The 59224-nt window shown below is 52.0% G+C and overlaps 2 protein-coding genes across 2 annotated transcripts; both read left to right on the top strand.

The window, feature by feature from the left end:
• The first annotated feature begins 10880 nt into the window (after positions 1–10880).
• Positions 10881–30498, top strand: Sdhb (succinate dehydrogenase complex iron sulfur subunit B). The gene is made up of 8 exons (XM_032895252.1): positions 10881–11071; positions 16828–16961; positions 22555–22640; positions 24395–24531; positions 25147–25263; positions 27530–27631; positions 28802–28924; positions 30319–30498. Exons 1-8 carry the CDS (start codon positions 11000–11002, stop codon positions 30394–30396), a joined length of 849 nt encoding a protein of 282 aa, XP_032751143.1. The 5' UTR covers positions 10881–10999; the 3' UTR covers positions 30397–30498.
• A 7031-nt stretch (positions 30499–37529) lies between these two features.
• On the top strand, positions 37530–57039 carry Atp13a2 (ATPase cation transporting 13A2). Its single transcript, XM_032895248.1, has 29 exons — positions 37530–37701; positions 42346–42440; positions 42539–42721; positions 43990–44048; positions 44136–44250; positions 44477–44556; positions 45480–45557; positions 45707–45776; positions 46428–46562; positions 46648–46714; positions 46791–46922; positions 48856–49011; positions 50278–50388; positions 50472–50518; positions 50598–50786; positions 51658–51864; positions 52245–52334; positions 52415–52574; positions 52693–52813; positions 52935–53059; positions 53718–53878; positions 53996–54112; positions 54195–54274; positions 54811–54963; positions 55067–55163; positions 55774–55997; positions 56082–56233; positions 56400–56569; positions 56658–57039. Exons 1-29 carry the CDS (start codon positions 37692–37694, stop codon positions 56793–56795), a joined length of 3522 nt encoding a protein of 1173 aa, XP_032751139.1. The 5' UTR covers positions 37530–37691; the 3' UTR covers positions 56796–57039.
• The last annotated feature ends 2185 nt before the right edge of the window (positions 57040–59224 follow it).

The raw sequence follows: 59224 nt of genomic DNA, 5'->3' as shown, positions 1-59224 counted from the left end.
GCAGCCTTTTGTGTCTGAGACTACCATTAAGGTAAGAGGAAAGAGTGGGCTATAAAGTTATCCTCTGACCCTGCTGTGGCACATGGGTCTACATGTGTGGTGGGGCGGGGTGGGGGAGGAGGAAGCTTCTAGCCAGGCATGATGGCATACGCCTTTAATCCCAGCACTCAGGAGGCAGAGACAGATGAATCTTGTGAGTCCAAGGTCTAGGTAGAGAGTTAGTTCCAGACCAACCAAGGCTGAACAGGGGGCCTCTGTCTCAAAAATAAATGAATGACTCAATTAATTAATTAATTAAATGAACAAAGTCACAAGACTTAAGTCCTCAGTAGCTACAAGTGTTCACATATTGGTTGGCATAGTTCTAGAATCTTTTCTGCCAGGTTTATCACCAATTATGGAAAGGGACATTTTCATTAAATCCCTAGAGATGCCAGGAGTTGTTGGCACACGCCTTTAATCCCAGTACTCAGGAGGCAGAGGCAGGAGAGTCTCTGTGAGTTCAAGGCCAGCCTGGTCTACAGAGTGAGTTCCAGGATATCCAAGGTGATACAGAGAAATCGTGTCTCAAAAGACAAAAATAACAACAAAAACCTAGAATCCAGTCGTCTGAATGCCACAGCTCACCAAAGTTGATTTCTGTAACACAGAAAGTAGAAGTGAACATCAGCCCTTTTCCTTCCAGAAAGTCCTCTCACCTAAGCTATAGCCATCACCATTCGTGGGGTGGGCTTGTGGGGGTGGGGCTTTGCTATGTGACCATTGCCCACTGTCAGGATGACACCCCCTCAATCTTGTGGAAAGAAAAACACATGACCCCCTTATCTCTGCCCCCTTTCCCCTAGTAGGTCCAGGATATAACTTGATTCTGTCTTTTACTGTTAAAGGTTGTCTTGTAGGGAAAAGGAAATCCTTGTCCTCAGCCCCACCCCCTTCCCTCTCTTCCTCCTTCATCACTAACCCTAACCCATAGGTCTATGATGAATGTCTGTGCATCACATGCTTGCAAAGCCTGCAGAAACAAAACTAGGGCATTGGGCCCCCTAAAACTGGAGTTACAGATGGTTGTGAGTTGCCTGTGGGTGCTGGGATTTGAACTCAGGACCTCTGGAAGAGCAGTCAGTGCTCTTAACTGCTGAGCCATCTCTCTGCCGTTTTTATTACAGCCATGCTCATGACCCAAGTGATCCTCGGTAGCCTCAGGTTCACATGCTAAGACCTCTTCCCCAGGCTACTGCTCCGGAAGGAAGTTTTTGCCCTTCTGTCTCCTATGTATGATTGATGTCTTTATGCAGGCGAGGGCTGGCACAAGATGGGTCAGGGCCCATGATTGAACAGTAAAAGGAAGGCAGGGACAAAGTTTTTGTAAAGCGAGAGAAGAGAAAAGGGGGAAGAACCAAGATGGAGGCAGAGAAGGACAACCCAGATCTGTGTGGTCTTCATTGGCCATAGGTAGTTACGAATATTTCTTAAGGGATAGATTTCTATAGATCGGTTTGTCTTATCTAGGTGGGCAGTTTATATCTTTATCAATTGGCTGTGAGTTTATTGTGTGGACGTATTGTGGATTGAGATTTTAACACATAAATCTGATTGGTAAATTACAGCTTGTTGAGTCATGGTTTTAATGGGTTGCTGGGAGTTTATACTATAACTACCCAGGGGACGGTTGATGGGAGTGTGGGCAGAGTCCACGGCAGGGAGTCGCAATAGGTCAGCCACTGCTGGACCTCTAGTGTCCTGATTTTACTGGATAGCTGAGACCAGAGTGTTCCAGGCCGGCAGAGAGACAGCCAGGAGAGGGCGGCTAGCAAAGGGGGCTGAGAGACTGCAGGGGGCTAACGGATAGCTAGAGGTAACTTAGTGTGGTGCCATACTGGAACTGGCCACCGCTGAGATGAAGGTACCCCGCAGATGCCACGTGGCCGTACAGCAGTGTGGGCACTAGCTCGGTATAAAAGATGACATTTTTTAAATAATCATCGCAACATATGACCATTTCTGAGTGAAGCACCTGTTCAGATGCCATCATCAGAGGGAAGATCAGTCTGTCTCTTTCTTTCCTAAGGTTAACCCCGACGATTCAAGGTAAAAGGCAGACCACCGACCCACATCATCATGGCCAGAGTAACTGAAACAAGTAATTGATTAAAGCAAGTTTTTTTCATTCCTGTACACAGGATGCCTCCCAATAAGTGGGGTTCAGCATTGGGTGTGAGGAAGACAAGGCTTTTATAGCTCAGGCGTAGGGATTTTCAAATGAGGTGGGGGGAATGGGCGGGGTTACAGGAACAGGACGTTAAGCAGAGTAAGTTGATCATAACAACCTTTTTGAAGCAAAGACATGATCGCAAGGTAGTCACGAGAACCGTTTGAGCAAAGGTGAGGTTGCAAGATGTTGTTACAACTCTCTGAAACAAAGGCATAGTTGTCATTTCCTGGGACAGATCGTCCAGCACTATCTGTAGTGAAGGTTATAGGCGGGGCATAGGCCAATCCTTGAGAAACAAAGATTTAGTTGTATGCGGGAATGAGCCCAGTGTGTCTTCTAAGCCTAAGACGGAGGTAGGCTGGCTTCTCGCTTATTTTCTGTCTTTTTACTTGTTTATACATGATTTACAGACCAAACACAGATTTATTAAGGAAAAGTAAGAAAGAACTCCTCAGAGGGGGAGAGGTTCTGAATGAGAAATCTTTTCTGTTTGGATATTGAAGACTGAGCCAAAGGTCTCACACATTCTAGATACCCGTTCTACCACTAAGTGATATCCCTTTTCTCTGACTTTCCTTTCTTTTTTGTTTTGTTTTTGTTGTTGTTGTTTTGTTTTGTTTTGTTTTGTTTTGTTTTCAAGACAGGATTTTTTTTCTGTGTAGCCTTGGCTATGCTGGGCTTACTCTGTAGACCAGGCTAGCCCCTGAGTGCTGAGATCAAAGGTGTACACCACCACGGCTCAGCTTGCTCTCTCTCGCTCCCCCCCTTTTTGCTTCTGAGATAGGATCTCTAGCCCAGGACAGCCTTAACAACCAAAACTGATCTTGAGCTTCTGACCCTCTGCCTCCACCTTCCCAGAACTGAAATCACAGGCAGGGACCACCATGTCCTTTTTCTGCAATGCTGAGAACTGAACCCGAGACTTCGTGCCCGCTTGCCACTTTCCCAACCCCAGGTTCATGGTGTCGGGGAATATTACTGTTTGTTGCCCTGAGTCCCTCCTATCCTGTGAGCCCTCTGGAAACTCTAAGGGGTTGTCCGACCCCCTCATTGGGCAGTGTCCTTGACACAATAACAACCCCTGATCTTTTTTAAACATTGCTGCTGGAGCAGAATGATTCGACCACCACCCTTGGAAAGAACTTAGAGATTGTTAGCAAGGACCACCACCCTCAGGAAGAATGTGGAGGCGTAGCTTATTAGTAAAGTTAGGGTAAGATTTTTTTTTTTCAGTTTTGATGTAGAAACTCTTAGGGAACAATTTAAAATTCAGAAAAAAAAATTTCGATAATTGCATAAGGGATTTTTTGGTGAACAAGAACAGTGTCAGCCCGACCAGAATTCACTGACCTGCCTCTCTCGCTAAAGCCGGGCTGGCGAGCAAGGCGATGATTAATTTCTTGTACCCATTTGTGCTCTCTACTTCCTGATATGATTTAATAAAAAATCGTTAATGAGTAGATATGCACCCTGGTGATTTAAAGTAGAAATGGCTGACCTTTTTTTTTTTTACATAAAAGTTTAGATTTGTGATTTATTTTTTAAAAAATTTTCATGCGATTACTGTTTAAGATAAAAAATAAAAATCAATTGAACTTTCTTTGTAACTGCACATTGCAGCCTGCCAGTAAGAGAAACTGGCTGAGAAAATTACCTTGCTTGCTTACACTTTGTTACTCTGTAACAAGTTGCTCAGTTACAAATGCAACTTACGGGGTTGGGGATTTAGCTCAGTGGTAGCAAGCGCAAGGCCCTGGGTTCAGTCCCCAGCTCCGGAAAAAAAAAAAAAAAAGAAGAAGAAGAAGAAGAAGAAGAAGAAAAAAAAAAAAAAAAGCGCTGGCTGCTTTTCCAGGGCACTCATATGGCCGGCTCACAACGTTCTGTAAACTCTAGTTCCAGGAGACAGGTCACTTACGTTGCAGACATACATGCAAAGCACAATACTAATGCAGAAAAGCAAAACGAACAAAACAAAAACCTTAAAAAATAGAAAACAAATGCAATTTACAAACAGGTTTTTAGGAATAACGTTTTGGGTTTGTTTTTTTTTTTTTTAATTTTTTTTTTCCGGAGCTGAGGACCGAACCCAGGGCCTTGTGCTTGCTAGGCAAGCGCTCTACCACTGAGCTAAATCCCCAACCCGGAAATAACATTTTTTTAAACCCATAATAAGTAAACTATTTGGGGAACTTTTTTTTTTTTTACATACACTCAGTGTAGCCGTTCAAAGAGAAACAGAATGTAACCACAGTGTACTGCTTGAAAGATTTTGCTGGGACATATAAGTTGGGGAAGCAAAAATGAAATAAAGAGTTGGAGCTTTGCTCCATCTGCCAAATGCATGTGCACGTCTGTGTGTGTGCGCACACACACACATATGTGTATATATGTGAAATGTTTGGATCTCTTTGGCACTTGCTTCATCCACCAGGTGTGTATGAATGTGTGTCTACTTACATCATTGCTGACCCCACATCCCCTCCTTTGATGGCTAAACACAGTCAGGCTGGTCAGTGACAGCTGCAGCTGCTAGACTGGCCGCACAGCGAATCCTCCAGGTCTCAGTGCCCACCTCAGTCCCGAGCTGGGGTTATAGGTGAGTGACCTCAGCGGGGCCTGGCTGCTGGGGATCTGAAATGCACAGCAGACACATTACCATGCCCCCCTGCCTGTCATGTGTACCCCCCTTTTCTTGAGGGGGGGGTGAGAGACAGTGTTTCTCTGTGTAGCCATGGCTGTCCTGGAACTAACTCTGTGGACCAGGCTAGTCCGGAACACAGAGACCCGCCTGCCTCTCCCTCCCAGGTGCTGGGATTAAAGGTGTGAGCCACCTCAGCCTGTCATCTCTCCTAAGGACTTGTGGTTCCCCTTCCCTCCCCTCAGCTGGGTTTCTTTCCCACAGGCCCTTCAAATGGAGAACTCTGAGGGGGATAATCCTCCTTGGCAGGGGACTGATTACTCCCATTCATTTTACTAATACACAGAGTCCTTTAGTCACTTACTCAAGGTCACAGAGTCCAAGGTTGACAGAACAGCTTGCACTCCCAAACAAACCTACATACTCTCAAGGGCCCCGCACAAGGGCAGCCCCTGCCTTTGACTTTCTGGTGTGTTTTGCTTCTGACTTCCAGCCACCAGGAACCGAATGAATATTTACCATGGTTCCGGTTTACATTTCATTTGCAGGGCTCTGTCTCTGATTTTTTTTTTTTTTTTTTTTTTCGGGGCTGAGGACCGAACCCAGGGCCTTGCGCTTGCTAGGCAAGCGCTCTACCACTGAGCTAAATCCCCAACCCCTCTGTCTCTGATTTTTAAAACATTCGAAAATTCAGGTTCAAATGGAAGAAGGCATGTGCAACGCAGCGCAGTGTCCGCGGTGTGAATCGACGTCCGTGCTTATCTGGAAGCCCACACAGAACTGCTAATCTGAGAGTATGCTGGAGACGCTGGGTGGGTCACAGTCCCCCTAGAAGGCCCTGGGTCACTTGCTAAGTCCTAGCAGCTGAGCTGACCTAAGCGTGTGAGACATTGGTCCAGCTGGAGCAGAGATGGCTCGTGACTCTACTCCAGGAGTTAATTCCAAAGAGACTGTTCATGAAATGGGAGAAGCCTTGTGGCCCCGTTGCCTCACTCCCACTCAGAGAGCATATTTTGAGAAGTCTAATTATATGGTGGGGTTTGTACAGGATGAAAGAAAGGGGTTTAGATAAGCCTTTTCTAAGGGCGAACTGGCGACAGCTGTTAGAGAGGGCTGGGCAGCGCTGCGAGCCGGGAGCGCCGCCTGGAGGTAGAGGCGAGTAACTGCAGCCAGCACTTTCAGTCACAGAGCCCAGAGTCCATCCAGTTGTGGGACCAGGGTTTTAAGTAGTTGACCCTCTGTAGCTTCAACAGCAAATGAAAACCCATAATTCCCACCTAGTCGGTTTGCTGTAGTGACTATGGAATAAATGCAGCCAAAGGGTTCCTTTCACCCCAACTTCCAAGAAAGTCTCCAAGCGTGGATGCTGTCAGCAGTCACAGCATCAACAGCACGAACTTGACGGGGGATGTCAGGAGGATGTCATTCAATGACCTAGGAGACCGGAAAGGGCTTCTCCGAGAACCAGGCAAAGTAGGGAAGGGAAGGGGACAGGAAGTGGAGAGGCTGACATCTGCTCTGCCAACTGTGTCAACTCTGATTCTGGAATTGCCAGCTTTTACCCCGGTGTCTCTCTAGCGCCTCGTGATACGGAACAGTGTACCCTAGAAGTAAATACCCCAGCCAGAGAGCGGAGATGTTCCTGGAGAAGTCTGCCTCTTGTCAAACTCGGAAGCCACAGCCATGCTTGGATGATTGAGCTATACAAAGGGGCAACCTCTGCAGTAGCCAGAGGGGAGGCTCCCGGGCTGGGGTGCGGTGAGGGGGACTCCGGCCCAGCCTATGCAACAGTACCTTGCTTTATGGAGGATACACTGAGCCCGTGGACGTTTGGATGCTGGTTGGCTGATCACACTGAATGCCTTGCTTTTTCTCTATCCCTGTCTTTCTATTCTGTTTCCTGAAGAATCACCCGATGCCCTGATATACCATGAAAGTCTTTCATGCTGACTCCAGGGAAGCCAACAAGGGCTGATGGGGCTAAAACGCAAAGGGACAGGCTTGGGGATGTGGCTCACTGGCAGATCACCAGCGAGGCACACATGCCTGTGTTCAGTTCCTAGCGCTAGTAGAGAATGGTTACTCAAAACATTCCTATTTTATCATGATCTTTTTTAAGAAAATATTTTAGATTTACTTGACTTTCCTGGGTGTGAATGTTGTGCCTACACACACACGCACGCACACACACACACACACACACACACACACACACACACACATATATATATATATATATATATATATATATATATATATATATATATAGTCCTGCATGTGTGCCTGCTTCCCCTAGACTTGGAATTATAGATTGTTGTGAGCCACCAGGTAAGTGCTGGGAACTGCTGAGTGGTCTCTCCAGCCCCTTCGATATGAGCTTTAAAAACACTCTTTGTCCTGGTCCTCGCATAGTCACCACGGTGCCCGCCTGAGTCTCTACAAGGCTCTAAAACCCCCCTCAATCTCTCTTCTCACTGCGACAAGGAACCAACTCACCTTCCTTACTCCTCATCCCCTCCATCCGGCCGACCCACCTGACTGTGTACCTACTGTGTGCGGCATCCTAAGCCGGGCACTTTGTTCGCCTGCTGAGTGTTTCTAGCCACCTGCTGTGCTGCAGGCCGCTGAGCAGGCTCTGGATGTGACCCTGAACAAGAGACAAATCTTCACCTTGGCCCGGAAGTTCCCTGCAATCAACACAGCTGTAAAGAATTCAGAACCCCCACCCCACAAAACCAAACAGATAGAAAGAACGAATTCAAAACAGATTTGCAGACAACAATAAATTCAGTGAGGATGCCCTGCTCTATTGAAATGTCCCCAGTTGGGCCTAAAGACAGGAAAGCGGGATATCCTCAAACCAAGTCTAAGTTGTACTGATGGCCCGAGCAGAGGATATTTTGTTGAGAGTGGTTGTTTTCTAGAAAGGGAGAAAGTTGGATCTGAATTTTTGCAAAGGGCTGTAGATGAGGAAAAAGCAGGTAGGTGGCCCACACCTGCAACCCCAGCACGTGGGAGGCTTAAGAATTCTGGGCCAGCCTGGGCTACATGAAGAGCCCTTGTCAATAGATAAATAGGTATAGGAGGCTAGGACATTGCAGGTCCAAATTATGGAACTGCACAGAGAAGAGGGGTGGACAGAGAAGAGGGTGGACAGAGAAGAGGATGGACAGATTTAAATGGAGGCTAGAGTGGCCATGGACTTTGATGGATGGTAGTGGTGGTGGTAGAAGTAGAAATATGAACATCTCAGGCCGCTGGTGGGACAAGCCTGCTCTATTTCCAAGGGGAATTAGAACCTTAGAGAGAGGTGGGGAGAGAGAGAGAGAGAGAGAGAGAGAGAGAGAGAGAGAGAGAGAGAGAGAGAGAATATATGTATCTGGGATCACACACACACACACACACACACACACACACTTTTTTTTGGCTTTTCAAGACTGAGTTTCTCTGTGTAGCCCTAGCTGCCCTGGAACTCACTCTTTAGACCAGGCTAGCCTCAAATCTGAGATCCACCTGCCTCTGCCTCCCAAGTGCTGGGATTGAAAGTGTGCTGCCACCACCGCCTCTTGCCCCCCCCCCCGTTTTCTCTTTGGAGAACTGGGAGAGGGGTTCTCACTATACCGCAGAGGTTGTGCTGTAACTAACAACTCTGTTGGGTATTTCCAAGGCAATCTGAGCTGTCAGGCCCAGCTTGGTATTGGTCTTTGCTCCCGGACTCTGTGCCTAGGCCTGGGGGGGGGGGGGCTAGAAAGTCCCTCGAGCAGGATTCCCACCCTGGTTGCCCATATTTCCCAGTTCTCAAAGACTGTCTGCAAGTGGGGACAGTTATTCCGACCCATCAGGGTTGTTGGGAGGACCAGGAGAGACTGTTGATGCCAACACATTTGTGGACGATGAGGTGAGGCTCTGCATAAACACAGGGCGCCCAGCGGCATGTCTAATGAAAGCAATAGATCACTGTCTACACGGATGGCAACAAACCAACCCCAACCCTGCGGTCTCATGGCACGGACACCTTGGCAACCTAAGTCCAGAAGAGGCCATGCAGACCTTTAAGTCCTATGGCCTCTGTGCCTTTCTGGCACCCCAAAGCTTAGGGCGGAGGTAGAGCTGCCCAGGAATTTATTATCCTTCCATAACGTTGAGCTTCCCAAATCCCCATGAAGCCCAGGAATGATGTGACGGCAGGGTGTGTGGGCCTACTGGCACCAGGAGGCCCTCCGTAAATCAAAGTCTCGCTTTTGCTGGCTGCTGGCTGCTTTTTCCAAGGTGACCTGGGAAAAAAAGGGTGGGCATTCACGTAGGGGTGGTGTCTGCCTTTGACATGGTGGCTGAAAAAATGGCTAAAGAGACCAGTTCTCTAGAAATACTGCCTGGAGGAGTTACAAAGAAATGACAGTCTTCCTACAACCTTGGCCCACTTGGGTGGCCCCGATGGTCCCTTGGGTAGCCTAGAAGAAATCCCAGCCCTGAGCCAGGCCCCCTAAGAAGCCAAGGTAACCTTGCCATCTGTTGCACAAGACAACCGTGCCAATCATAATCAGCTGGCACAACTCCTACTGATTCAGGCAAGGACACCATAAGTCAGAAGTGACGAAGGAGTTGTCAAAGGCCACATGGCCTTGAGGGGAGCAATCTAGGTAACCCCAGGGGTTCAGGACTCCCCACACCCTTTTTAATGAGGCCACCTGGCAGGGAAATCAGAATCAGGGTGAGTTCTCAGAAACTTGGCCCCATCTAACCATTCCTCCTGTCATGGTAATTTCTCCAGTGGCTTCTAAATGATGGGAGTGAGGAAACCCAAGACTATAAACAGTGCTCTCCCTCTGCCAAAGGTGAGCGGAAAGTAATAAACTCATTCCTCTGGTAATTGGGACCAGCAAAGTCACTGGGTACCTCAAGAGATCAAGTGGCTCGGGATAGCAAGATCACACCTGCCCAAGGTGGTCAAATCCCCAGTCAGAAGGGCTCTGAGAGAACCCATTAAAAGTGCCAGAAAAAAGCAGCTCAGGTGGGCTGGAGAGATGGCTCAGTGGTTAAGAGAACTGACTGTTCTTCCAGACGTGTGAGTTCAGTTCCCAGCAACCACATGGTGTCTCACAACCATCTATAACAGGCCCTGTTCTGATGTGTCTGAAGGCAGCTACAGTATATTCATATAAATATAATGAACAAGTCTTTTTTTCTTCTTTAAGCAGCTCAGGTGACTAAGAAAACTGACAAAGCAAAATCTGAGGACACAGCTGGGTTGGTAGAGTGCTTGTTGTCCAGCACGTACTACCAGGCGTGGTGACACATAGCTATAATCCCAGCTCTCGTCGGTTCTTTACCTACAGGAAGATCTGAAGTTCAAGATAGCGGACAGCCTCTGTCTCCTTGGTGTCCAGCCTAAGCTGCATTACCCCTCTGTCCTATTGTCATCTTCCTCAAAGTTAGAAAGGAATTATGTGAGCCACTAGTTCACTTACCACAGCACCCCAGAGCCTGGCACCAGCCACACAGCAGGTGCCCTTTTTGATTGCTTTGGTTTTGTTTTTGTGTGTTTTAAGACAGAGCCTCAAGTATCCCAGATGGCCTCCACCTCACTAAGTAGCCAAGGATGAGCTTGATTCTCCTACTGCCTCCACATGCCAATTGCTGGGATTCCAGGCATGCAACTTACGTACATATTTATGAATAAATGGATGAGCGACACCTTTGACATTCATTTTTGTGACCGCCTCAAACGCTCGCCATGTCTCGCTCAGAGAGGGACTGACGGGTCCTCTAGCACAAAACTGATCAGACAAGAGTCACAGGTGACAGACACGACTGCAAGTAGAGAGGGATTAAAATCACAGCCTTCAGCAAACTAGGAAAGACCCGCCCCTCCTGGCCTTTGCCCCACCCCTCCAGGCTACCTTCCCCCTTTCCCGCTGCTCCGACTCCAGAGGTCACCTTAGGAACATAGGAAGCCCAGTGGGCATGCGCCCTACTGGCCGCTACCGCACACTCGCACTTCCTGTCCGTTTACTCGGGATACCGGAAGCTGCCTTCCACTCGTTGGCTCTTAGGCTGCTAGCGGACCTCAAGGGGAGAGGCCGGCTTCCCACCGCGGTGTTCGACGGGATGCCGGAGGGTAAGGGGTGGGGCTGACGTCAGGAGCCAAAATGGCGGCCGTGGTCGGGGTCTCCTTGAAGCGCGGCTTTTCGGCTACGGCTCTCGGCAGAGTCGGCCTGCAGGTGAGCCCCGGGGCCGTAGTTCAGTGGGGAGCCGTGCGGGTCACCGAGGCTGCCTGGGTGGAGAGTCCGCGGAGAAGCGGAAAGAGCCCGGGTCCAGGCCTCAGGAGAGGACTTACCAGCTCCCTGCTCCTGAGCATCCTTTCAGATAGCCAACCCGTGCTTCTCCCAAGCTGGAGAGTCGCGGCCGGGAGGAGGTTGGAAAAGATAACGGAAAGGCAGAGGTCAGGGAGGACAAGCGAATTGGTCAAGGTCATATGATGGGCGACCTGTTGTTGGAACCCAGAATCAAATCCTGATATTTGCGCTCGACCAACCTTGTGGTAAAAGGGAGGCCTGCGGGTTGTCTGGGGGCGGGACCCGGGAGACCAGGTCGCAACTCCAGGTTAGGCTGTTCTGCATCGGTAATGTCGGAGACCGCTGAACTCTGGAGGGCAATGCACTTGACCCGCAGAGAAAGGAAGACAGAAGAAAACGACCCAACCCCCGAAAGATGCGGACTGTAGAAGTTTGCAAGCAAGACCCAGTTCCCTGAAGTGTGTTTATTCAAGGGTGTGTAGCGGCACTGATCTCATACGGTTGGCATGGGATGACAGACAGAGCCTGGAGCTGCTTTTGTTAATACTACTGTAGTGGCTCTGTCATAGGTCTCCCCACACGCCCTATCCTCGGGAGCTGTACACAGTGAAAGCACTTAGAAAGGTGAGAGAAACTGCCTCTCCTTAAAGATTTACAAATACCATTCAGTCCTCTTCTGGGCTCCTGGACAGTCCTTCACAGGTGGACAACAGGAACTCCGAGAGACTTTCTTAGTGACTTAAAACCTGAGCCTCCTCACTAGTGGCCTCCCCCCCCCCCTTTTCTTGTAAACTGTAGATCCTGGGCAGGTTCTTTTGTGGGTTGTTTTTGTTTTGTTTTGTTTTGTTTAGATTTTTCCATTTGTACGTAGGAGTGTATAGGCACCATGCGTGTGCCTGTGGAGAAGAGGGAGCCGTATTTCCTGGAACTGGAGTTACAGGTGGTTATCAGCCGCCATGCGAGTGCAGAGAACTGAACTCTGCTCCTTCCAAACTGCTAGGACAAATCTCCAGCCTGTGACAGTGTTATTGTTTTGCTTAGATTTTGGCTTTTTGGACAGTGTCTTTATGCAACCCTGGCTGTCCTGGAACTCAGAGATCCTCCTGCTTCAGCACGTGGGAGCAAATGCTGAGATGAAAGGTGTGGATCTGTGCATCTCTGCGTACACACCTATCATAGCAGCACTTGGGAGGCTGAGGCAGCGAGATGAGGAGTGTGAGGACATCCTCAACTCCATATGGAGTACAAGGCCAACCTGGGCTACTTGGGACCCTGTCTCAACAACAAAAACAGACAGTGCCTTCCAGAGCCTCAGGCTGATGTCCCAAGTATTCAGTTAATGATCCTGTTTTGGTTGTTGAGAATTTCATGCATGACTACTGTATTTAAATTTTTTCCAATCCCCTCTCTCCTCCCATGCTCCCTCCCTTTCAAACTCATGACTTCTTTAATTAGCATGGCTAAATATATACGTACTCAATCTCTTTAAGTGCATTTAGTGTTCCTTATGCATAAAGTGTTTAGGGCTGAGAACATGGGATCCTAATGACACCAGTTCATGCAAGCGTGAATGGGAGAAATTTCACCAGGCCCCACCCCTAATTTAAAAGCTACAGCAATCAGTGACCACACAAAGGGGGTGTATCAGTTTTCTCGAGGGAGGAGCCTCCTGATAGGTTATCCAGTTAATAATTCCGGGTGACCTTGTTTACCGTCCTCTTTCTACATTGCTGAGGCAGCAGTGAGGTTGTGAGAGCCTCACTGTAAGGAGTGAGTTCTCAGGCGGGGCTTTCTAGAACGAAGTGAAGAAGAGACTGGTTTCAAAGGTCAGCATTAGGATTTCAGGAGAGGCCCTTGCCCACCTTTCTAGGGTAGTGAGAGTAAGAGAGGCCTCCTCCCTGTGGGAAGGTATATTTGTGCTCAAAAAGCCCCGTCCTGAGCTTGCTGTGGACTTTCCGTTCTGGTTCCAAATCTCCTGTGATTGCTGTGAACTCATAGGAACAGATCATTTCCTGAGCTGTGCCAGCAGTTTGGCCTGCTCCTTGTGAAGTGGGTATCCATACCGCCCTCCCCTTCGCAAAGGGGGAAGTGAGATCAGACTGGAGGAAGTGGGATCAGACTGGTTAAGAGATTCTCTAAAGAACGCGCAGCTTGAAGGTAACAGGGCTGGATCCCACTAACACACTTCAGATACAAGCCTGCCCCTTCCTTGAGTCTGTAGAGTTGGCTTTGCCTTCTTACCTTTGCCCACCTTCCTTCCTGGTGTCATATGTCTAGCTTCAGGCCTGCCCCTGAGGAAGATAGAGGAAATTCATCTTCTCCAGGATTATCCAGAGACATTCTTCCTTCGTGGCACACTCACTGGAGTCATAGATCGAGGGCCAGATGTGTTCACGGTCTCCACTCCCATGGGGAACCTGGCATATAAGTTGCTGGACAGGGAGGGAGAGAGAGCGAAGGAAGTCTCACACTTCGGCCCATCTCCCTGTCTGAGCAGTCTTTTTTAAAAGCAAAGGTTTATTAGGAAAAGCTCTGAGAGCCGAGGAGACGGCTCGGTGGCTGAAAAGGCGGGTTGGTCAGTTCTAATGACCAGAGCCCCGTCCCTAGAACCCACATGAAGGCGGAAGGAGGGAACCCACTTCAGAGTGTTCCTCTGCCCTCCACATGAGCACATCCTCGCCACCGACACCATGCACACAATCCAAATACATTTTTGTTTAAAAAAAAGTTTTAATGTAGATTTAGGCACAGACATTAGGGGAGAGGGAAAAACCATGAATGTACGCAGGTTTCTCAAGAGGAGGTTGCTTATTCTCCTTCCTAATACCAGGGGTCAGGGCAGGCTAACAGGACTCCTTGGGCCAGCATACCACGTGTCCTGATGTCCATCCTGTCTTTCCTCATTTGTTCACCAAGGCCCTCTGCTAATTGTCCCCTCACCGATTCATAGTTGTTCTCTGCCCTCATGGTTATGCACAGTACACAAGCATGCTGTGATTCCTGCCATCTTTCTGAAAATCACAAATCCAGGCTTGGAGAGATGGCTCAGCTCTCAAGAACACTTGCTGAGTTCAGTTCCCAGCTCCCATGTCCCGTCACTCACAGCCAGCTGTAATTGCAACTTTGGCAGATCCAGTGCCATCTTCTGGCCACCTCAGGTACCTGCACACATGGCATATACTCAGACACACACACACACACACACACACACACACACACACACACACACACGGCATACACGTGAATAAAAATAGGCTGGTGTGGTGGTATACACCTTTAATTCCAGCACTCACAAGGCCACGTAATCAGACCTCTGTAAGTTTGATGCCAGTCTGCTCTACTAGCAAGTTCCAGGATAGCCAGGACTGGATATAAGACCTTGTCTCAAAACAACAGGACTAACTGATTCCTAGCCATGGAAGGTGGATGCAGAATTGGCTGTTTAAGGTAATTCTTGGCTACATAGTAAATTTGAGGCCAGCCTGGGCTATGTGAGCCTCATCTCAAAGTAAATAAATATCCTTGATCGATTTCAATCTGACCCTAGTCCCTTTTGAATAGTGTGCCTGATCAAATGTCTCTATAGAAACAAATATTTAAATAGGAGAAAGACAATGAAGCTCCTTTGCAGGTAACCTGTCATTTCAGCAGGCCTAGGAGTCAACTGAGGGTGGTGAGCTCTTACTGCCCTCAGAGGGTACTGCTGAATTGGTCTTCCATACTATGGGGCCATAATTGGGTGTGTAGTATGGTCTCGGTACTCATGAGCAGAAACCAGAGATTTGCCGCATGTTCAAGGCCAGCCTGAACTGCATAGTAAGATGTTTTCATCCAGGAAGAATCTCAATACTATTACAGATGTATGTGATCTAAAATTACCTGAAGAGTCCAGAAGAGGGCGTAGGATGCATATTTGTATCGTCCCAGTACCCGTATAAACCAGGCATTGTGGGGCGTCCCTGCTGACCCAGCATGGGGGAACAGAGGCAGGAAGGTCCAGGTTCAGGGTCATCATCTCAGGGTTATTGTTCCTGGCTGTCTGACTCACATGACAGAGATTTTGTGTTGCTGAGATGCAGCAGAACAGAGCAGAACTTGTTTGTTCCCTAATTGGTGCTCAGATAGTCTTCATCATGAGTTTTCACTGGGTTTGGGAGGAGTGCTTTCTTTTTCAACAAATTTCTTTTTTTTTTTTTTCTGGGGCTGGGGCCCAAACCCAGGGCCTTGCACTTGCTAGGCAAGCACTCTACCACTGAGCTAAATCCTCAATCCCTGCTTTCTTTTTAAAAGCATAGTCTCTGCCTTTTCTGGCCTCAACTGCATGATCCTGCCTTCACCTCCCAAGTGTTGAATCAGCCCTGTGCCATCATCCCCAGATCTGTGCCAGTTTTAAAAATGTTACCATATTGGGTTTTTGGTTTGGTTTGGTTTTTTTGGAGACAGATTTCTCTGTGTAGCCCTGGCTGTCCTGGAACTCACTCTGTAGACCAGGGTGGCCTTAAAGTCAGAGATTCACCTGCCCTCCAAGTGCTGGGATTAAAGGGATACACCATCACCCCAGCTGTCATGTTGGGGTTAAAAAAATATTTTTTTAAAGATATATTTATTTATTTTATGTATATGAGCACACTGTAGCTGTCTTCAGACACACCAGAAGAGGGCATCAGATCCCATCACAGATGGTTGTGAGTCACCATGTGGTTGCTGGGAATTGAACTCAGGACCTCTGGAAGAGCAGTCAGTGCTCTTAACTGCTGAGCCATCTCTCCAGCCCAAAAAATATATATTTTTTTTTTATATTATTATTCTGTTGTATGATGAGGGAGCGGCATGTGCCACTGTGTGGATAGTCAGTTTTTTCCATCTTTACATGACTTCTGGGGATGAACTCAAGTTTTTAGGCTGCCATCGCAAGTACTTGGACCCTCTTGCTGGCCACAGTGTCTTGTTTTAAAAACGGAAGTAGCTTTCTGACTGGTTTGTTCGGATCTCATGTAATAAGTCTCCCTTCTAAGTGTCATTATCTCACATACATGCACAGCACAGTCTTGTCACCACCCAGGTTAGAAGTTGTACAGGCCGGTCCTGTGGCACTCACCTGTAGTCTTAGCATTTAGAAGGCCAAGGCAGGAAGATTGAAGTTTGGAATCCAGCCTGGACTGCATGGGACCCTGTCTCAACTGAAGTGTCACTGTGTTCTGTGGTTCTCAGGACAAAGACGAACCCACCTCAGTGTGATCATGCCCCCACGTCACCCCACACATCCTCACACCCGCTGTTTCCCCTGCCTCCTAACACTGCTCGTCTGGCTCCAGTTAAACCCCAGTCAGTGCAGCCCGTGACCTCCTCCCTCTCTTGGGAGGCTGGCTTCACCTCCTCAGGATCCCTCCGTGTACATCGTCATGTAGCTTCCACTTCACTGTAGGTCACCACAGATAAGTTCAATGGAAGGGAAGGTTCTGTCTGTGTCAGAAGTGAAGCTAAGTGCTGTGTCCCTGGCCCTGGGCCCATAGCTGGCTTCTCATGGGGAATAAGGTCTGTTGGATGTTGGTGAGTGTGCCTTCCAAGGAAGTGGGGTACCCAACCTGTCTGTGCCAGGAATATAGTTATCACACCAGTAAGTGGAGAAGTGTCTTGCAGTCTTTAATGTTTTTCTCTTTCCTCTTTTTGGCTTTTTCAAGTTTCAGGCCTGCCGAGAGGCACAGACAGCTGCTGCTGCAGCTCCCAGAATCAAAACCTTTGCCATTTACCGATGGGACCCGGACAAGGCTGGAGATAAACCTCGAATGCAGACATACAAGGTGGATCTGAATAAGTGAGTGTCTGGGAGGGTGGGAGGGCTCACTGGACTCAGTTACGTCTGGTTTCTGCTGTTACTTGTGATGCTAGGGACAGAGCTTGTAGGGTCATGCCCTTTGGGTCTTGAGAGACACAAAAATCTGATTCCCTTAATGTTACAGAGAATCAGATGTCCGTCTTTAAAGGTCAGATAAATGGCTCTCTGAATGTGCCCTCTCGATCCCTCCTCCCCCTCCTCCTCCCTCCCTCCCTCCTCCCTCCCTCCCCCTTTTTGTAGTTCAGGTTCATCTTGAACTCATTACTTAGCTGAGGAAGGAAGGCCTTGAGTTTCTAATCTTCCTCCCTATACCTCCCCACTTCTGGGGTTACGGGCATGGGTCGTGTGGGCTACCATACCTGGGGTACGAGGTGCTGGGGTTGAGCCTGTAGCTTCATGCACTCTGTGTAAGTACTAGCCAACTGTTTTATTAAGGAAAAAGTAAAAATATTGCCAGATACTTAGAAGACAAAAAATTTTGCAATTCAAAACTCAGTAAGACGGGTGATGGTGGCACATACCTTTAAACCCAGAGCTTTGGGAGGCTGGCAGGCAGGCAGATCTCTGTGAGTTTGAGGCCAGCCTGGTCTGCATGAGCTCCAGAACAGCCATGGTCACACAGTGAAACCTCTTAAAAAACAAAACAAGAACACAAACCTACCTCAGTAATATGAGGCTAAAATTATAAAATTTTAAAAATATATAATACCATTAAAGAATTAGCTTTAATATAAATGTAAATAGTGAATTAATCTGACAGTTATATTTCTTTACCTTATGCTAGTCGCAATAACCACACAGAGAAACAAAGATTTCAAGCTACACTCAATAGCTGAACAGTTAAATGCTCAACCTTAACCCCTAAGCTAATCTGGCTGCCTCCCAGCCCTGTCCCCTGAGCCCTGTCCTCCCAGCCCTGTTCCCCCCAGCCTGTCCTCCCAGCCCCCCCCAGCCCTGTCCCTCCCAGCCCTGTCCCCCAGCCCTGTCCCCCAGCCCTGTCCTCCCAGCCCCCTGTCCCCCAGCCCTGTCCCTCCCCAGCCCTGTCCCCCCAGCCCTGTCCCCCCATCCCAGACCCCCCAGCCCTGTCCCCCCAGCCCTGTCCCCCCAGCCCTGTCCTCCCAGCCCTGTCCCACGGTACTTGCATATTATTATTGACCTGGCTCTTCGGGCTCCAGGGGTGTTTGTGTTTTCAGGATCTCTCCGAACCCCTTCCTTATGGCTCCAAATCCTCCATTCTCCTAGGTGATCTGAATCAACCCCTCTCCCTCTACCAGACCCTTCCTCTGACTGGCAGAAGTCTCGCCCTAATTCTCTATTTTGCCTAGCCATTGGGTGATCAGGTGGAGAATAAATGGTAAAACTGTTTACACAGACCTCAGACAGGAGATTCTTGTAGTTTAAGCACTACAGTGCCATGTCAGGATTGAACAAGGTAGGAGGGCTTAGGAATCCTCATTTAAATAATACAAGGGTAAACTTTGTACAGCACCGCAGTAGCCTTCCCCAGCTCCCTTTCAGCAACGGTTGAGTAGGCTTTCCTCAGACAAACCCAGGGAGCATAGGAATGACTGGAGGCGGGGCTGGAGAGATGGCTCAGCGGTTAAGAGCACTGACTGCTCTTCCAGAGGTCCTGAGTTCAAGTCCCAGCAACCACACAGTGGCTCACAACCATCTGTAATGAGATCTGATGCCCTCTTCTGGTGTCTGAAGACAGCTACAGTGTACTCATATAAATAAAATAAATAAGTCCTAAAAAAAAGGAATGACTAAAGGCACTAGAGAGAGACTGGCCTTGAGCACAGGGACTGAACGAGCCCTAACCTCACAGACTAAAACTCTGGGAAGCAGAGAATATGGAGAATGTGGGGACCCTGGAAAGACTCAAGGAGGAATACAAGCTCTGTTTGAACCTCTTCCTAGTGCTTGAATCTGCCATGTTGATTACCATCTAAAAACTGAAGTGTGGACACTCCTCAGGAAAGCTTGGTGGGATCCAGGACTGCTGGTTACACAGAGACACGGGGAAGGAGGCAGACTGGCTAGGCATGGCGACCCAAGGATCCCATCACTTGGGCCTTAGAAATATAAGGACAAGAATTCCAAGTTCATCCTCAGCTAGGCTGGCCAGGACTGTATGAGACCTTACCTCAAACAAATGAACAGAGCTGGCTCAGCTGGTAAAGTACTTGTGGGCCTTAGAAAACCTAAGTTTGGTCCCCAGAACACATGCAAACTGTGGGGCATGGCTAGCATGTACGTCCTATCCCAGCACTGTGGAAGCAGAGACAGGCAGGTCCTCAGCCTGGCCTCTGATAGCCTCAGTTCCCCATCCTTGGTTCCACAGAACGTGCACACACACATTTCATGGTCCTGCAGTGTTAGTCTTGCAGGATTGTAACTGAGCCCCCTCTACCCATGCCAGGCAGCTCACAATAGTCTGCAACTTCCCCTCCAGGGGATCTGATACCCTCCTCTGGCCTCTGAGAGCACTTCATACACACACACACACACACACGCACACACACACACATGCACACACACACACACACACACGGACACACACATAAACAGGAAAGAAAAGTCATGACTGATTTGCAGTTGTGGGGAATATTCCACACCAAATCAGTGGCAAAATTTTTTCAAGCCATATGGTATGCTTATGGAGAAGTGGTCCCAGTACATTTTTAGAGGTCAGTTAATAGAAAATTTGGTGGCACACTGACAGGGCAGGTGGACCTCAGAGATTTGAGGCCTGCCTGGTCTACAAATCAAGTTCCAGGACAGTCAGGCACACAGAGAAACCTTGTCCTGGACAGAACAAACAACAACAACAGAAAAGAATGAATGAATTTGAAGAGTCACAGAGAAGTAAATAACAGGTCAGTGCAGGAAACCACAGCCTTGCAGAGTTAAGTAAGAGCCAGCCGTGCTCTGAGCTCCTGCCAAGGAGGTTCACAGATCGGTGCTTAGGGTTTAAGGGCTTTTTTTTTCTAATGTCTTCTCATGAGCCTGAGGCAGGAGGCTCTCCAGTTTGAGATTACCCTGGAACATGAAAAGGCTTAAAACCAGTCATCTAAGACTTTACCTTAGAAGGTAGGAAAGGAGGTTGGAGGTACAGCCCAGGGGTACTTAGCATGCAGGAGGCCCCCAGTGCCACAGAAACAGTATGAAGGCAGGGCCAGGCACGGCTTTGTGCTTCTGCCATCCCAGCTACTGATTCCAAGGTAGAGCATACAAGTGCGAGGCCAGCATAGCAGTGCATGAGACCGTTTAAATTACATTAATGAGTCTGAGGATATAGCACAATAGCACAACAGTAACAGTTAGCCAGCCTTGAGGTTCCCCCAGTCCAAAAAAAAAAAAAGGAAAAAATAGGCCAAATCAAAAAAAAAATAAAATTAACAGAAAAGGCCAGTAAGAAGACTGCTCTCCCACTGCTCTTCCAGGTCCTGAGTTCAATTCCCAGCAACCACATGGTGGCTCCGACCATCCGTAATGAGATCTGATGCCTCTTCTGGTGTGTCTGAAGGCAGCTCAGTGTAATATTCAATAAATAAATAAAATCTTAAAAAAAAAATACTTAGCCCAGTGGGGATGATGCTTCCCTAGGATTTAAAAAATCAGGCATAACAGCAAGTTCAAAGCCACCTAAGCTGTCATCAGACCCCTGTCTCGGAAAAAAGAAATTGAGGGGAGCTGGGCTGAGGCTCCCGTGTTGAACTTACTTGCTTTTGAGCCCTTAAGCTCTTTCTAAAATAAAAAACAGCCAGATAAAAATCCCACTACCAACTCCAGACCTTGTAAAGGCTCATTGGTAATGATGTGCCTTGAGACATTCAGCTTCAGCAATTGTGATGAAGTGAACTAAATCCCAACAGGACACTTGTGGCTGCTCTTCCAGGAGGTCCTGAGTTCAATTCCCAGCAACACGCATGGTGGCTCACAACCATCTGTAATGGGATCGATGTCCCCCTCTTCTGATCTGTCTGGGGACAGCTTTGTGCTCACATAAATAAAAAGTAGATCTTTTAAAAAACAAAACTACAACTCACTGTGGCTCATGTAAGATTCCTGCCAGCCCCAGGACACTTGTCACATCTGGACTGCGGCTCTCTGCATGCATGCCAGCTTGTGTATAAGTGCTGCAGAGCCGGGGACTGCAGCTTCTCTAGAGCTGGTTACAGGCGGTTACAAGCTGCCCAGCGTCAGGGCTGGGAACTGAACTCAGGTCCTCTGCGAGTACAGCATGGGCTCTTGTGCTCTTCACTGCTGAGCCATCCTCAAGTCCAGTTTATTCTCTTTTATCATCCTTACCGTGTTTCCTGTTACAATCATGTAACGCTCATATCAGGAGCAACCAAGTTCAAGGCAGCCTGGACTACATAGTAAGACACCATCTCAACAAACAAACAAGAACAGACAGACAGACAGGCTGAGGAAGTGGCTGAGTGGGTAAAGTGTGAGCTTCACAAGCATGAGGGCCTAAGTTTGGAGCCCAGCATTCATGAAAGAAGCCAGGCAGTGCTCCTTGCTCCTGTAATTGGCTCTAGAGTAGAGGAGCAGACACAGGAGGATCCAGATCGGGGGCTGCCTATCAACCTAGCTGAAAAACAGCAGCTCCGGGTTCAGTGAAAGACCCTGCTCAAGGGAATAAGACTGAGCAATACAGGAAGACTCTAGACATCCTCCTCCGGCTTCCACGCACACGCCTGTATGTGTGTAGCGTGTAGTTTTTGCTACCCCACTGTAAGGTCACTTTAAGTTCCTGGCAGACCACACTTCCAGCCCCACCCAGGTTCCCCCCGATCCGAGGATAAAACACTTGCACATTAACTTATTTTCTTTAACTGCTTATTTTATATAACTGCTTTGGCTCAGTTGCTGGACGCTTCTAATCTCCCATGGCTAGGGTGCCCTTCCCAATACTCTTAGCTCAGCACACTAAATCTGACTCAGCTTTAGTTGCTACCTCAGCTCTAGTGGGCCCCAGTTGGGCCCAATCCACCATAAGTGGCTGGTTACTCAGAAGCATGGTGAAAATCCCTTTCCCTCTCTGTGGCTCCTCGCCTACTCCTGTGAGGACCCGGAAGTCCCGCCTCTTTCCTTACGCCCAGCAATTGGCCCCTGGCATCTTTATTGATAATTCAAAGAACCAATTGGGAACCACTCCCTACATATGTGCACCTGCATATACATAGGCATGCACTACACACACACACACACACACACACACACACACACACACACACACACACACACACACACACACACACAGGGGGGGTTGCACACCTTTAATCTCCAGCACTCAAGAGGCAGAGGCAGGAGAATCTCCTGAATTCGAGACCAGCCTGGTGTACAGAGTGAGTTTCAGGACAACCAGGGCTTTTACATAGAAAAAGCATATCCGGAAAAAGAAAAAGAAGAAAAGAGCACAGCACAAAAGGAATAAACACATACAAGTGTGCAGTAGTTAAACTCTGCTGCTGATGGATTCAGTGTGTCCTGTGTCCGGTGTCTGCAGTAGTGAAGTCAGATGCTGGCCATAGCAGAACTGAGCTCTTTTCTTCATCAGGTGTGGACCGATGGTGCTGGATGCTCTAATCAAGATTAAGAATGAAATCGATTCTACTTTGACCTTCCGAAGATCATGCAGAGAAGGTGAGTGGTTTCATTATCACTAGATCTTGGCCTGCCTCTGACTACCATGAGGTGTGGCTCCCACAGACGGCAGCACCCTGGAGAGCTACAGCCCTGCAAGGTGACCTTGCTTCTGAGACCAGTACAGCGTTAGGGAGTGCCCTGATGGGGCAGTAAGGGAATGAAGGAAGAGTGGACACCCAGATATGGAGGAAGCTTAGACCAGGTGGGCAAGCAGCTACACAAGCCAGAACCTCAGGGTGTTTGTTACCCACAGCATAGGATGAGGTTAGCCAGTGTAGGTAGGAGGACTCTGGCGCAGTCTCAGACAGTAGTCATCTGAGAAAAGAAGCGATGGCTGCTGCACTGGTCAGTCACTCATAAACACTCACGCTTAGACCAAAGGGGACCGGGCTGTCCTTCTGCGCCTCGCCTGGGGGAAGACCTTGTCATTTCCACAGGCTTCACATGACCTGTCACAACACACACCCACTCAGGACCCTTCTAATCCCCACACCCTGCTTGCTGTATGTCACCTTCTTTTTCATGGGATTCAGCTTCCAAAGTGTGAACTGTGGTGCAGGTTCTGATCTCCCTGGGGAGCTCTATCTCGAGGTTCCTGTGTCCCAGCAGCACCAGTGAGGACAGACTAGCTGGCATTTGCCTCGTGAGCTCTTTGTTAGTGGGAGGTGGGAGTTTTTGGCTGAGGCCTATCCAGTGTCCTTGTCACGGGGTGATGTGCTTGTGCTGTGCTGCTGAGATGTGAGAAGACAGCTTCCTCCTCTAATGCTATGCACTTAGTCTGTGTGTCTGAGAGTGCAGAGCGAATGTGGAGCACTGGGGTGGCTGGCAACTCAGCTCTGGACTACGCAGCGAGACTGAAAAAAAAAGAAAAGAAAAGCCAGGCAGTGTGGTGCACGCTTTTGCAGAGGAAGGTGGATCTCTGAGCTTGAAGCCAGCCTGGTCTACAGAGGGAGTTCCAGGACAGCCAGGGCTACACAGAAATCCTGTCTCAAAAACAAACAGAGAGAGAGAGACACACACAGAGTCAGAGACACAGAGAGAGAGAGAGAGACAGAGACATACACAGAGAGAGAGAGAGAGAGAGAGAAGAAAAAATAATTGCTAGTGATAATACAACAAAGATAATATACTTTAAAATAGGATTTCGAGTAAAAATCAAATTAATTTAGTAATATTTTTTTTAAAAAAGCTTAAAAGGCCCTGAAGCCCAGCTGGCTCTTTGGTCAAGGAGCCTGTCTGTCAGACAAAAGCTGTTGTGTCTTTTTTTTTTTTTTTTTTTTTTTTTTTTTTTTTGAGCTGGGGACCGAACCCAGGGCCTTGTGCTAAATCCCAACCCTCTTTTTTTTTTTTTTTTTCTTTTTTTTTTTTTCGGAGCTGGGGACCGAACCCCGGGCTTTGTGCTTGCTAGGCAAACGCTGTTGTGTGTCTTAATGTTAGGTAGGTAGGTGACTGTGTAGACCTGTTATGTGGGGAGTGGACCTGCTGAGTCACAGGACTCCACAAGGACATGTATTGAGCTGGAAACCAGAAGTTAGGAACAGAGGCCGTCTCCATGTCTGCTCAGCGGCCGCCCCTAACCTTGGAAACCTGGGATTAAACAAAGATGGAAGGAGCCAGCTAGGCCTTCGGGGGACTGAGGATGTAGCTTAGAGGGTAACTGTGTGCCTGGTTCAAGCTGAGGTCTAGGCAGGAAAGAAGGGAGAAACGGACATTAGTGCAGTTACTGACGTGATCACCTGGTGTCCCCTCAGGGATCTGTGGCTCTTGTGCCATGAACATCAACGGAGGCAACACGCTGGCATGCACGCGCAGGATCGACACAGACCTTGGCAAAGTCTCGAAAATATACCCTCTTCCGCATATGTATGTGATCAAGGATCTAGTCCCCGTGAGTGTGCGGCAATCCCTCTGTGGCAGGGGTGGGGTCCTGCTGTGGTGTTTGGAGCGGCTAGGTCCAGTGTTCACAGCTTCTTCGGTGCGAGTGATAGAACAATCAGATACTCCCTGTGTCTATGGGATCCACAGTGTCCCCAGAGGCATTAGGAATCCCCCTTCCCAGAGCCACACCAGTGTGGCTGGCATGTGTGACCGTGACAGGTGATGCGCCTGAACACCCTGAAGCTCAGATGGTTCGTGTGTTTGGGAATAAGGGCTTAGAATTTCAGAGTTGGAACTGCCCGAGAAAGGAAGGATTTGGCCATAGCCGCAAAGTATTTGTGTGGAATCTCAGTGGGAAGCAGAGAGGCTTGACTTTGCTCTCAGTCCCTCCCTCTGCTACCTCAGGCACCTTCCCTGCCTTGAGGCAGCAGGAGAAAAGACTCCAGGTACTGTGACTTCAGCTGGTGGGGAAGACATTTCCCAGCTCTGTGGTCACTGCCTCTGCAGAGTTTGGTTTCTGTGCGTCATGGTGGGAAAGTGTGTGGTGTATGTGAGCTGTCGGAAGAAGCCAGCCGCTGAAGGCCCTGCAGGATCTGATCCCTCTCCTTTCCCTCCTTTCCCTCAGGACTTGAGTAACTTCTATGCACAATACAAATCCATTGAGCCCTATCTGAAGAAGAAGGATGAGTCCCAGGAGGGCAAGCAACAGTATCTGCAGTCCATCGAGGACCGGGAGAAGCTGGTCATTACTTAAATCTATTGTCATGGTTGGCAGGGTGCTTCCTGGATGTTGGGGAGCAGTAGGGTGATGCAGAACACTTAGTGTGCTCTGAAGGAAATTGGCGGCTCTCTGACCTGAGGGGAGTAAGTTGCTAGGCTGTGGCAGAACACTTATCTAGTGTGCTCAAGGCCCTGAATCCATCCCCAGTGCTGGAGAGCCAAGGAAAGAGCAGCTAACCCAAGGGTGGGCCCCTGCCTCAGCATCAGGGTCAGCATGCGTACCTGTGAAGGCCCAGAGTGGACCAAAGAGCGGGCACAGCTGAGGGCGGCTGTCAGGGCAGGGGATTACATGTGGCAGAAGAGAGCAGTATCTAAGATGCTTGCTCTGTAGAGGGTGATAGCCAAAACCAAGCTGTTCTCTCTCGGGGGAGGAGAGGTTAATAACATGCACACATGCTGCCCATTCAGTCTCTGTGGCGGTGTGGTAGTGGAGGGGGTGTCTGTGGCAGTGTGGTGGTGGGGTGGGCAGACTGGAAGTAGAGCCTTGCTGTCTGTCTCTAAGCGTGCCGAGTCTGACTGGGCTGATTGGTCCTGGCCTTCTGGAGTTACTGCCCTTGAGTCAGGGCACAGTGTTTTTGTTGAGGAAAGGACTGTGTTACAGGCTGACCCAAGTGCCTCCCCATCCCACATGCCACATCTGGTTTCTGCGCTGCTGGGGACCCATCCCAGGGCCGTGTGTTTGTCCAATAAGACTGCCGACTGAGCCTGGCCCCAGCCCTGGGCTATGACACCTTGGGTGGAGGATTTAGAGTCCAGCTTTCCCCTGCCTTCCTGCCTGAGAAGTGCCCACTGATGGGCAAGCATGCTGACTCGGCTAGTGGACCGAGCCCACTTTAGTCACCTCCTTCCTTTCTGAGCCCCTGGACTCTGGCCATGGACATTTTACCAGTGTCAGTGCATGAGTGCCTAGCGGATTCTCTTGTCATTCAAGTCAGAGAACACGTGCTGGTCCATCCTCACAGGAACGGCCAGTTAGTGACGCTAGAAGGCCAATGAGCGCCTTCGTGAGGACATCACTGCCTTTCACCACTTCTACCTCCCATTCTTGCACTTCCAATCCAGGCTGGGCAGAGCGAGGGAGCATCGCTTTGAGGTGGCTTTATTAGGTGATTCCTGCCTATGATGCTAGCACTTGGAAGTCTGAGCCAGGAGGAGTCTCATGAGTTCCAGGCCAGCCCAGGCTACAGAGTCTCAAAATAAACACACACACCCCACCCCACCCCAATATGCAGCCAGAGCTGTACCCTGGTGGTGGAGGTCTTGCCTAGCTTGCACAGGCCCAGGGCTCTGTCCCCAGCACCACGTGAAGCATGGCCACAAGTGACAGACATTTGTGTAGCTTCTTTTTGGTTTCTTAATAGGCTACATGGAACAAATAATTGAATGTACTGTGAACTACTTTTAATTTTTTGCATTCCTGTGTGTGTGTGTGTGTGTGTGTGTGTGTGTGTGTACTCTCAGACTTGCAAAGGATTTGTTTGCTGTTGACCCACATGTGCTATGCAGCCCTCCTGCTACTGTGGCATAATGGCAGTGTGGCTGGCTTCTCACCACACATCCAGTCTAGGCAGCCAGTTGTCTGCCTCCATCGGGTCTTCAGCTGCAGTGTTGGACATCCTGTCTCCGTCACTGACCCGTGTGAGCAGACCAACACCCCCACCACCAATCCCATGTGAGCAGACCCCTCTGGGTTGCTGCTTGTTGCCAGAATCAGAGAATCCAACCTAGGAGGCACAGAGAGGGCTTGAGGCCATGTGGCAAGCGTATGAACAGGATGCCAGCGGCACGTGGGGCTCAGGCGTCCTAGTTGACCCTTCCTTCCCCCCTGGAGTTCAAGGGTCAGTGTGTGAGACATGGAGGGCAGCTTAGGGTGCTCCCATGAAAAACTTGAGGACTGCCCAGCTTGACAGACACTGGACAGACTGCCAAAGAGAGAGCTTCAGTGCCCCTCACTGCAGACTGCACCCTGGTTGGGAACAACTCCTCGTTCATGGCTCTTGTAGGTCAGTGGGGGTGGTTAGTGACTCCCCAGTCTACGTGCATTGTTGTTGGACGTAAGGCCCTGGTCTTTGATCCACAAGAGGTTTGCATTTCATTACAAGATCTTTTTTTTATGAATCTATTACACTGCCACAAACCACCCTTCGCATTTCACCAAAAAAGCACAGGTAGGCTGGCCCTCTGCTGTGTGCTGCGCCCAGTGTCTGACTTCCTTTCTCTCCACACAGGACGGATTGTATGAGTGCATCCTTTGTGCCTGCTGCAGCACCAGCTGTCCCAGTTACTGGTGGAATGGAGACAAGTACCTGGGGCCTGCAGTTCTCATGCAGGTGGGTGTCCCTGTCTCAGACAGCCCCAAGCCCTAGAGGACAATGGCCTGCAGGAGGCAGCTGCCTGCAGAAGGATGCTGTCCAGTGCCCTGCAGTACAGAGGGGAAGCCAGCTCACTGGGCTCTCAGCAGAGCTGAAGCTTCACCTTGCTGTGCCTGTGTAGTGGAGAGGGCCACCCCAAAGGGAGGGACCCAGTGTGAGCTGGATCCCTGAAATGTGGGCTGTGTGGTTGGGGGAGGTGTCTTGAGGGGCAGCTGCTCATCGGAAGGCAGGAAGCTGGGCTGGGGGCTGTTTGGAAAGAGTTTTGTCCTTACCTGTCACATGTGTATAGCTCAGTGCAAAGAAAGTGTCCATTTCCAGGAAGCTGGGATTCAGATTTGTGGTCATTGCTTTTCAGAGAGTGTTAGGCAACTCAAGATAACTTCATGTTTCCCATTTTCCAGTAAAAAGGAAGTTACTGGCTGTGTGAGCACACAGTAGTGTTGACCTTGCCATGGGCAGGCGGGTGGGCTCACGGGATCTGAGTTGTTGGAAACCACACAGGTCTCAGAAACCCAGCTGGGAGCGGTCCGGGGCCTGCGGTAAACCATCGTGAGTTTGCTGCTCTCAGGGCGTGTGTTGATTGACAGAAAGTAGTCAAATTGTCTATGACGGTACCATAGCTCATTATGCATGTAATCCCGTGCACTTGGGAAGATTATGAGTTCAGGGCCAGGCCTGGCTACAGACCTAGCCTTAGAATAACAAAGAAACCAGGCCTGGTGGTGCTGTGTCCCTGTAAGTTCAGCCCTGGACTCAGAGGGAGGCAGATCTCTGAGTTCCAGGTCAGCTAGGGCTACAGTGAGACCCTGTCTAAAGCATGCATTTATTCAGTGGCAGCTTCTAGCACAGGCAGGTGCTGTGACAAGAGGAAAAGCATTTGGCACAGCCCACCCTCCCTAATTAGAACCTGGAACAACATGAAGAGCTGATGCCCAGGACCATATCATTGAGCACCGAGGTGCCAAGCCCAGGGTGGATCAAAGGCTTGTGGCGAGTGGACACACAGGGTTAGGAGAGAGTGTGGAGCCTTCCTGCAAGGCAAGAACTGTGGGGCAATGGCAGGCTTCTGCCCTGCTGAGCCTGTCCAGGCCGGCCCCTCACGCCAGCTACCACGCCCTGCTTTCCCAGGCTTATCGCTGGATGATCGACTCCAGAGACGAATTCACAGAGGAGCGCCTGGCCAAGCTGCAGGACCCCTTCTCTCTCTACCGCTGCCACACCATCATGAACTGTACACAGACCTGCCCCAAGGTATGGCAGCCGTGGCCGAGCCGCTTGAGGTGGATGCCTGTTGTCTCAGGTGGGGCTTGGAATGGCTCTCAGTCGCAGACTCCACCAGGTCCCAAGAAGGCCAGGCCTTCCTTGTAGGTCCACAGAGATGGAAGGGGAAGAATGTCTCCAGGGCCCACAGGTAGGAAGCTGCGGTCAGCTTGAGTACAGGAGCCAGGTGCCAACGCTGTGGGAGGCAGGGTCCCTCAGCCTGTGCCACAGCTCTGGCTACCCATCTGCTTCCGCCTCATGTCCCCGCCTCTCCTCATCTCTTGTTATGTTGTCCTGTTTGAGGCAGAATGTCTCCACATAGCCATGGCTGTCCTGGAACTCACTCTCTCTGTAGACCAGGCTGGCCTTGAATCCAGCCTGCCTCGGCCTCCTGAGTGCTGGGACCAAAGGCGTGCACCACCCCCACCCAGCTCCCATTCCTGAGAGGGACCTCTTGTCATCTGTGGGTGCCTTCTGATCGGGTGCCAACTGCGGACATGTCAGCCTTGGCCACTGGGCAAGAAGAACTGAGGAGGGACCCTGACTGCCCTTCAGGCGGGAACCGGGCAGCAGGATAGGAAGCTATAAAGTAGCCACTTGGCAGGGTGGAGACGTCTGGGAGACTTTGCTAGAAGGGCCCAACCCCAGCAAGTCTTCAAGTCCTATGTGAGGACAGGCTGAGGCTGCACAGGAGAATGCAGCGCTGCCCTGTGAAGCCAGTTGTGCAGCCCACAGTGTACCGTCTGCCCTGCCTTTCCTGTGCCACACCCTCTGGACCTTACCTTGTGTACGGACCTTGGAGATCAATCAATCGCTCTGTGTTGATTTGTGAAGAGCCTGGCCTGTCTTGGGTCATTTTCTCTTTAATACTTTAGTTTCTGAGTTACTCTCCTAAATTGAGAGGCCCTCCCCCCAACCTCAGATAAGTCAGGGCTGCCACGTACCTGCCATTTCCCTCCCTACTTTGGCAAGGCTGGCCCTGACTAGGATATGTATCTTGGTCCTGTGGGGCCCTGCTGTAGCCAGGGCTGCTGGTATTGGCCAGTCAGACGCAAGAGATGAAGCGATCCCAAGCTTGTTTCTTACAGCTCTTTTGAGAGTACGTAGTCTCTGCCGTCGCTGACTCACTCACAGCAGTAATGGTGTCTGGCAAATCTTAACCCTGGCCTGTGGTCCTAAGGAAACTCCACCCTGGGTGTCTTGAACAGTCAGATGCTGCCCCCCGCCTTGTAGTCAGCGTAGGACATCCTGGAGCAGGGCTGCCTTTCCACGCTCACTGACTTTTGAGGAGCTGGATCTGCACACCACTCTCCTGGGAAGGGGCTTGGCTGCCTCTCTGTTCCCTCCCATCATACCTGGTACTGAAGCTCTTCCCTTCCCTCTAGGGTCTGAATCCAGGAAAAGCAATTGCAGAAATCAAGAAGATGATGGCGACCTACAAAGAGAAGCGGGCATTGGCTTAACCCTGTCCATGCTGAGTGTGGCTGTCAGCTCTGGCGTGAGTCCCTTCAAGCCCCCGGAGTGTCTCTGAGTACAGCCTATGTAATAAACATTTAGGAGATAAATAGGTGTCACTCTCTGTTATTACTAAAGACAATCTCAACCAAGTCCTTGCTGCCAAGGACTGAAGGCACCAGGGAATCCTTGTCCTTGATGAGGTAGACATGGCTCCAGACCTGAGCCCTGATGAAGATTGTGGACAACCAGCGCTGGAGTATGTCCCCAGCACTATGCTCACCTGCCATGTAGTCCCACATAGTCCCAGCCCCCACAGGATTAGCTAGCAGCCATGTGCAGAGCCATTTGCAGTCATCAGGACTATATACTGGTCAGCCTCTCCACACCGTGGAAGCAAGGTTTGAAATTATTCCAGCACACAGCGGTGACCCTGACCAGCTACAGGCTGGTAGGCTCTACAGAGACTCTCTCGAGACCTCAAAAGGCAAAGCTGCATTCCCCACCACAGCTGCCCTGACCCCTCTTCAAACCACACAGGTAATGCTGGGCCAACAGCATGCAATGGGAAGTATACCAGCTGAGGCAGAGGGAGTTGAGGCCAGCCTAGGCTACATAGTAAGTTTCAGGCCAGCCTGGGCTACATAGTGAAATCAGGTCTAAGGAGAAAATAAGAAGGAAAAATGAAAGGCCTCTTGTTCTGCATTCTGCATTTGTTTCCTGAATGTTTGACCTATCTAAAGTTCCCTTCAAGCCAGATGTGACAGTAGTGGATGCCACCCAGTGTGTAGGTGAGCAGGAGTCTATGGCATTACCCTCCACCCTTGCCTTCGCAGCCACTGAGTAACAGATGTAACTATTCCAGCGTTAAAACTTGGGGGCTTGGGCTGGAGAGATGGCTCAGCGGTTAAGAGCACTGACTGCTCTTCCAGAGGTCCTGAGTTCAATTCCCAGCAACCACATGGTGGCTCACAACCATCTGTAATGGGATCTGATGCCCTCTTCTGGTGTGTCTGAAGACAGCTACAGTGTACTTGTATATAATAAATGAATAAATCTTTAAAAAAAAAAAAAACTTGCGGGCACCACTCTCACTTGGCAGACCAGTCTAGAGTTCAAAATGGAGTCACTCGTGTCAACGTTCTACACACCTACCAGATGGTTCCCTGACTTGACTAGGCCAGAGAGAAAACAGTCCTGACACAGTGATCAGCTGATGTTTGCCAGGCAGCCACTGTCCATCGCTCTGTGTCCTGGTCACCCTACAAGAGCAGTAAGTTTGAAATGATCCAACAGAGACAGAGGGGAGTATTTAACTCCAAAATTGACTGCGCACTCCAAAAGGAGCCCCTGCTCAGCCCCTTGGTGCGTTACTATATTTATGGAGTGAACCACCGCTCGCCTCTAGAATCTAAAAGGTACCAGGCACGACATCCGCTCAGAGGAGGAAGAGGCAGAGGGATCCTGAGGTCTAGCCTGGGTGAGACCCTGACCCAAAATGCAAATAAAGGTTTGGAGTGCAGCTCAGTGGTGATACACTTGCCCAGCTTACATAGCCTCTGGGTCCCACTTTAACATCATATAGGGAAAAGACACCCCAAAGCTACATCGTAAACTGCAGCTGGAGACTCAGACCATCAGAGAAACGAAGGCTTTTTTTTTTTAGATCATGAGACAAGTACCTAAGGAAATGTCTGACGCCCCAGAGAATGGGCCTTAAAGCATTTCTGAGCTGGGTCTGGAGTGTGCATCTGTTATGGTCCTGGGGAGGCGGGAGGTGGAAGATTGTGAGTTCTGTACTAGCCTGGGCTACATAATTTTAGAATAGCCTGAGCAACTGAAGACCCCGTTTTAAAAAAAAGATAAAAATGCAGATCAAGTTCTAGGCCAGCCAGGGCTAAAACAACACCAACAACAAAAAGGCAAGCGCTAGTTCTGATGGAATACAGGTGGGGATGAAATCCCTACAAAATGGGGTCGAGGTACAATGTTAACCAGGCTTAGTGGACACTCAGGAGGCTGAGGACTACTTAGTTCACAGCTGGTTCCAGCTCCACAGTGAGAAGGGGAGAGAGTTATTGAGCACGTATTAGCATCGCCAGATAGATGGGAGGTAAGGTGAGGTGTGTGTTTGCTTCTGGCCACCCCGACACCAAGGTCACAAATTCTTCGGGATGATTAGACACTTAAAGCATGTGCAAAGGCCCAATGTGATCAATAGTGCTACCAAAGGAAAAAAAATTAGAGAAGGAAGTTTGTCCCCCCAGCATCTGAGTCCCTGACTCCTGGACATAGATGGGCTTAACACTTAGTGACACTTAACCCCCAATGACAACTGAAATGTGAGACCATTCTGAGGCCAGCACTTGAAAGGTGGCAGGATAAACCTCCAGGCCCTGCCTGTGGACAGAGGCCAGTTCAATTCTAATGACCCTGTCAGACCTGGGAAAGGCGCGTTCCTTAGCTTCTGGGGTAAGTAGACTTTATGTCTGGTACCTGGATCTGCAGGGCAAGGTGGGTTGTCCTCATGGCTAGCTAAGTGGCACGTGAAGATGAACTGCTAGGAGCCGCGTTTTCAGCGTGGGCTGGGTAAGAACATAAAGGTGCTTGAATAAATAGTGCTTCATCCGCCACTGGGGGGGTGGAGGGGAGTTAGTCATAAGGGCTTTGAACTGGGGGTCCTGCTGCTGCTAGTGGTGGTTTGAGACAGGGCCTTGGGCTTTGCAGTTCACACTGACCTGGAACCCACTCTGTAGCCTCCTGCCTTTGCCTCCCCAGACACAGGATTGCAAGCTTACTCCACCGTGCCAGGCGTAGGGGTTCTATTGCTGAAGTGAACCACCATGACCAAAAGGCAAGTTGGGGAGGAAAGGGTTTATTGTTGTTCATCATTGGAGGAAGTCAGGACAGGAGCTCAAAACAGGGCAGTGACCTAGAGGCAGAAGCTGACGCAGAGGCCATGGAGGGATGCTACTTACTGCCTTGCTCCCTGTGACTTGCTCAGCCTGCCTTCTTACAGACCCCAGAACCACCAGCCCAGGGAACCACCCACAGTGGGCTGGGCCCTCCTCATCAATCACTAATTAAGAAAATGCCCAAAGCTGGATCTTATGGAGGCATTTCCTCAACTGAGACTCCCTTCTTAGATAATTCCACTGTGTCAAGGTGACTTAAGACTAGTGTGTTTGTGTCTGTGCACGCGCATGCGCAGTACCTGGGGAGATCAGAAGAGGGAGCCAGAGCCCTGGAACCAGAGTCTAAGAGGTTATGTGCAGCCCAGTGTGGGTGCTGGGAACCAAACTCCAGTATTCTGCAAGACCAGCGAATGCCGAGCCATCTTTCCAGGTCCTTTTCTCTTCGCTATTTTGAGAGGAGTCTGCCTCTGTCGCTCAGGCTGGCCTTAAACTCACAATCCCCCAGTCTCAGTTTTCCAGATATTTTGCCCAGCCATAAAACTAAGTCCTGAGCAGGATTTTGGCTTGTGTGTGTGTGTGTGTGTGTGTGTGTGTGTGTGTGTGTGTGTGTGTGTGTCTATAGAATTTACATAGCAAGGCTGTGGAAGGCTTCAAGTCTCTCTGAGACTGGGCCACCTAACTCTTGTCAACTGGTCTTTGGCCAGTTGTTAGCACTACCTATAACAGGTATGAGTGGTATTCAGAATGTGACTGCTGTCTAAGAATAAACAGTAAGGCATCATACTTTGTGGTAGTGCAAATACCATAAACTCCATGTAGCTGACATGACTGAAAGATCCATGAACCATCTATGGGACCTTGTGAATTCAGCCAAGGCCTTTTACATTCTTACAGTCTGTGATGGACAGTCAGCCAAATTCCTGGGATCAATCACCCCAGACTTTTACCTTTTATTTTGTTTGAGACAGGACTCATATATCTCAAGCTGATGTCAGACTCAAGAATGAACCTGAACTCTGACCCTCTTGCCTCTGCCTCTCAGGTGCCAGGCGTGCACCACCACACGTGGTTTCTGCTGTCCTGAAGGTCAGACTACCTGCTTCATGCACATGCACGCTCATCCAGCCCAGTACCAACTCGGCTTTATCTCCAACCCAGTTTTTTGCAACAGAATCCTGCTATGTAGCCCAGGCTGGGCTCGATTCTCCCACCTCAACCTCTGGAACTAGAATTTACTAAACATGAGGAACCGTGGCCTGGCTTCAAATTCCCGACAGCTAAGTTTGCCCCTCTCCCACGCTGCCAGGTCAGGGACTCCTTTGTTCAGATCCCCCCCAGGCCATTCCCTGTAAGACCAGCTGTAGAAAGGCCACTCTTCTGGGTGTCTAGGCAACCATGGTCTCATTTATGGGATGTCACTCGTTGAGAAAGCACTGCCTTGTTGCAAAAACCCATCGAAACTAAAGAAATCGAGAAGTAACTCTGTGCTCTCGGGTAGACTGGCAGCGTCAACATCTTCTCAGCCTTCTGCTGTGTGAGCCAGGCATGGGACATCCCCCATGAGAGCCCCTGAACAGCAGTAGCCCCAGAGGGAAGCTGTTAAATCAGGCCTGACCCTCGTGACTGCTGTGGTTACCGGGAGGAGAGCCCTGCCCACAGATCACCCTGGGAGGCCACACAGTGACAGCCACTTCCCTACAGGTGCCTGTGGCCAGTGGGCAGGGCCTCCTCCATCCTCTGTGGTTTAGGAGAATGCGTTTCCTGGCACTCTGTCCCATCGAGAAGAGCTGAGCTGCCCTGAGCTCAGCTTTTCCCCCAGTTAGCCTGGGATGGTGGCTGTGTAATGAATGGCTTTTCATGGCCCAGATAATGTGGCACACAACCTTAGGCGACAGTCCGACCCCACATCCCTTTGAAACTTCAAGGCTTCTAACCCAGCTTGAGGAGCTCGTGAATGTGTGTCTGGGCTCTGCCACACACACACCTACCTACCGGGGAAGAGACAACCAGTCCCTACTGACAGTGTCAGCTGCTAATGAAGTCCCACCTGGCCTATCGAAGCCAGTTCCAGCTCTCACGTGGCCAATAGGAATGCCCCCCAACCTGCTCCACCAGCAGCCTGCCCCGGCTCTGTAAATGGCTCCACGGTTCCCCAGCGGCTGAAAGCAAACCTCTGAGCATGTCTGAGCCTCACATTTTCACACCCACATATCTGGTCAGCAAGTCCTGTGCACAGGGCCAACAGCTCTGGAGGTAATGCTGTGAAGGCACCTGACTGACGTCAGAAAGGGAGCTCCCCCGTCGTAGCTCTGCACACTTCTAGCACTTTCTTTTTTTTTTTTTTTCTTCTTTTTTTTGGAGCTGGGGACTGAACCCAGGGCCTTGTGCTTGCTAGGCAAGCGCTCTACCACTGAGCTAAATCCCCAACCCCCTTCTATCACTTTCTACAGGCAGTTGTTTTGCTTGGGCGTCCTGGTGTTGCTTTCCAGTAGTCTCCACTGGACAGGGCCTGATATTCCAGCTCCTAGAACTCTGCCTGAGTGTCCCTGAGTTCACAGGGATAAGTGACTGATGCTGTGGGCCCAGGACTATTCTGGCCACAATTTTCCCTGGCTTACCCCAGGTCTCTGATACACCTTCTACCTCTGTTCAGAGGCCATTGACCCTGACCCCAGGGCCGGGGGACACCCTGGCTGTGTCAGTCACTATGGGACAGTGTAGTAAACGCTGTAGACAAGTCTCCTGGGCTTTTGGGGGTCTTCATTTGTCTTACCTGTGCAGGGGTGCATGCGGGCCATGCTTCCGGGTTTCTGGGCTGGGCCCTACCCTCCCTTTGGCCTCCTGTGTATCATGACAAACAGCAATGTGTATGAAGCACCTTTCTGACCGTATCTGACCATGGGAGTCTATGGGAAACGTGACCTTCCTCTCCTGACATTTACCCCGTAGTATCAGGCTCTAGGTGAGTGTTCTCACGCAGCACTTATACAAGCAAGCATTGCTGCTAATTGTCATGGCACAGGTCAGAAATAGAGGTCCCACGCTGGGGGGATGGCTCAGTGGTTAGGAGCACTGGCTGCTCTTCCAGAGGTCCTGGGTTCAAACCCCAGCACCCACATGGCAGCTCATAACTGTCCGTAACTCCGGTTCCAGAGAGTCCAACACCTTCACACAGACATGCATGCAGTCAAACACCAATGCAGGTGAAATGAAAATAAATACAAATAAAACAACAACAACAACAACAAAAAGAGGTCCAAACCCAGAGAGATGGCTGGGAGAAGGGGGAAGGGGAGGGGTAAAGGCGTTTGCTGCCAAGCCTGAGGGTTTAAGTCGAATTCCCAAGACCCACAGGCTGGAAGAAGATGACCGACTGACTTCTGAAAACTGGTCTCTGGTGTGCTGTGGTGCACACATGCCCTCCCTCACACACGGGCGCACACGCACACACTATGAATCGTAGTGTTTTGTTTTGAAGAAAAGAAAAGAAGACTCAGGGAGGCTAACTGGCTTAATGAGCGAGGTGTGCATCTGAGGCTGTGTTCGTGAACATTTTATGTTCTGCTTGTCCCATTTTCCATTTGTCTGCTCTGTCTCAGGACCGTCCCACCTGTGTCTCCCAGCAGCCCATCTGCCTGCCTGTCTTTTTGTCTGTTCCGTCTCCCAGCATATTGGTTTTCTGTTTTGTCTGGAGACCCTGCTACCTGTGTCTCCCAACCTCTCCCTGCCACTCTGCTTGCCTATCTGATGTTTATCTGTCTGCCTGTTTTCTGTATGGTTGTTCTATGTGGGAGCTGTCCCAATTGGGTGTCCCAGCGTTCCCTTCTGTCTGCTTGTCTGTCACCTCTCTGCTTCTTTGTCTGTTGTCTGCCTGGTCTTCCAGCCTATGCTGTTTTTGTTTTTTTCTGTGCAGGAGCCGTCCCACTTGTGTCTTCCCAGCGTCGCCCTCTGTCTGCCTGTTATGTCTGGCTACCTGTCTAGCAGCCTGTCCTTTTCCGTCTATCTGTTCTGTCTTGGGACTGTCCCCTCCACACGCCCCTGCTTCCTATCTCTTCCCATTTCTCCCTATCCCCCCGACTCCTGTCTCCACCTACGCTGCCCCCAGTATCTGGAGCTCTCAGCGAGCTCCCGACAGAGGCCAGTCTGGGAACTACAAGTCCCGGCAGCCCCTGTGGCAGCGGCGTACGTAGGCGCCGCGGAGGGGCGGGGCTTGACGGCCGCAGACCGACTGCGGCATCGTTCCAGTCACCGTCGCGTCGTGCAGGTGCCGCCCAGCCGGGCCCCTCCGAAGCTCGCCTCAGTCGGCGTCCCCGACCGTGCCCCGGGGCCTCGCACGCCGAGCCCAGGCCGCGGGCCACAGCGGCCGGCGATGAGCGCGAGGAGTCGAAATGAGCGCAGGTGAGCGGCGGCCCGGCCCACCCTTCGGGTCTGGTCCCCAGGCACCCAAAGACAGATTTAGGATGCTACTGCGCACACTCTGGGCCAGAGGATCCCTAGAGCGGGGGTTTCTGCCCTCCCCATCCCCTCTGAATGCCTTCGAGCCTGAGAGACAGGTCCCGGTGACGGACGCGATGCATCGCTGTGGGGCTTCCGAGAAGCACCCATGTGTGTTGCACGAACAGGGGTTAGGGAAGCTCTCTGCAGGGCCTGGATGGGAGACCTGAGGCACAAATGCACTCCTGACCCCAGCCTCAGACCCCTACAGAAAGCTTGTCAGTGGCCATATCCAAGGACCACATCCTGCACGGCCCACCAAACCCCACCAGATGCAGATGGCTTGCTAACCTCCCGGTGCTTACATGCCCAGCCCTTAGTCTCTCACCATATCTCTAGCCCGGTCCACAACTTCCATCCTACTGTACCTTAGGTGAGGGAGGGAAAAGAATAGGGGGCGAGAACACAGCTTGTGATAAGAACAAGGTCCTCCCCTTATGCATCAGACCCTGGGTCCGCCCTTGGGCAAAATCTTTAGCGTCTAGCATCTAGAACCTAGCTAAAGACCTCCCAGGCGCACACCCTCCCAGCTTGATGAAGGCTCATGGCCATGGGGGAGCCACCAGAAGTAGATGCTGGTGCCCCGGGCCACTGACAGATTAGCAGCAGGAAGCTGGGTCTTCCGCAGGAAATAAGAGGTTCCCAAATGGCTTTGACTCCAGATCTGCTCAACAGTGCTGGTGCGGCTGCCCCAGGGCCGTGAACTGGGCTGAAGCCTTGTCTCTGCCATGGAAGCCCGTATGTTGGTCTTTCTCTCTTGGCCTGCCTTTTCATGGGCTTTGGGTTTGGGTTTCTGGCTGGGTGCTGAGAAGGGTATCAAACCTGAATCTTTTGCTCTAGTCCCGTTACATTGCAATCTTTGCATTATCTTATTTATTTATTTTTTATCTTTTTTAAAGATAAGCTTTTAAATTTTAATAGTGTGGGGGTGCAGGGGTTACAGAAGGTTGGGAGTACCTAACGCAAATGATGAGAAAACTCAGACCCTCTGGAAGAGCTGACTGTACTCTTAACCGCTAAGCTATCTCTCCAGCCTCTATTATTTTTAGGTTTGAAGATTGGGGTCTCATGTAGCCCAGGCTGGCCTCGAATCCAATATGTAGTCGAGGATGACCTTGAACTAATCTTTCTGCTTCTATCTAGTGCTGGTATTACAGTCATGGGTAGGTCACTAAACCTAGCTCTCATTTTAAATATTTGATCATCATTATTATTATTTTGTGCGTGCACACACACACACGCATGCACACACCTTTGCTACAGCCTGTGTGTGTCGCTCAGAGGACTTTTCCACCATGACTTCAGGAATGGAACCCAGGTCATGAGACTGGTATAGCCAGGGCCTTGGCCTGCTGAACCGTGCAGCCACCAGCCCTCCCCCATTTTAAATGAGAATCTTACTCTATGCTTTTCTCGGGGCAGCTGGCCGTGAGGGTGAATTAAAGGCCCTGATCATGACAGCCAGGCATGCCAGCTTCCCCATTTGAGGTCATAGGATTCACAGCCTGGTTCCTCAGTTTCCCGGTCTACGGTTTCAGCAGTTCCTCCCTCAGAAAGCTGAGGTAAACTACAATGTTGCCACTGCTGAGGGAAAGTCCCTCAGGGGGCCTTGGCTGTAACACAGGAGAGGCTGGAAGAGCTTAGCGTTTTCATCCCCCAAAGCCCACAGCCTGTGCGAGCCAGCTTGAGGTTGCCTTAGCGGTGAGTCCTGGATCGCCTTCCCGTGACAGGTGATGTGTGGCTAAGCCTGTCCAAGTGCTTTGAAGATGTCCTGTGGCCCTGCCAGTCAGTGCACTCCTGGGCGTGGCCCTTAGGGACGCTCTAGAGGTTTCCTTAGATATGACTTCCTCCTTTGGCAAGATCCTTTGCCCTCCAAAGGCTGGCTGTGAACATCCTTGTGAAATAATGGGGTGAATGTCGGACACTAGGAAGGAACTTTCCAGATTCGACCCCAGGGGCTGAGAGTAAGGAAGAGGCTAGAGACATGGGTGGGTGGGTGGGCGGGCGAGCAGGAGCAAGGGTGCTCCTGACCCATGCTCTCCCTGCTCCGCAGTGCTTGGGTGTGAGTTCATTCATCCAGTGCCAGCTGTGAGTAGTTCAGGAAGCAACGGGCGAGGGGGAGAGTGGGGAGAGTGGGGGCTTTGAAGAAGACAGGCCCATTTCCAGTCTCTGGCCCCTGGCAGAGTGGCCGTAGAAGGCTCAGCACTTCCCATTCATAACCACAGTAAGAGGCTCCTTGTCCAGTGTGGAATGGGGTCAGGTGATCCGCTCAGGGTTGGCCCTGTGACTTCTTTATCAGCCTGAACCCTATCTAGCTGGTGCCCCAAGGGCCACTAGCTACAGGAAGGAGCTGATATTCAGGGCTGGCTGCAGGCCAGCACCCCTGCAGGTTTCGGTCTGGGTGATGAGAAAAGAGAGGCTGCCACGCCCTGGTGAGAAGCCACACAGCTGGCACAGCCTCAGACGTTTTCTCTGGCTCCGGCTGGTGCACATTCCCCTCTTCCACCATGTCTGCCCCGGCTCGCTGCACACACTCTCATTTTAGAGATTAGAAATGGAGGCCCAGAGAGGCTGGGGCACCTGCTTTGTGAATCACGGTTTGGCAGAGAGCGCAGTTGATGACGGAGATATTAAATGTGGATCTTGGGCAGCATACCTCCCACACCTGTTTCCCAGCCATAAAATAGAGACAGAAGTGGTACCTGTTCCGTAGGGTTGTGTGGAGGAGAAGGCAGGTGATTGCTGCGCAGCCTGGATCAGCCCTTTGAAACCCTGAGGTGCTGTTGCCTGACCTCCCCCTGACATTGTAGGCAGATGAAGGGCTCTAGCACAAAGCACTACTGGTGGTGAAGGACCTGAGAACTTCTTCCTCAACCTCCTGTCTTGAATTCAGGTCCCCTCCGTGAAAGCCGGGCTACTCCTTGGGGCCAAGAAAAAGAAATGATGTTCTTTCTGGCTGGCCCCCGCCCTTAGTTCCCGGCTGTTCCTTGTAGGTGTGAGAGCCCAGGATGCTGGCTTCCTGGCCCTGCAGGCCTGAGTGCCCTAAACCCAGGTCCCTGTGAATGGGCGCCCATCCTAGGATTAAGAACCACTTCAGGCACATGGGAAGTATGCGCTTCCTTCAGTCCTGGTTGCCATACCCAGATTTGTGTCTGTTTTTTTTGTTTTTTCAAGATAGGGTCTCTCTGACTGTCCTGGAACCAGATCTGTAGACCAAGCTGGCCTTGAACTCAAGCTGGCCTTGAGATCAAGTGCTTCTGCCTCCTGAGCGCTGGGACTAAAGTTGTGCACCACCACCTCCCAGCCTAGATTTGTCTTTGTATAAGACCAATAAATCCATTGTTTAATTATGAAACTAATAAGCCAAGCCAATCTGAAAGCATCCTGCCTGGGCTTGACTCCCCGAGCTCCCATATCCTTGCTGTGTGATCTTGGCTGAGTTATTTAGCCGCTCCCTTTTCTTTAAAAGAGGAGGCTTGTGGGTAAAGAAAGGGCTTCTGTGCAAGCATGAGGTCCTGAGTTGGGATCCCCAGCACCAACATAAAAAGAGCTGATGCTGCAGTATACACCTGAAATTCCCTCACTGTGAGGACTAAGACAGGGGGTCCTGGGGACACTCTCTAGCCAGCCTAGACGAACTGGTGAGCTCTAGATTCCGGGAGAGACCCTGTCTCAAATGAGGTAAGGAGGACAGAGAAAGATTCCTAACGTCAACTTCTGGCATGGTGTGTGTGTGTGTGTGTGTGTGTGTGTGTATCTGTGTGTATCTATATATACACACACATGTGTACACTTGAGCCCGTACGTGCACACACAAAACACACCTACACACAAAATAATGAAAACAAAAATGGAGAGATACCTGGCAGAATTATTACGAGAGCCATGTAAAACGGGCTGGGAACAGAAGCCTCAGTCGTGGGAGGCTTGCCACTTACCTCTGACCCCCAAGCCCCGCCCAGCTGGTCAGGACTCTAATGGTCTGGGAGAAACTGCAGGAGGCTCAGCCTCTAGGGACTGTGCAGTCCGGAGACTAGGGATGCTCTACAGCAGCCGTCAGAGGAAAAGTTGGGCTTGCTGGGTAGAAACTTCTAGAAAGACGCCTGCCCTGTTGGGACCACAGCCCTGCAGATGGGGAGGTGGGAGGAAGGGAGGTCCCTCCGCAGCAGCCTGGTGCTAGTCCCTGATGCTGACAGGATCACTGTGGATTTGCCTTTATAAGACACTGGGCACCCAGTTTAAATGAGAACAGTCCGGCGCCTGCCCGCAGGTGGCTGTGTAGAAGGGGAACATGGGTGAAATGCAGTGCCCCACGCAGGCAGAAGCAAGACACAGGTGTTCAGGCAGCTCCGTGCCTCTCTCCAGCTCTGTGGAGAGAGCACACTCCCGAGAACTGACTAATGGGCCATTCAGTTCACAGGCTCAGAAGGCCGAGGACAGAGTGACGAGGCAGGGGAGGCCTGGGCTTGTGGCCTGGTGCTGGACTAGCACTGTAAGGACCTGGGCCCCTGCCTTCCCTTTCTTGACATGTCTCCATCCTGTCCACAGACAGCAGCCCGCTCCTGGGCAGCACGCCCCCCAGCTATGGGACCCTGATGACAGGGACATCAATCGATCCCCTCAGCTCCTCAGTTTCATCCGTGGTAGGTGGTGGGTGGGGTGGCACTCGGCCTGCCCCAGCACCCCCTGACGTCTGTTCAGTCCCTGCCTGCTTCATCAGCTCTGTCTCCTGCATCTCCAGAGGCTCAGCGGCTACTGTGGCAGTCCATGGAGGGCCATCGGCTATCACGCCGCGGTCTGGATGCTGGCCGGGATCCCTTGGCTGCTATTCCGCTGGAAGCCCTTGTGGGGCGTGCGCCTGCGCCTGAGGCCATGCAGCCTGGCCCGCGCCGAAACACTCGTTATAGAAATAAGAGACAAAGAGGTGAGTGAGGCCAGCCGGGCTTGAGATGTGGGACAGCGGGTGCTCCGTGCCACCACCTCTGGGCCTGCGCCGGTGGGCAGCAGGCAAGCCTTCATCTTCCTGTTTGTACCTCAGCACCCCAGTCTGAGCAGTGAACAGAGGCAGCAAGGTGTGGCCCACCGGGCTCCCTTATATTTCAGTAGCTTTTTTTTCCCCTTTAGAAAATACTTTATTAGTTTTCATTTTTAAGTGAGTACACTGTAGCTATCTTCAGACACACCAGAAGAGGGCATCGGATCCCATTACAGATGGTTGTGAGCCACCATGTGGTTGCTGGGAATTGAACTCAGGACCTCTGGAAGAGCAGTCAGAGCTCTTAACCGCTGAGCCATCTCTCCAGCCCCTTATTAGTTTTCATAATCAGAGCCACATAAATAAGACGTTACCTGGAGATGGCTCTAAACAGGAGCTTTCGTGAGGGCTTCTGTTGCCATGATAAATGCCATGACCAAAAGGAGAAGGTTTATCTCAGTCGCAGGTCCACAGCACAGCCCATCCTCGAGGAAATCCTGACAAGAACTCAAGTCAGGAACCTGGAGGCGGAACTGATGAGGGAGCCATGAAGGAGCCCTGTTTACTACTGGCTTCCTCCCTGTGGCGAGCCCAGCTCAGTCTGCTCTATTACACCATCCAGGACCACAGGCCCAGGGTGGCACTGCTCACTGCGGGTGGGGCCCTCCCATGGAATTGTCAAGATTCCCGCTTCTCAAACGACTCTAGCTTGTGTCACATTGACCAAAAAAAAAAAAAAAAAAAAAAAAGCTGGGTAAGGGTGCTTGCCACATAACACAGGAGGACCTGAGTTCAAATCTCCAGTCCTCATGTAAAAAGTTGGGCATGGTTGCCCATAATCCCTAGCGCTGGGGAGGGAGAGCAAGGACAGCAGTGTCTCTGGGTCTTCTGACCCCCAACCTACCACCAGGGTCAAGGGGTGACCCTCTTTCAAGGAAGTAAGGAAGAGATGGATCAAGCAAGACACAAGACACCGGATATCTATCCTACCCTGGAGTCTGTGTGCACATGCAGGTGCACTAACACACACACACACACACACACACACACACACGTATGTATAAAGGTGGTCACATGCATAAAGACTATTGGGTGTAGTGTGCTGTCTAAATGGATAGCCCTGTGTCTTTGCCGTCCCCAAGGCCACCTGGCTAAGGGCCTGGCCTGGGAGGATGGAGGCTCTTTGGAAAGGCTGAGGTCTCACCTCTGTGTTCCAGGGTAGCTCCAGGCAGCTCTTCACTGTCCAGGTGCAGACTGAGGCTGTTGTCGACGGCAGGTAAGTTAACGAATGTCCCTTCCCAGGGAGGAATGGGAGGTTTCGGCCACCCCCTGAGCGACTGAGTAACTCCCACACCCTCCCCAGCCTGGAGCTGCCCCCACAGGCCAAGGCAGAGGATGGCCGGAGCCTGGCAGCCGTGGGAGTGGCACCGGAGAGCATGTGGCAGGACACCACGCAGCTCCACAGGCAGAAAGAGGCAGTGAGTGGCCAGCTGGGCTCTAGACCTGGCCTTGCCCTTCTCTGGGCATCCAGGTTCCACTCTGTGTGGGAGGACTGGGCTCACAATTCTGTGTCTCTCTGGCTCTCGAACTCCCAAGCTTCTCTTCCCTGTGATACTGTCTCTGTCCCCCCCCCTTCCCCACCTTGTGAGTGTGGATGTTCCTCGACACCAGGCCACCTCCCATGGCCTCTCCTCTCTCACCCAGAAGCAGGTACTGCGCTATTACATCCTCCAAGGCCAACGCTATGTCTGGATGGAGACCCAGCAAGCCTTCTGCCAAGTCAGGTAGAGCCCCCAGTCTTCGCCACACCATCTCTAACAGGGTGGGTTACGGTACGAAAGCATAATGGGGCTGGCCTAACCCAAGCTACCCTTGGCTGCACTGAAACCTTGGGCAGTTCATGAAGCGTCTCTAAGCTGGGAGCTGCTTCCTGTAAATGGGGGATGGAGGCACTTCTCCCCTCCCAGGGTCATTTAAGGTACACCTACTGGGTACCACACCCTGTGGTGTGCTTGAGTCCCTCAGAAGCAGGGTCCTAGATGAGGGTGAAGGAGACATTAGACCCGGGACAGCACTGGGAGGTGACAGTGGAAGGTGCCAGGCCTTGCTACTACCAAGAATGTCAGGACCCCCTTGACCAGCATGTAGATATGACTCCTCGGCTCCCACTGGTGAAGCTCCTGGGGAGGTGGATTCAGCCACATTTGGGTCTTTTTGCCTCTCATAAACTTTATGCTCAACCAACCAGGACAGTCCTCTGGTAAATTAGGGTGTTTTCGGGGGGAAGAAGGGCTCCACCAGCCTTTGCTTCGTGGTAGTGACAGGAACAAAGCTCGCCAGCGTGCTTGTCACTTAAAGTTGACTTTACCTCAGCAACCCACAGCCCGATGAGATGGGCGTGTCTACTGCTCCCATTTTGCAGTGGGGAAAACAGAGGCACAGCAAGGTTAACTGCTTTGCCTAAGGTATCATTGGTGTGGACAATGTTTTGTCACGGACCACAGCACACCCATCCCCCACTGCTTTCGCCCCTTAGTGAGGTGGTTTGTGACCCGGTCACAGGAATGGATAAACTGAGTTCTCCCCTCAGGGTTTAGTGTGACGGAGGGGGGCCTCACAGCTCTGGAGCCCCAAGTTCTCAGCCTGCTGAGGATGGGGTGTGGAGCTCAGGTTCTGTCACCCAGACAGTGTCCCCTCTCCACCTCAGCCTGCTGGACCACGGTCGTGCCTGCGATGACATCCATTGCTCCAGCTCTGGCCTCAGCCTCCAGGACCAAGCTGTGAGGTATTTGCTGTCCCGGCTGGGGGCCCCCATCTTGCGTTTCCTTCCCACACGCCTGTCTTGCAGAGGGTGCCTTCTCAGGACCTTGGTTTCTTTGATGGGATGTGGGGTCTCTGGACCCTGGGACAGCTCAGTGGCCTCCTTTCTTACAGGAAGACCATTTACGGCCCCAACGTGATTGGTATTCCCGTCAAGTCCTACCTGCAGCTACTGGTGGATGAGGTAAAGCACCCAGTGTCTGCCACCCACGGCCGCTTATCCGAGTGGGGTCCTGAGAGACCAGGCTGAGGATAAGGAACGTCCATGCAGAGCTCGCACCAAGCCTGCAGCAGTGCGGTGCTGAGGCAGACCCGCGAGTCCAGCACAGCCTTAGGTTAGGCTAGGAGGCTTGCGTTAGAGCTGGTCCTGCCGCAGAGCCCAGTCTGCTCAGTGCTGTTGCTTCCAGACGTCAGCCCTGTGGATAAGAATCAGAACTGTACAGTCTGTTCGCCCCGGAGGAACCCATGCCTCAGGGCAGAACAAGATACCGCCAAGGTCACACCTAGTCAAAGGGATCATTTCTACTTGAAAATCACAACTCAGCCTTCTGCAAACACAGGGCAAGCGCTGTGACTTAACCCTCCTGTGCTCAGTCTTCTCCCATGGTGCCTCACCACTGTGTGACACTTAGGAAGTGTGGCAGGGGTCCGACAGATGGTCTGGGGACAAATGCCTGTGTTCGCCTAGCTGTGGCTTGGGGAATGTCAGGCAGAAAGGGGATTGGGCTTAGGCAGGCGGCTGACTTGGCTTGGCTCTCGGCAGCCACCAGCTCTGTCTCCAGTATCCAGGCAGCCCAGGGATATGAGTTGATGCTGCCTCTCCCCCCTCCCCCAGGCACTGAACCCCTACTACGGATTCCAGGCCTTCAGCATCGCCCTGTGGCTGGCTGACCACTACTACTGGTATGCTGTCTGCATCTTCCTCATCTCGGCCATCTCCATCTGCCTGTCTCTCTACAAGACCAGGAAGGTGAGGGCAGATGGCCTGACAGGGCTGGGCAGGGTGTCCCCGAGAGGCTGCCACCCACTCCGCTCCTCTCGCCCCTCTCCCACAGCAAAGCATGACTCTGAGGGACATGGTCAAGCTGTCCGTGCGGGTGCAGGTGTGCCGACCCGGAGGAGGTGAGGAGCAGGCAGGGGGAGGCTGGGAGGAGGGGCAGCGGGGCGGCTGACCTGACTGAACCCCACGTGACCACAGAGGAAGAGTGGGTGGACTCCAGTGAGCTGGTGCCCGGAGACTGCCTGGTGCTGCCCCAGGAGGGCGGGATGATGCCTTGTGATGCTGCTCTGGTGGCGGGGGAGTGTGTGGTCAACGAGAGCTCCCTGACAGGTAAGCCCGGCTCGGCACGAGGCCCAGAGCCTGCTCCTTGCCATCTAACCCTCTGCCTTTTGCTAGAAGCTTCCGCTGAGATTTTCTTTCAAGTAATAGTTGTGGCCCCAGCACTCGCCAGCCATATGCCTTTAAACACTCTGTACCGGGTTGGGGATTTAGCTCAGTGGTAGAGCACTTGCCTAGCAAGCGCAAGGCCCTGGGTTCAGTTCTAGCTCGAAAAAAAAAAAAAAAAACACTCTGTACCTCAGTTTCCCCGCCTGTAAAATGTGGTTGCCAGTACTCTGGGGTGGAGCACGCATAAAGTCTCTTATCAGCAAACCAAACTTCTGAGACTCTGCACCATGCAGGAGGTTGTGGCGCGTGAACCACGGTCCCTGCTTGTGTCCTGAGTTTCTTCCACATGTGTGTATACACTGCTCCTGCAGCTCTTTCGGCTGTGTGGTGGCTTGTGGTCCCGTTTATCTGTTTCTCACATCGTGTATATGTAGCACTCCACACGCTGCCTAGGAGGCCCTGGTGGGCCAGGACTGATGTACTCCTGAGTCTCCCCTTGTGCAGATGGAGCCGCCATGAGTGGCCACACCTGTCTGTCTCAGTGTGCATGAGATCCGGGCACTAGACTGTCACAGGGCTCGCACCTGGGATCCCAGCACTCAGGAGGCTGAGGCTAAGTGTCCAACATGAGCTTATGGGGGCCATTCTCATTCAAACTACCACAGGGTAGGCTGGACTCTCCCACTGAGCTAAGCTCCCAGTACTTTGCCCAGGCTGCCTTTGAATTTACTCTGTAGTCCCAGCAGACTTCAAACTTGTAATCCTCCTGCCTCAGTGTCCTGAAAAGCTAAGATTACAGGCTCTCTGCCAGACCCATCTTTGGGTTTTTACCTGTGTAATAAGTTAATGAAAGCAAACATGGTCATAACCCCAGCACTCAGCACACAGAAGCAATGTTACTCAAGTTCAGGTCTAGCCTAGACTACACAATGAGACTAACTCGAAAGACTAACAGCAAAACCCTCAAAACACAAAACAAAAAAAGAGCCAGAGGACTAGGTGTGGTGATAACACACTGACAATCCCAGTACTGGGAGGTTGAAGCAGGAGGGATCAGGAGTTCAAGGTCATTGACTACATAGTAAGTTTAAGGCTAGCCTGGGCTATATTAAAACGAAACAAAAAACCTCTGGCCTCTGATTCTCATGGACTATCTCACACTTACCTAATCTTAGGGATGCAGACAGGCTAAGTTCCCCCAAAATATGCATATTATACATGCCCAATAAGCCTGTCCTCACAGGAATGCCATAAGGGATTCTGCTTGCCAAGCCTGCTGCCCAGGGCTTTGTAGGAGTGACCCCCGCCCCCTGCAGATATCCTTGTTAGTTAGACGTGAAGTACTGGCATACATCCTTAATGCCAGCCCTCAGGAAGCAGAGGCAGGTGGATCTCTGTGAGTTTGAGGCTAGCCTGATCTACGTAATGAGACCTTGTCTTAAATGAAAACAACACAAAAAGCAAGATGTGGCCAAGTGTGGTGGCTCACACCAGGAATTCCAGGACTCTACAAGCTAAGTCAGGGAGATCACAAGTTCGAGGCCAGCCTTGTTACAGAGCAAGACCGGTCTGAAGTCCACAAAAATGAAGTGTTTGTGGTGAACTAACTCCGGGAGAAGGGCTCCCCAAACATTGGCTCCCAGTAGGCTTTCACTAGCTGGGCAAACTACCCTAAGCAGGTTCCTAGGAGCAAGTGCCTTCCCTCAGGACCACCTCTCGGTCTCAAGCCCTTTGCCCGTTCTGCCTTATTTCCCTCTCCTTGTCCACCCAGTCACAGTTAAGTGTGGCTTTAGAAGAGCCGTGGGCAGCTCTTAGCTCTGTTGGTGGGAGGGAGAACCCTGAAAGCCTTACAGACCTTACCCCATGTCCCTCCTAGGAGAAAGCATCCCAGTGTTGAAGACAGCCCTGCCAGAGGGGCCCCAGCCCTACTGCCCAGAGACCCACCGGCGGCACACTCTCTTCTGTGGCACCCTCGTTTTGCAGGCCCGGGCCTATCTGGGACCCCGTGTCCTAGCCGTGGTAACTCGGACAGGTACATTTCTGGAGGTGGGGAGGAGTGCTGACACAGGGCAGGACAGGCCCTCGAGCATGGCCCCACCACCGTCTCTGCCACTGTGGGCTTCTTCTGCTCACACCCAGTTGAGCCTCTAGGTCCCAACTTTTTTTTAATGTGCGCGGGTGTTTTGCTGTACGTTTGTCTGTGCGTGGGCCTCCCTGGTGCCTGCAGAATCCAGAAGAGGGCATTGGATCCCTTGGAACTGGAGTTGGGGATGGTTGTGAGCTGCCGTGTGGGTGCTGGAAAATGAGCTCAGGTCCTCTGGAAGATCAGCAATTACTCTTAACCCCTGGGCCGTCTCTCCAGCCCTCACGTCCTCATCTTAGCAGAAGTCAGGCAGACTGTAAGCTTTTCCATGTTTGTGGGAGACGGCAGAGGCTTAGCCCTCTCCATGTAAATAAAACCACCCATTTAAGAGGCTGTCTGTTAATGTCGCTTATGGGGGACCCTGCCCAGTGGCAGCAGCTGGTGGCTTATGCCTTTAATCCCAGTACTGAGAAGGCAGAGGCAGGTGGATCTCTTAAGTTTGAGGCCAGCCTGGTCTACAGAGCAGGTTCTAGGCAACAGGGGCTACATAGTGAGAGCCTGTCTAAAATAAAATTCTACGGCAGTTGTGCGCTTATACTGAGGGGTCAAAAGTTAAGGTCCAGGGCTGAAGAGATGGCTCAGCGATTAAGAGCACTGAACGTTCTTCCAGAGGTCCTGAGTTCAAATCCCAACAACCATGGTGGCTCACAACCATCTATAATAAGATCTGGGGTGTGTCTGAAGACAGCTACAGTGTAATAAATAAATAAATCTTTAAAAAAAAAAAAGTCGGGGTTGGGGATTTAGCTCAGCGGTAGAGCGCTTGCCTAGGAAGCGCAAGGCCCTGGGTTCGGTCCCCAGCTCCGAAAAAAAGAACCAAAAAAAAAAAAAAAAGTTAAGGTCCAGCCTGGGCAATTTAGTGAGACTCCCCCCAACTCAGAATAAAAAGGGCTTCAGGAAAGTGCAAGGGTTCTCCGCAGGGCGCTTGCCTAGTTGGATAAGGGTTCAATCCTTGAACCACAGAAAGAAAATAATAATTGAGAGAAAAAAAAAAAGACTCTGGGGGTTGGGCAAGCCTTGGGAGTTGTCCTCTGTGGACCCCAGTGCTGATGGCTGGCCCTGAGAATGTCATGGCCCAGGGTGCAGGCAGTGTGTGAGCGGTGGATGGAGCTTGCCCTAACCCCTGTCCCTGCCTTGGCTTCTGTCCGCCCCCAGGGTTCTGCACAGCCAAAGGGGGGCTGGTGAGCTCCATCCTACACCCACGGCCCATCAGCTTCAAGTTCTACAGACACAGCATGAAGTTTGTGGCAGCGCTGTCCGTCCTGGGTGAGTAGGCCGCATACCTCACTCTGCCGGCAGCCCCAGCCCGGGTGGGTCGCAGCCCCGCTCACCGCTTGCTGTCTCCGCAGCTCTGCTCGGTACCATCTACAGCATCATCATTCTCTACCGAAACCAGGTAAGCCAGAGGCCGGGTGGGGCTGCCAGCGTGCAGGGCCTACCCAGCCCACCTCTGGGCTCACAGCGCCTCCTCCCAGGTGCCCGTGAAGGAGATCGTGATCCGAGCTCTGGACCTGGTGACGGTGGTGGTACCCCCCGCCCTGCCGGCCGCCATGACCGTGTGCACACTCTACGCCCAGAGCCGGCTGCGCACACAGGGCATCTTCTGCATCCACCCGCTGCGCATCAACCTGGGGGGCAAGCTGCGCCTCGTGTGCTTCGACAAGGTGGGGCCTGGCTGGCAGGGCTCGGGGGACTGGGCACTTGACTTGCTAGACACAGACGTCATCCAAGTGGGGACCACTCAGAAGCTACCCTTCACAGCCAGCTCCTACCCACTCTGTCTCACGCCTGGCAGATAAAATGCCTGAAATCATTTATTTAATTGTTGAACCATGTGGGGCTGCTATGCTGGGCACTGGAGTTCACAGCCCTAGAATCCAATAGGAACCAGCACGGGTGGCAGTGGGGGGTTGGAGGGCCAGCGTGTGTGTGTCCGTGTGTCAGTGTGTGTATGCATGTGTGTGTGTGCATGTGTTTGTCTCTGTCTGTGTCCCTGTCTCTGTGTGTGTGTGTGTGTGTGTGTGTGTGTGTGTGTGTCCATGTGTGAGCCTGTCTGTGTGTGGAGTGCGTGCCTGTGCGTGTCTGTGTCTATGTGTGTATATCTCTGTGTCTCTGTATGCATGCGTCCGTGTGTGTGCGCACATGTGTGTGCCCCTAGTGAGTGAGCGCACCAGCAGCACACTGAGGACAGAGCTACCATGATAGCATGGCCAGTTTCTCCCACTGAGCTCTCCTGTGGTGAGCACGGGCAGACCGGGTGGTGAAGAGCAAGGATGTGCAGTTTTTTAAGAACACCGAGCTATGGTGTCAGAAGGGAAACACCAGCTGATGGTCCCTCAGGGCAGTGATCTGAGGGGCGAGAGGGAGTCTGTCAGACTCAGATAACTGTGGAGGTGACTCCAGCAGGGACACAGGGTCCAGAACGGGTCTCCTCTGGCCCTTGCTCCGGTTCCTGTGGGACTTGCCTAGCTTGGGTGTGGGGACCAGCTCAGCAAGGCCCGACTCAACCAAGGACTTGGCACTGTCCCCTTGCAGACAGGCACCCTCACGGAGGACGGATTGGACATAATGGGGGTGGTGCCCCTAAAGGGGCAGATGTTGCTGCCACTGGTCCCAGAGCCCTGCCACCTGCCCCCAGGGCCCCTCCTCCGAGCACTGGTCACCTGTCATGCCCTCAGCCAGCTACATGACACCTTGGTGGGCGACCCCATGGATCTCAAGATGGTGGAGTCTACAGGCTGGGTGAGGAGGCCAAGCAGGCCAGACCCCTGCCTCAGGGCAGCTAGGCCTAAGGAATTCTACCTTGTATCTCCCCAGTGGTCTCTGTCCCGCCTGTAGTCACTCTTAGTCACAGCAGAGCCTTGCTTGTCAAGTGTCTGCCATCTGCTGGTGTCCCACCGTGTACCTTACCTTTTCTCAGTCACTACACCATGGCCCTAGCCTAAGCTCGAAACCTGCTTCTTCACAGAGATTTTAATAATGTGCAACTTACCAGTGGGACAGCCAGAGTGTCCATTTGGGTCTTACCCCTTCGGTCAGGAAGTCTTCCATGAGTCTAGTCCGGCTGGCCCGCTGTTTGTCAAGGCCCCGGGTCCCAACCCCCATTGTTTGCCCCTAACCAGGTCTTAGAGGAGGGTTCGGCTGCAGGCTCAGCATCTGGGACCCAGGTCTTGGTGGTAATGCGACCCCCACCCAGGGGGCCTCAGCAACAGGTAAGCTGCAGAGTGACTGGGGCTTGGGGCCTTGGGAGTGGGCCCCGCAGTGAGCCCCTCCGCTTTCTTCCCACCCACAGGAAGAGCCACCAGAGCCAGTCAGTGTCCTCCGCCGCTTCCCCTTCTCCTCTGCCCTGCAGCGGATGGACGTGGTGGTGACATGGCCAGGGGCCACCCAGCCTGAGGCCTACATCAAAGGCTCCCCAGAGCTTGTGGCCAGCCTCTGCAGCCCCGAGACAGGTGAAGGTGGCAGGCCCAGAGTCCACTAGTGGGTGCGAGCGTAGAGTGGGGGTGGGTTGCGGTCTGTGACACACACACCCCTCCCCACAAGCCCTGATGACACGCTCTCTCCCCACAGTGCCCAGAGACTTTCCTCAGGTACTGCAGAGCTACACAGCTGCTGGCTACCGAGTTGTGGCCCTGGCTGGCAAGCCACTGCCCACTGCGCCCAGCCTTGAGGCCGCTCAGCAGCTGACAAGGTGAACCCAGTCCCAGGGTATCTGGAGGGAGGTGCTAAGCCTAGGCAGTTGCCCCTGCGTGGACACTGGGAATGGCATTGGTGCCTGTCTGACCTCTTACCTGGAGATGTCAACCTTCTAGGGACACTGTGGAGCAGGAGCTGAGCCTCCTGGGGCTGCTGGTCATGCGGAACCTGCTGAAGCCACAGACGACCCCAGTTATACAGACCCTGAGGAAGACGGGCATCCGTACTGTTATGGTGACAGGTATTACAGCCTGGGTCTCTGTGAGGAGGGCACACCTGCCCTGTCCTGGCGAAAGGGTGGCTTCCCAGCATCCCCTGCTGCAGCATCTTTGTGAAGCCAGACCCTTCCCCATCTTTCCATCACATGTGTCACTGTCACCTACATCTGACATGAGCTCGGAGCTCTGGGGCTCAGAGTGGCATGAGTCCCTAAGAGTGAGGTGAGTGTCCACCCAGCCATTTACCTGTCGGGTCACCAGAAGGCCACTGATGGGTTCCAGGTCCCTCCTCCGGATGGGATAATGGTGTCAGGCTAGAAGGCTGTGACAAGCTCATAAAGCAAGGATTCCCACTGGAGCAAAGGGGCCTTAGTGGGCAGTCTGTCTGTCTGACACACCACAGCCCTGTGCTCACTCACAAGCACACATGTGCTGTGCCCCAGTCCTGAGGTTTCGTGGAAAGTGCAGAGCTCAAGTCCAGCTTCCAGTTGCTCCTCCAACTCTGTGGTGGCTCGGTTTACCACTGAGGACAACTGTCTAGGAGCATGGCTCGTTGGCTAGTTCGCTCTGCTCAGCCATGGTTGAGAGTTCTAGTGGATGGTCTACCTGTAAGGGTCAGGGGGGGTCAGGGTGACACAGCCCTGGACAGTGTTAGACTCTGACCCTGCCTCACACCCCCAGGGGACAACCTGCAGACAGCAGTCACGGTGGCCAAAGCGTGTGGCATGGTGGGCACCCAGGAGCACCTGGCTATCATCCATGCCACCCACCCTGAGCAGGGCCAGCCTGCTGCCCTTGAGTTCCTGCCAACTGAGCCCTCTGCGGTCATGAATGGGGCAAAGGTAAGATGAACCCACCAGTGCAGGCCATGCCCACTCAGTGACACCCTTCCCCATCACCTGACCCAGGACAGTCTCCAGGGAGGGAAAGGTTACTGAGCTGAGTTTCCTCATCCCTAGGATCCTGTGCAGGCCACAGACTACCCCGTGGAGCTGGAGTCCCAGTCCCGTCACCTGGCCCTCAGCGGGTCCACATTTGCTGTCCTTCAGAAGCACTTCCCCAAGCTGCTGCCCAAGGTAGAGTTGCCCAGGGAGGGGCTCTGCACTGCCCGTCTCTGTGTGCCAGGTGATGTTTCAGCCCTCCCCTCTCACACCCCAGATCCTGGTGCAGGCCACCGTCTTTGCCCGCATGGCCCCGGAGCAGAAGACACAGCTAGTGTGTGAACTTCAGAGACTTCAGTGAGTTTTGTGGGGGTGGGAGCACTAAAGGGTGAGGGATGACCATGAGTGTGTCCGTCTGTCCACTTACCTCCCTCTTCAGGAATTAGTGACCCTTCACCTTTCAGAAGTGCCCCGGAACCGGACATGCTAGCATATGCTATAATCCTAGCACTTGGAAAACAGAGGCAGGAGGATTGCTGCTAGTTCAAGGCCTTTGTGGACAATGTAGGGAGACTGACTCAAACAAGCAAGCAAAAAAACCAGGGCTGAGGATGTCACTTACTGTGTTCCAGGCCAGCAGGAGTACCCAGCAAGGGCCTGTCTCAGTCACAAGCAGATAAACAAACACCTAGGTTGGGCTGGAAATGTGGTAGCGTTTAAGAGACCTTGGGATCCATGTGGAGCACAGTAAATCAGAGAGGTATCCAGGCAGGCTCTCCTATGTCTCTCATGCCAAAGACAATGTCATCTGTTTACCAGCGCCTCTTGGTCTTTAGGCCGGACTCTACCGATAGCCTGTGGAGCTCAGGCGATACCTACTTTCTTCCTGTCAGGTACTGCGTGGGCATGTGCGGGGATGGAGCCAATGACTGTGGGGCCCTGAAGGCGGCTGATGTGGGCATCTCACTGTCCCAGGCAGAGGCCTCAGTGGTCTCTCCGTTCACCTCCAGCATGGCCAGTATTGAATGTGTGCCCACTGTCATCAGGTAAGGCAGGCGGGGCCGGTGGGTGAGGGTAAGGGGATGCCTGTCAGGAGGTAGGGGCTGTTAGCAGCTGGAGCCACTGATGTCCTTCCGTCTTTGCCCCTAGGGAAGGCCGCTGCTCTCTGGACACTTCATTCAGCGTCTTCAAGTATATGGCCCTATACAGCCTGACCCAGTTCATCTCTGTCCTCATTCTCTACACAGTGAGCATCCATAAACCCCAGACCCCAAGCCCGCACTCCCAGCAGTGTCCCACCAGGGAGGGAGAAGTCAGGGCAGCATGGCTAGGAGGAGCTCAGTGCCTTCTAAGATGTGTGACTGACTCAAGGCCGGGAGGCTCATATGGTTCTAAACCTTTGGACATGGGTCCTGAGAAGTGGGGCCGCTGACTTGCACTGTCAACTCTCTCTAATTCCTGAAGCTTCCAGTCTGTGTGTCTGTGTGCGTGTGCATGCACCCCAGGGGCCGAGGCAGTGACAGAGCCAAGACCCTGCCCTGCGGGCCCTCCCTTCCCCTGCTCAGAGCATGCCCTGTTTGTCTCCACCGATGGAGGAGTGTCCTGAGCCAGATCCACCTCCATCAGAGCTTCTCTAGAGCAGAGACAGTGTGGCCCGCAGGGCAGCCCCTCGGGTTTGGCTGTGTGTAAAGCGCTCTGCTGCAGGAACTTTCATCTAGGGGCCAGGACAGATCACGGGGACACGCCTCCTAAGGATGCTGGGTCAGCCAGGGCAGGAAGGAGTCTTCCACAGGCTCCATGAGGGCTAGAGCTCTGCAGGAGCTGGTCCTCAGCTTCTCTGGCCTTTCCTGCCACAGATCAACACCAACCTGGGAGACCTACAGTTCTTGGCCATCGACCTGTTCATCACCACCACGGTTGCCGTGCTCATGAGCCGCACCGGCCCTGCACTGACCTTGGTGCGAACACGGCCACCAGGGGCGCTGCTGAGTGTGCCTGTACTTGGCAGTTTGCTGTTGCAGGTGGCCTTGGTGGCCGGCATCCAGCTTGGGGGCTACTTTTTGGTCATAGCTCAGCCCTGGTAAGTAGCAGGAGTTCCTGGCACGAGCACTACCCCTGCCTGACATCTTCGCTCATTCCCTAACCCTACCACCACGGTCCCCAGGTTTGTGCCTCTGAACAGAACTGTACCCGCACCTGACAACCTGCCCAACTATGAGAACACAGTGATCTTCTCTCTGTCTGGCTTCCAGTACCTCATCCTGGCCGCAGCGGTGTCTAAGGGGGCACCCTTCCGCCAGCCGCTCTACACCAACGGTGCTGCCGCGTGGGGGGCTGGGGGTGGGCTGAGGGGTGGCAGCTAGAATGGAGAAGGGACCCTGAGTAGAGTGTGCATTTGTGTGTGGTTGTGTGCATGTGCGCGTGTGCGTGTGCATGCGTCCCAGGGCGCAGCGCCATTGCTGACAGACTCCCCCACCCCCAGTGCCCTTCCTGGTGGCCCTGGCGCTCTTGGGCTCTGTCCTGGTGGGCCTCATCCTGGTCCCCGGCCTCCTGCAGGGGCCACTAGGACTGAGGAACATTGCGGACAGCTCTTTCAAGTTGCTGCTGCTGGGTCTGGTCGCCTTCAACTTTGTGGGCGCCTTCATGCTGGAGGTAGGGCCCACACTGATGGAGGCCGTGGGAGGGACGTGGAGGACCCAGGCCCAGCTGTCCCTCCACACCGTTCCACTGTCCTCTGCAGAGCGTGCTGGACCAGTGTCTCCCAGCCTGCCTGCGGTGGCTGCGGCCTAAACGGGCCTCCAAGAAGCAATTCAAGCAGCTACAACGGGAGCTTGCTGAACGTCCATGGCCCACTCTGCCCATTGGCTCCGTGAGGTAGTGCAGGCCTTGGAGGGCATGCTGGACACTGGATCTCCCTGCCCCTGAGCCATGACCGGAACTATCCCTAGAGACAGTACCAGTCACCTCCCACAGCCCTGAGGCTGGCTGTCACACTCCTGGGGACACACTTGCCTGGGGAGGCGTTGATTGTTGCCTCACTGTGTAGAGACAGCAGCTACCAACTCCATCCGGAGCAGCTGTCATGGAGCAAATAAAGTGCCGGCTTTCCTGTCTTGGCAGCACTGGTGGTGTGTCCTACTGCCCGAGTTCCATGCTCACACTGGATACCCGTCTCTGACCTGCCTGCCCTTTTCATCTGACAGTACGTTTCCTTCCCAGCCTGAGTGGGGTACATGTTGCACACAGCCTAGCCTTTTTATTCATACTATCTTGTGCCCTACAACTGAAGACCCCAACCCCATTTTATAGGTGGCCACAGCTAAACTGAGGCTCGAGGTCACAAGAATGGCTACACTGGGTCTGACCTCAAGTTCTCTATTCCTAGCTGTGCAGGAGAGAGGAGCCACAGGCTTGCCTCTAGCTGTGGCTTTGTAGAGCCTGAGAGCTACCTCACTGGGGGCCTGTCCTCTGCCCGCCACTCCCTCATCCTGGGATGTGTTTGTGGTCTGCTTCCTCAGATAAAGCCAGGCTGTCAGCCCAGGTCTCTGTGGCAGAACCACAAGCCCTGTCCCCTGGGAAGGGTGGGTGCATCTGACCTCATCCCATTAGTGGCTGCTGGCCAGGTTCCTGTGCTCTGGGGATGCCAGTTGGCTTGGCTCCTGGGTACGGAGGACAGGAAAGCAGGGCTGTCTCCTCTTCCTAGGCCTCCTCCAGCCTTGTTCTGGAAGCCTGATGTTGTTCACAGGCCACTCAAAGCCCAGGGAATGTTGGGTCAGTCTGGGACGGAAGGCACACCCTGGTACCTAGGTGCAGCGGGGCCCTGTGCTGTGATGGTGGAAACATCAGTGTCTTAGTCAGTGTTCCATTGCTGTGAAGACAGGGTTTCTCCGTGTAGCCCTGGCTGTCCTGGAACTCACTTTGTAGACCACACAGGCTCGAACCCAGAAAGATTTCACCAAAGATTTGCCTGTTCTGCCTCCCAAGTGCTAGATTAAAAGCATGTCCCCACCACCCAGCGCGACCACAGCAACTCTTATAAAGGACAGCATTTACTTGGGGCTGGCTTACAGTTCAGAGGTTCAGTCCGGTGTCATCATGGCAGGAGGTGTGCAGTCAGTCATGGTGCTGGAGAAGGAGCTGAGAGCTCTATATCTGGATCTGCAGGTAGCAGAAGAGACAGTGGGCCTGGCTCCAGCTTCTGAAACTTCAAAGCCCATCCTAAGCTCCAAGCCCCTGCCCCTGTGACACACTTCCTCCCATAAGGTCACCCCATTTAATAGTGCTGCTCCCCATGACATGGAGGCCATTTCCATTCAAACCACCACAGTCAGGATGGCAAAATTGGGTGGATTTTTGCTGATGCTCCCCGGGTCCATGTGTCTAAAGGTCAAAGCAGAGAGAGAAGTCAGTCCAGCCCCCATGCAGCTTCCACCCTGGGTGAGGCTGCTGCCATACGGAGAATCATCCAGGGGCAGAGCTAACCCTCACCCTGCCCCGGACACCTGCCTGGATCCTCAGGGCCAGGGGAGTGGGCAGGAGCAGCCGCAGATCCTGGCCAGTACTCGGAGTTGGTGGCTGCTGGGTCTCAGTCTCCCCACTTTTGTCAAGTATAGAAGGGAGCATTGCTTCTAGGTGAGCTCCTTTGCTACTAAAGTAGGCCTGACAGCAAGGGACAGCTGGCCGACCCCAGAGTCCCCTGCTCCTTGGCTGACAAAGTCCCTGCAATAGATGCATGGAGCAGGGCAGTGCAGGTCATCAGTAGACCAGAGTCAAGAAATACACAGCGGGGGCTGGATGGTGGCTCACGGTTAAGAATACTGACTGCCCTTCCAGAGGTCCTGAGTTCAAGTCCCAGCAACCACATGGTGGCTCACAACCATCTGTAATGGGATCTGATGCCCTCTTCTGCTTTGTCTGAAGATAGCGACAGTGTACTCACATACATGAAATAAATCTTGAGAAAAGAAAGACAGACAGAAATATTCAGCATGGATTTAGTCCCATGATCACAGAACTTGGACCCCAGATAAGAATTAGTGTCTGGAATGGGACACTGAGGACAGGAGGAAGCTAAGAATAGTGGGACTGTTCCTGGATTGAGGTCAACTCCCAGGGTCAAATCAGAGTGTTGAGGGATTGTTGAAATTGGACTTGGGGCTGGAGAGATGGCTCAGCGGTTAAGAGCACCGACTGCTCTTCCAGAGGTCCTGAGTTCAAATGTGATGTCCTCTTCCAGTGTGTCTGAAAGCAAATACAGTGTAAATAAATCTTTAAAAACAGAAAGAAAGAAATTGCACTTGGGTGTTT

Source organism: Rattus rattus, chromosome 1 (genome assembly GCF_011064425.1).
Source record: "Rattus rattus isolate New Zealand chromosome 1, Rrattus_CSIRO_v1, whole genome shotgun sequence".
NCBI classification, from domain to species: domain Eukaryota; kingdom Metazoa; phylum Chordata; class Mammalia; order Rodentia; family Muridae; genus Rattus; species Rattus rattus.
The sequence above is the reverse complement of the archived record's forward strand: the minus strand, read 5'-3'. Positions and strand labels throughout refer to the sequence as shown.

What these genes read in the sequence shown, in the direction of transcription:
- Sdhb (XM_032895252.1), top strand. Translation starts at nt 11,000, where the DNA reads ATGGCGGCCGTGGTCGGGGTCTCCTTGAAGCGCGGCTTTTCGGCTACG. An exon ending in TCGGCAGAGTCGGCCTGCAG is followed by an intron (nt 11,072 to 16,827) that starts GTGAGCCCCGGG and finishes GGCTTTTTCAAG; the next exon opens with TTTCAGGCCTGCCGAGAGGC. An exon ending in CCGAAGATCATGCAGAGAAG is followed by an intron (nt 22,641 to 24,394) that starts GTGAGTGGTTTC and finishes GTGTCCCCTCAG; the next exon opens with GGATCTGTGGCTCTTGTGCC.
- Atp13a2 (XM_032895248.1), top strand. An exon ending in GCTCCTCAGTTTCATCCGTG is followed by an intron (nt 42,441 to 42,538) that starts GTAGGTGGTGGG and finishes CTGCATCTCCAG; the next exon opens with AGGCTCAGCGGCTACTGTGG. An exon ending in CTCCAGGACCAAGCTGTGAG is followed by an intron (nt 45,558 to 45,706) that starts GTATTTGCTGTC and finishes CCTTTCTTACAG; the next exon opens with GAAGACCATTTACGGCCCCA.